Below are 60,948 nucleotides of genomic sequence, written 5' to 3' on the forward strand. Positions count from 1 at the left end.
GATTGCCATTTTTAAACCTGACATGTTTTCTTCCGTTTTTTTTTTTTCATGTAAGTGCATTTCAAAGTCTCACACCCTAAGTAGTTTCATGGCCTGTGTTTTGTTTTTTTCCCGCTTAGCTTTCTATCATAAACATTTTCTCACAGCAATAAATACCTCTATGTCACTATTTTAAATTATTGAATAACATTCCATATTATTTAACTCATGCTTACTGTTTTTTACGCTCATGTTAATATTTAAAGAAATACTCTCCCAGGAATTCCCTGATGGTCCAGTAGTTAGGACTCTATGCCCTCACTGCCAGGGACCCGGGTTTGGGTTCGATCCCACAAGCTGTGCAGAGTGGCCAAAGAAAGAAAGAAAGAAATACTCTCCCAGTTAAATTGCTGACACATCCATAATGGGTTCACTAGAAGTGAAACCACTGGGTCAAAAGGATGCATGTTTCCAAGGCCTTTAATAACTATTGACAAATCTCCCCTAACAATTTTGGAACACTCTTTACTCTCTCCAGGAGCCGATACACTATTCCCCATTCTCTAAAACTAGCTCATGTGATTTTTTTTGTTGTTTGCCATCACAATGCCATGATTTCACAGCTCCCACCAGACACCCACTCACTCGTATGTGTCACATGTATAAACTTAGACAATCCACCCTCAAAACATTTATTTACATGTATGTGTATCCACAAACAATATATAATATTGCTTTGGGAGGGCATTTTTAAAACCTCATGTAAATTCTATTGTGTTATGTATTTTATTCTATTGTCCCTTTTTGTTCAACCAATACTGGTTTTGAGATTTCTGTTAACTCTATGTTATGTAACTACTGTTTAATTTTTGTCTTCTTTTTTTTTTTTTTCTTTTTGCGGTACGCGGGTCTCTCACTGCTGTGGCCTCTCCCGTTGCGGAGCACAGGCTCCGGACGCGCAGGCTCAGCGGCCATGGCTCACGGGCCCAGCCGCTCCGTGGCATGTGGGATCTTCCCGGACCAGGACACGAACCCGTGTCCCCTGCATTGGCAGGCGGACTCTCAACCACTATGCCACCAGGGAAGCCCCTGTCTTCATTTTTTATAAATACGTTTTCAGACTGATGTGGCTGCCTTCACTTTGCTATTATAAGCGATGCTGTGGTGGATATCTTTATACTATCTCTTTGTTTTTGCTAGAGTGCCTAAGCAGAGGAGGGATTGCTGGATGGTAGGGCTGGCAGTGTCTTTCAAATTTACTTGACTGTGAGCCATGATAAGAAATACATTTTATATCATAATCTGGTAAGGTTCCCCCCAGACACATACAATTAAACAAAAATTTCATGAAATAATACTTATACATATCATGACAAGAGCATTCTGATGTGTTTTATTCTATTTAAGTCAACTTTCCTTTCTTAATGTTGATCACAACCTACTAAACAGATTATTTAACATATTAATGGGCCATGACTCACAATTTGAAAAATAATAGATTAAAATGTATTTGGTTCCACTACATACTTTGAAATTACTCTTCAGAATGGCTATGCTAATTTACAAGGCATTAGGTTCTTTATTCTCTACATCCTACTCAACACTTGAAATTATCTATTTTGGGGGGGGAGGGGCCAGTCTGATGAATGTAAAGCAGTGTGTCATTGTTGTTTTAATTTTTCTTCCTCTGGTTACTAATAAATTGAGTTTCTCTTCATATGTTTATTTACTACGTAACTTCCTCAGAAAGTGAGTTTGCCTATTTTTTTCTTGGGTTGCTAGATTTTTTTTTTTTTTTGGCTGCGTTGGGTCTTCGTTGCTGCGAGCAGGCTTTCTCTAGTTGGGGCGAGCGGGGGCTACTCTTGTAGCAGAGCACGGGCTCTAGGCGCACAGGCTTCAGTAGTTGCAGCATGTGGGCTCAGTAGTTGTGGCACACAGGCTTAGTTGCCCTGGAGCATGTGGGATCTTCCCAGACCAGGGATTGAACCCGTGTCCCCTGCACCTCTATCACATACCAAATATCCATATACATGAGTCTGTTTCTGGATTCTTTTCTTCTGTTCCATTGGTCTAGCATTAATAGCACACTTTGAGAAATTAGACTTTATGTTTTAATGTCTGGTAGAGTAAGTTTCCCACCTTTGCTTTTATTTTTGAGATGACTTGTCTTAGCTACTTGTGGAAACTTATTCTTCCACGCAAATTTTCGAATTGGCTTATCCAATTCCTCTCCCCCAAATATTAGTGAGAATTACATAAATTGACACCATTACAATGCTATGCTTTTCCTTCCACAAACATAGTATATTTCTCCATTTATCCAGGAGGTAAAAATCTCCTTTAGTACATTCTCTCTGGCATGCTTGGCCAAGTTAATTTCTAGATAATTCATTTTCTCTTTTTTCTTTTTCTAAAAAAATTTCTCCAGTTTAATAGATGGGAATGGTATCTTCTTTCAGGACAGCCAAGTTTTTCTATATACTTCCCCTTATGACTGTGTTTCCTGGATCACCTCGTTGGCAAGGTGAAAGATCTCAGAAACCCAGGGCCCTGCGAGAACCAAGCAAAACCAGTAACGCACTAGTGAAATGGGAAGTTGCCAAGAGTATCAATCTACAGAAGGTGCTAAGCATCCTTGGGGCTCTAAAACAACTCTAGATATGAAATGAGACAGAGAGAATTATAATGACCTGAATTCCTCTCAGGGGTATCACTATACCTATTTGAAGGTGATACTTTCAAAAACTACTTGGGTGTTGGGAGAGAGAGGAGATGCTTTGGACTGTTAAACTGCCTTCTAAGGAAGACGGGTCTGCTTAACTGCAGGGAGCCAGTTTCATTAAGCAGATGTGCAAGTTCCGGGACAGAGCGGACTTGCTTGTTGCCACAAGGAGTCTTCCTTCTCAGCTCTTCCTTCATGCATCACCCAGCCTCTCTTCTAAACAAACATTGAGCAAACGTTTTAAAGGAAAAAACAGACACTGAATTATTAGTTGCTCTGGGCACCTACACATTGCAGGCTGGCAAGGGGTGGGGAAAAAGAATAGTCAGATATCCTGGGATCCTAGCAAGCACGAAACAGAAGCCTAAGCAGAGAAGAACCAGGGGATTAGGTAGACCACCCAGATGGAAACTTAGGAACAGGGACCAAGGCCAAAGCCCTCTTACAGGGACTGCAGCCCGTGCAGGATGGAACAGAGACCTCTTGAATTGCATAGTGGCCCTGCTGTTGAAACACCAGCATATTCCCAGAGAGAAAAAAATGGCAAAACACCCGACCAGGCAAATTTCCAAATGAAGAAAAACAAATGGCTAATATAAAAAAAGAAAATGTTCAACTTCACTAGAAAGCAAAGCAACAATAAGGGATTTTCCCCCCCATCTGATTGGCAAGGTTTCTGTTTTCTTTTTCCTTCTTCTTGCTTTTTGTTCTTTCTTACTCTCTTTTTTTTTTAATGATGATACTCACTGTTGAGAGAGTAGGGAAAGGGCACTCTCACACACAGCTGGTAGTTCTGTGAATTGGCCCAGCTTATCTGGAGGGCAATTTGGCAGACTGTATTAAAAACCCTACAGACAGCACTCTTTTTGATCCATCACTTCTATTTCTAGGAAGTTTTCCTGCGGAAGTAATTAGAAATGAATACAAAGATGAATAATAGCAGCTTAGCATTTACTGGGTGTTCACTCTGTGCAAGCAATATGCTAAGAACTTGACACTTTACTCATTTAGCCTTTGCAGCGACGTACGATGAGTACTATTGTGTCCACTTTCAGGTGGGGAAACTGAGGCCCAAAGAGCTGTAGTAAGTTGCACAAGTTCAAGCAACTGGTAAGTGACAGGCTGGGGGCTCGAACTCTGATTTCTAACTCCAAAAGCCATGCTCTGAGCCACCTCTCTATATCACCCTCTAGAAAAGTGTGTATAAAAATGATGCTCTGAGGGCTTCCCTGGTGGCGCAGTGGTAGAGAGTCCGCCTGCCGATGCAGGGGACACGGGTTCGTGCTCCGGTCCGGGAAGATCCCACATGCCGCGGAGCGGCTGGGCCCGGGAGCCATGGTCGCTGGGCCTGCGCGTCCGGAGCCTGTGCTCCACAACGGGAGAGGCCACAGCAGTGACAGGCCCGCGTACCGCAAAAAAAAAAAAAAAATGATGCTCTGCATGGTACTCCTTAAAATAGCAAAAATTCAGAAATCATTTCATTGTGTAAGAATTGTAGGATACTTAAATAAATCATGTAGACTCATATGATAAAATACATAGCCATTAAAAATAAGTTGTGAAAAAATAAGGATATGGGGAAACAGTCATAGTATATACTAAATGAAAAAAAAAGGATGTCACATTTTCATTTTTAAGATGCATATATGCCATTTTTATGAAATTCAAAAACAGGAAAGACAAGCCTATGGTGATCAAGATTTGGGGTGGGGGGTGGTCATTGGTTGGGAAGCATGCTGGGGCTCTGGAAATATTCTAGATCTTGATCTGGGTTGTGGTCAACTTGGTGTACCCAGTTGTATAGTTAAAATGTGTGCTTTATGAAAGTTTACATGTCACTAAACTTTATATCTCACTAAAAAAGAAAAAAACCTCATAAATGCATAGAAAAAATCCTGGAGGAAAAGAACAGAAAAATGTTAGCAGTGATTGTTGCTAAGTATAATTTTCATTTTATTCTTTTTTTTCTTGGCCATGCCACTAGGCTTGCAGGATCTTAGTTCCTTAACCAGAGATTGAACCCAGGCCCATGGCAGTGAAAGCACGGAGTCCTACCCACTGGACCACCAGGGTATTCCCTCATTTTATTCTTTATATTATTCTTTCCTTTCTTTTTTTAATAATAAGACTGTATTACATTTATAATCAGAAAAAAAAATGCCCAGTTTATTATTGGAGGGGAGTAGGGGAGACGGACATGCACATGAGAACCATCTGTGGTCCAGACCTGGGACTCTGGGGGTGGACAGAGCTTCTCAAGGGTCTTCAGTCCTGGGCACCCTCCTAAAGTCTGGTCTTGCAGGCAGGATGCCATGGTTCCAAGGACAGAGAGAAGGGAGGAGAGAAGCCCAGTGCCCAGCCCTATTTGAAAGGTAAAGCTGAGCGACAGGTCCTGAAGAGCTGGGATGGACTAAAAGCAATGCCCTTGAGACAAATCCCTCCAACTTTAAAATCTTGCTAGGTGGGTACTGCACTCTCACTCCCATTCCAGTCACAGCAATAACTCCTCATTCCGCTGCCAGTTGGGTGCCTCGATGCTCACTGGCGATGACATCAGGCCTCCAGGGAGCACACTGGCTGTCAGTCAAGTCTTTCTGGCATCAGTGAGACACCTCTGCTGCCTGTTTTAAAGGGGCAGCTTCTGCCTGAATAAGGGAGCCAGGTTTGGGCCATTTAACTCTTTCCATTTAGCGTCTTGATTCCAGGGCAGTAGAGAAATTAGGGTGGGCACTTCCTGAGATCACCACTGACAATGAAATCCTGCCCACCAAGAGGTGAATCAAAATAATGAATTTAAGTATAAAGAAGCTTTGGTATATAATATTATAATATTTAATATTATAAATATTAAATATGCTTAAATATAAAATAAGAAAAAATAACTGAGAAATAGCAGTTCTTCCTTCCTAAGAAACATCGATTTTATTAGGGCCATCAAATGTTCCTAGTAAAACAAATCCAACATTTCCTAGCCTCTGTTGCAGCTAGAGGTGGCATTTAACACAGTGATGTCCAATGAGGTATAGACTGGGAAATTGTAGAAAGCCTTCCTTTCTTGATAGAGTCTTTTCTCCTTCCTTAGTGGAACAAAAACATGATGGCTGGAGCTGCAGCAGCTGTTTTGCAATCGTGAGGAAAATCCTTGGAGAATTGCAGAGAACCCAGTCCTGACATCTTTGAGGCACTGAATCAGTAACAGCAACTGCCTAGCTCTTCACTATTTGTTTATTTAAGCTGCTGTCTGCTCAGCAGGTTTTCTGCTCAGGTTTCATTACTAAAAGCAATCTTTAACTGATTCACCCAACAATGTAAAAATAATAACATAACTAATACAAAACAGGACGTTTGGGGAAAAGTGTAACAGTGCCAATGTTTCACTGCAGGTAGTCACCATCTATAATTGAAATATATGGTTAAAAATGATGATGGCTGCAACCTCTTGCTGTTTTCCAGAGGGTCATTTGGGGAGCTAATATCTCTTTTGGTGTAGAAAAACAGCTATCTAAAGTTCAGAACTTCTTTTATCTTTAAAATACTGTTAAACCCAAGTAAAATAAATAAAATATATTTCAAAATTTAAGAAGAGTATTATAATGTGAAACAATTTTTATACAATTATTTCTGATGATCTATCTGTATACATGCATTGAAAAATGTTTGGCATGATATTCATCTCATTTGAATTATGCAAATTTCAGGCTTGTTTGGGTTTTTTTTTTAACTTTAGTTTTTTTTTTAACTTTTAGTTTTGAAATGATTGTAGATTTATGGCAGAGTTGCAAAGATAGTACATTTGCTCTTCACCCAGCTTCCTTTAATGTTAACATCTTACATAAGCATGGTACATTTATCAAAATTAAGAAGTTAACTTGGTAATTGGTATGACACTATTAGCTACACTAAAGACTTCATTCAGATTTTTCCACTGATGTCCTTTTTCTGTCCCAGTTTCCAAACCAGGATACCATTTTGCATTTAGATGTCATGTCTCCTTGTCTCCACTGGCCTATGACAGTTTCTCCATCTTTCCTTGTCTTTCACAGCCTTGACACTTTTAGAGTGTAGTGGTCAGATACTTGGTAGACTATCCCTCAATTTTAGCTTGTCTGATGTTTTCTCATGATTAGACAGGGGTTATAGGTTTTGGGGAAGAAGACCACAGAAGTGACGTGTCCTTCTCTTTACATCTTATCAGTGGCACATGACTGCGACATGACTCACCATTGGCAATGTTGAAATTGATCACCTTACTTCTTTAAACTTTCTTATTTGTACTTTTCCGTATTGCTTTAGTTCCTATAATAAGTATGTGAAAACAATGAATCTGCAAGTGCTCATAAACCGAAGACCTCCACAAATGTGAGGGTTAAATTTTTTATTTGATCAAGAGAATTGATGTACAAGGCTGGAAGAGGGAAGAGGAGATAAGTATAGCTACAGCATCAATGTTTAATTGCTCTGGAGGCTAGCCAGGGCAGAGAAAGATGGAGATGACTTTGGGATTTATGTAACTGCTAGCAAAGAATTAGGGCCTCATCCAGATATTTTTAATATAATATATTTCCCTTTACCCTACAGCCCTGGGTAAGGATGGAGGCCACCCCACTAGCCCAGTTGGAAATGGCAGAACAGAGGAGAGCTGATTCCACTGGAAAAGAGAGTGGGTATGGAAATGAACGTTCACTGAGCACCATCTGTGTTCCTGGTGCTTCACCTCATTCGCTGAATCTTCACAAGTCTTCTAGTTAAGTACCACGGTCCTCTCCATTTTATGGATGGGGAAATTGAGACTCAGAGAAGGGAAGTGACTTGCCCAAAGCCAGTTAACCATCACATATCGCTCAGGCAGTGCCCTGGGTGTGCACGGGAAAGCCACTGTCTGAATCTAGGACTCTGTGACATCAAACCTACGCTATGTCCCTTCCACCCCACAGCACCTGCTGCCCAGGAAGAACTGTGGGTGAAAGGGTTTCAATCGTGGGAAAGACGATGAACTTTGGCAACTGTTCCCAATCCATAAGATTGTTCAGACTCTTCAGGATCTCTCTGTCTCTTCATTGATCAGAGAATCGCCTGGGCGTGAATCCCTGGGATCAGGATCCCACTACCCTCTGGGTGCCTTGAACAACTCTTGTCTGCAATCAGATGGGGCTGAGGGTCCGGGGTGGCTGGGATAGCCTTCCCTTAGCCCCTCCTAGGGGCAGAGAGAAACAAAGAGATGGAGAAAAGGGAGAGGGAAAAAGAGAGGTGGGGTGGGGGGGCTTCCCTGGTGGCGCAGTGGTTGAGAGTTCGCCTGCCAATGCAGGGGACATGGGTTCGTGCCCCGGTCCAGGAAGATCCCACATGCCACGGAGTGGCTGGGCCCGTGAGCCATTGGCCACTGAGCCTGCGGGTCCGGAGCCTGTGCTCCGCGACGGGAGAGGCCACAACAGTGAGAGGCCCGCGTACCGCAAAAAGAAAAAGAAAGAGAGGTGGGGAAAGGAAAATGGTTGATTTTGGATTCCAGACTCTTCTTTGAGTCAGTGCTAAGGCCAGCCTCAGTTGTACCTCAGCCTCAGATTTGAACCAATGAAGAACTCTTTCACTGAATCTAGTTCAAGATTTGTTCCTGCAACTTGAAGCCAAGTATCCTGATGAGTACATTCTACTTCCTCTAGTTTCTACTCCCTCATAACATCACTGTGTCTGTGCTTTTTGCCTGTCTGAGACCCCAGCTCTGCTTCATGAGTGGTTATGAATACAGGCTTTGAAGGCAGAAAGACAGGGGATTGAATTCCAGTTCCTCCACCAAGCTATGAGGTCTTGGGCAAGGACTTTACCTCCTTGAACTAGTGCAATCTGATAAAAGGGGATGATAATATTCCTGTAAGGGATGTTATAAGAATTACAGGGAATTCCCTGGCGGACCAGTGGTTAGGAGTCTGCGCTTTCACTGCCGAGGACCCAGGTTCAATCCCTAGTTGGGGAACAAAGATCCCGCAAGCCGCGTGGTATAGCTAAAAAAAAAAAAAAAAAAAGAATAACACAGGCAATGTGCTTAGTGCATCACAACTTTAGCTTAGCCTGCAATAAATAGTAGCTATGATGATTATCTTTATTCAACTCTAATTGCCACAGTTTATTGATTTCCCAATTCCATTAGACATCTGCTGGCCTAAGCCATTTTTTCTCACCAGGCCACATAATTGGTACATCACTGGCAGCTTATGGGTAAGTCTCCCCAGGGGTAGGAGTCTATCTCAGCCCCTTAAGTTACAACTTAGGGCTGGAATTCCAACCAGGGTTTGCAATTGTATGGCCAACCTGTGCCGACTGGTATGCTGGTAAATATTTAACAACCAGCACTCCAAAGCAAACAAACAATAACAGCAAAATGTTTCTGCCAATTTCCATGGTGTAAATACTGCCACCATGGCTGATTTCAAGCTACCAGTGTGATGCCCCTGAACACAGAGTTGGGAAGAATGTGGGCGATTGGCCCTCATGAGCTAGAGCTGGCCAGCTCCAGCACAGCCCTGTCCGTGCAGGTGGATTTCCCTCCAGGAGGGGTATGGGCAGGGAAAGCAATCCAAAATGTGTCCACTAGAGCAGTCACCAAAGTGGTAGTAATGTGTATTACGTGGGGTTTATCAAAGTCTGAAATGGGATTCTTGTACAAGTGATTAATCAAGGGACTTCTCAGGTGAGCCCTGTTAGTAAATGAAGGAAGCAGAATAGGACAGGGCCAAGCTAGGCCAAAAATGTGGGCTCATTTGAAGTCTAGCCTCAGCCTGATCCCACAGAGAGCTTTGGAGCACGAATATTGTCAGTTCTGACTTACAATGGTCGGACTTATGATTTTTCAACTTGATGGTGGTGTGAAAGTGATGTTCATTCAGTAGAAACTGTACTTTGAATTTTGATCTTTTCCCAGGCTAGTGATATGTTGGGCAGTGGCAGTGAGCCTCAGCTCCAGTCAGCCATGAGATCATGGGGGTGAAAAAGCAATACACTTACAACCATTTTGTACGCAGACAACCATTCTGTTCTCTTTCAGTTCAGTGTTCAATAAATCACATGAGATATTCAACACTTTCCTATAAAATAGTTTTTGTGTTAGATAATCTTACCCAGCTGTAGGTTACTGTAAGTGTTCTGAACACGTTGAAGGTGGGCTAGGCTAAATGGTAAATGGTGGTGGTGATGGTGGTGGTAATAATGGTGGAGTAACAGTGGTGGAAGTGGTGGTGATGGCGGTAATAATGGTGGCGTAACAGTCGTGGAAAATGGTAGTGGTGGTGGTAATTGGGGGCTTGGTGATGGTGATGCTTCTGAGGGTGGTGAACAATATGGCAAAGGTCCTGGTTATTAGAGGGATCAAAGATACCCAGATCTTGATTTCTTCAAGGTTTGCCTGTTTTGTTTATGCTTTGTATTTCTGCCATGGCCCTGGGGAACCAAACAGCTTAGAATTTCAAGCTATGGATGAAAAACATGACTGAGAGTCGACGTCAGGTCACCAGGGAAGTCCTGCAGTGTGTGCTTTTTTAAATAAGCCGCACATTCCACAGGGCTGTTATTTATTCTGTTTGCCACAGTTCACTGTGAAATGTAGCGGGGTGGTGACTTTCAGACGTCTTAACCTGTCAGACCTGTGAGCCGAGTTGAATATGCCAACATTGTGCTGGAGCCCTGGAGATAGCTGGACCGGATCCCTCCTGCCCTCAACATGGGGTTGTTGTTTTCAGCTGAAGAGCCTTGCTTGTGAGGATGAGGGCAGGTGACTGATGGGAGCACACAGGTCACCATGCTGGTGGGGAGCCTGTCAGGAAGAGTCTACAGAGTGGACATCTCCTTACTCCATCAGTGTCTGCCTCGATCTCCTCCCTCCCTCTCTTTCTCCCTCCCCGGAGTGAGGCAATGAGGCAGCAGGGGCTGCTCACTTTCCACTCCGAGTCCCTCTATCAAATTAGATTTCCAACAAAATAGTTCACTACCTAAGAGGTATTCTGGGACAAATGTAAATTTCATTCACTCATTCAACAAACATGCATTGAACATCAACTACAAGCCATGCTCTAGTCTGGGCGCTGGGGATATAAGAGCGGAGGCAAAAGACAAAAATCTCTACCCTCAAGAGCTTATATCCTATTGGGTTTAAACATGTCTCACTCCCACCACGCACAGGTGAGGAAATTGATGCTTAAAGAGGTTAATTGACTTGACCAAAGACAGATAGCAAAGGGCATAGCTAAGATTTTAACTAAGGTCAGCTAGCTCCCCAAACCCATGCCCTTGACAGATTCTATACTACCTGCAGGGGACATTTTTGTTTGTTTGCTTGTTTCTACCACCCAACTTCCTCTTGCCAATCTTCTGGTACTTGAGCCCTCAGGATGCTTCAGGAAAACCACTCTTCCCTACATATATACAATGGAATATTACTCAGCCATAAAAAAGAATGAGATAATGCCATTTGCAGCAACATAGATGGACCTAGAGATTATCATACTAAGTGAAGTAAGTCAAAGAAAGACAAATACCATATGATATCTATCACTTATATGTGGAATCTAAAATATGACACAAATGAACTTATCTATGAAACAGAAACAGACTCACAGACATAGAGAACAGACTTGTGGTTGCCAAGGGGGTGGGGAAGGGGAGAGGGATGGAGTGGGAGTTTTGGATTAGCAGATGCAAACTATTATATACAGAATGGATAAACAACAAGGTCCTACTGTATAGCATAGGAAACTATATTCAATATCCTGTGATAAACCATAATGGAAAAGAATATGAAAAAGGATGTGTGTATATGTATACCTGAATCACTTTGCTGTACAGCAGAAATTAACACAGCATTGTAAATCAACTATACTTCAACAAATTTTTTAAAAAATCACTCTTCCCAATACCATTTAGAAAGACTGTCAGTCAAGGTGTCCAGCCCTCCTTTAACCATGGAATAGGCTCATGACCCAAGCTGTCACCCAGTGCTTGCTTCAGTGTTCCAGACCCCTTGGAATTCTGTCTGCCTTTGTGTCCAAGTTGGTTTTTTATCCTCCTATGCAATTCTGTGAGCCATATTATATTCGTCCCCCAAATTATTATTATTATTTTAAATTTTATTTATTTATTTATTTTTGGCTGCGTTGGGTCTTCGTTGCTGCGTGGGCTTTCTCTCGTTGCAGCAAGGGGGGGCTACTCTTCATTGCGGTGTGCGGGCTTCTCATTGCGGTGGCTTCTCTTGTTGCGGAGCACGGGCTCTGGCGCGTGGGCTTCAGTAGTTGTGGCACACAGGCTTAGTTGCTCCGCAGCATGTGGGATCTTCCCGGACCAGGGCTCGAACCCGTGTCCTCTGCATTAGCAGGCGGATTCTTAACCACTGTGCCACCAGGGAAGTCCCCAAATTATTTTTTTCCCCAGTTATAGAGTCCAGTTGGTTGCACGCAACCAAATAATGTAACATATGGTCACTCCACCCTCTGGACCTCAAGCGAGTTTTGTCACCTGCTAACTAGGAAGTTAGCAGGTGGCAGTATGGTACCCACCTTGCAGGAGGCAGTAGGAATAGAGATCTTGTTTCCTTGAGCCAGGCCTTGCCGACATCCCTGGTTTCAGTGCCTTTTCAGACCCTAACCTCCCAGGAGAAGCTTCCCCATTCTTCACTGGGGCTGCTAGCCGTGAAGATGCTGCACGCCCAGCAAAAGCAGTGGAGGAGCCTGAGCTATATTTGAGCTTCCCTGAGAACACACAGACGCAGCCTCCTGTGCCCCGCTGGCCGGGGAGAGTATAATTAATAGCACTCTTCTCCAGAGCATGGCTGGAACAGGTGATGACTCAGCAAGTTCAGAATCACACCCATGGCCAATCCCTCCTCCCCACCCAGGTTTATTTTTGGGCCACCACAGATGCTTATTAAGGCCACATGTAAGCACTGCGAGGCAGAGGAGAGACTTTTCTTGGAGAACTTGTCAGTTAGGATTGCATGGATTTGCATGTAACAGGAATCTGCCCACATAAAGCTTTCTTTTTCTCATGTAACAAGAAGGCTAGAGGTAGGCAGTCCAGGCTGGTACAGAGGCTCAAAGAAACCATTAAGGACTGAAGTTCCTTCTATCTTCCTGCTCTGTTATCTTTAGCAGGTGGCTCTCACCCTCATAGTCACAAGATGGCTGCTTTACTTCCAGAAATCTCACCTACATTCCTGGCAGAAATGAAAGCAAAAGCAAGGAGGTGGTTGGGATTTGTTGAGCACACTAACCACATGTCTGACAGAATACCAAAGGCCATACCTCATGGAAAGAGCGAACATTTATTGAGAACTGTGTCAGTTTCCTATCACTGTTGTAACAAATTAACACAAAGTTAACACTTGAAACACAAAGGTATTCTCTTGGTGTCCTGGAGGTTAGAAGTCCTAAAATATGCTCATTTTGGAGAATTCAGGGGAGAATCCGTTTCCTTACCTTTCCCAACTTCTAAAGGCTGCCCACGTCCCTGGGCTCCGAGCCCCTTCCTCCATCTTCAAACCCAGCAGCGCAGCATCTTCAAATCTCTCTGTCTCTCTGCCCTCTGCTTTCACTGTCACATCTCCTTCTCAGACTCTAAGCCTCTTCCCTCCGTCTTTCACTTAGAAGCCGCTTGTGCGTATATTGAACCCACCTGGAGAATCCAGACTAATCTCTCCGTCTCAAGATCCGTAATTTACTCACATGTGCAAAGTCCCTTTTGCCATGTAAGGTAACATTCACAGGGACTTCCCAGGAGGTCCAGTGGCTAGGGCTCCGCGCTTCTGCTGCAGGGGCACTGGTTTAATGCCTGGTCGGGGAACTAAGATCCCGCTTTCCGTGCAGGGTCGGGGTGGGGGTGGGGAAGGTAACATTCACAGGTTCTGGGGATTAGAATGCAGACATCCTCCGTGAGCCATTCATTATTCCATCTACCACAAGAACTTGTGATATTCCTGGCACTGCTGTGAATTCAGGTAACTCTCCCAACAAACCTATGAGGCAGATACTATTATTTTGTTGATGTCCAGATGACAAGGTGTATTAGTTTCCTATTGCTGCTATATCAAATTACCACAAACTTAGGGGCTTAAACAATACAAATGTATTATCTTACAGTTCTGAAGGTTAGAAGTCCTACACAGGCCTTACTAAAAATCAAGGTATCAGCAGGGCTGCATTCCTCTCTCTGGGTCTAGGGGGAAACCCATTTCCTTGATTTTTCCAGCTTTTAGGGACCCCCTGCATTCCTTGGCTTGTGGCCTCCTTCAGCTACAAAGCGCGCATCAATGAGCCAAGTCCTTCTCACCTCACATCATTCTGACAGTTCTTCTGTGGTCACATCCCTCTGCACCTTCTCTTCTGCCTCCCTCTTCCAATGTTAAGGGCCCTTGCAATTAAACTGGGCTCACCTGGAAAACACAGATTATTCTCACTATCTGAAAGCCAGCTGATTAGCAACCTGAATTCCATCTTCAACCTAATTCCCTTTTGCCATATAACTTGGCATATTCACACATTTGGGTTAGGATGTGGCTATGTTGGGGGGGAGTCATTAATGTGCCCACCACACAAACCAAAAGCCCAGAGAGGCTAAGTAATTTGCCCGTGGTTGTATAGCTATACATAGTCTGGTTATATAGGCAGACTCCCAACGCAGGCTGTTTGGCTGCAGTGGCCATGCCTTTAAGCACGGCACTGTGCTTCCCTATCTCGGCAGCCCTACGGTGAGGTGGGTATGGTTATGATTACGATGTGTATTTTCCAGATGAAGACACCATGACTCTTAGGGATGATGCGGCTTGCCTGAAATCCACATGGCTGGTGGAAAGCAGAGGTAAGTAAGACTCAGCTAAGAGATGCACCCAAAACAAAAGAAAGAAACTGGCTGATGGGAGGCTGTGACTATCATCCTTAAACCAAGATTTCATAGATTTCTGTTCAACTGACAGCACTTCTCCAGACATTCTCTAGCACGAAGCTCACTCCCTCATTTCTTCCAGGCCACTTCTCAAATGTCACTATGACCGCTCCGTCCAAAATAGCTGCTCTCATCCCCCTCTATCCTCTTGTCTCACTTTAATTCTCTTATTGCTTGACACACATATAACTTTTTTTTTTTTTTTTTTTTTTTTTTTTTTTTTTTGCGGTACGCGGGCCTCTCTCTGCTGTGGCCTCTCCCGTTGCGGAGCACAGGCTCCGGACGCGCAGGCTCAGCGGCCATGGCTCACGGGCCCAGCCGCTCCGCGGCATGTGGGATCTTCCCGGACCGGGGCACGAACCCGCGTCCCCTGCATCGGCAGGTGGACTCTCAACCACTGCGCCACCAGGGAAGCCCACATATAACTGTTTGTTTGTTTATGGCTTCCATGCTAGAATGAATGCTTGGTGGCAGCAGGCGCTGTCTGTTTTGTGCACTGCTGTCCTCCTTTGCACATAGTGGGGCACTCAATACATTCTTTATTAATATAAATAAATGCATGCATGTATGAACGATGCCAATCTCAACAGCCTCATGGATGGATTTTAGAATAAACAAATGTTACTAACTTACGTTTTAGATATTGGGGTTCTTGATAATATTTCAGTTGAACAAAAAGCTTTCACAGAGATGAAGGTTGGACACCGTGGGATTCTCCATGGTTTTTACCCTTGAGTGGCCATCAGAATTATAAGGGAGTTTGTTCAAAATGCCAATACCCAGTGCCTACTCTCAGAGATTCTGGGGAGTAGGCTAGCCATCAGTATTTTTTAAAGCTCTTCGGGTGACACTAATGTACCTCCACAATTGAGATTTCCAGCCCTGCACCTCCTAAAACAGAATCTCTGTGATAATGCTTCTCAACATTGGCAGGTTTGGAAGGTACAGATGTTGGAGGCCCAACCCCAGAGATTTTGATGTAATTAGACTGGGGTGAGCCCTGGGCATCAGATTCTTTATTTCAGTTATTATACTTTTCAGCTCCAGAATTTCTATTTAGTTCCTTTTTTATCGCATCTCTCTCTCTCTCTCTCTTTTTTGGCCACACCACGCAGCTTGTGGGATCTTAGTTCCCCAGCCAGGGATCGAACCCTGGCCCACAGCAGTGAAAGCATGGAGTCTTAACAACTGGACGGCAAGGGAATTCTCCATGTCTCTTTTGATAGAATATTGATATTCACATTTTGTTCATACATTGTTTTTCTGAGTTCTGTTAGTTCTTTGTCCATGGTTTCCTTCAGTCCTTTGAGCATTTTTAAGGCAGTTGGTTTCAAGTCTTTGACTCATCTGTTCAACGTCAGGGCATTCTCAGGGATAGTTTCTGTCAATTAATTTTGTTTCTTTGACTGGACCATACTTTCCTGTTTCTTTGGATGCTTTGTGATTGTTTTTTTCTGAGATTGGGTATTTGAATATTGTAATATGGTAACTGAAAATCAGATTCTCCCCCTTCCCCAGGGGTTGCTGATCTAGATTGATGAAGGCTGCAGTCATCCATTTGCTTAGTGATTTTTCCCAAACTCTTTTACATAGGCTGTATTTCACGTCGTATGTAGTCGCTGAAATCTGTTCCTTCAGCTCATGTTCAACTAGTACCTTGACAGAGATTTCTTGGCACACCTGGAACTTAAAACAAAACATACCTCTCAGGCTTTGCAGATGGGCTCTGTGTTGTGGAGGCTGTTTGCAGCTCTGCTTTAGCCCATACTCCCTGCTTGCACTGAGCCATCTTTTTTTGTTTTGTTTTTTTTTAATTAATTAATTTATCTATTTTTGGCTGTGTTGGGTTTTCATTGCTGCACCAGAGCTACTCTTCGTAGTGGTGCGCGGGCTTCTCATTGCGGTGGCTTCTCTTTCTGCGGTGCACGGACTCTAGGCACACAGGCTCAGCAGTTGTGGCACGTGGTTCTCAGCAGTTGTGGCGCACGGGCTTAGTTGCTCCGCGGCATGTGGGATCTTCCTGGACCAGGGCTCAAACCCGTGCTCCCTGCATTGGTAGGCGGGTTCTTAACCACTGAACCACCAGAGAAGTCCCCTGAGCCATTCTTAAGTTGCCTTTTTTTTTTTTTTTGATTCAGCGTTCAGTTGGTTGCTGTAAACCTTGATGGTTTTCCAAAGTTCTTACAAAGTTGATTCTGACAGTATCTGCTTGTTTTCTCAGTGTTTCTATGGAGAAGCTTGGAGCCCCTTGTCTCAGCAGCAGTTTGGGGTGCTAATAACAGAAATACTATACACTAGGCGGCTTATAAACAACAGAAATTTATGGCTCACAGTTCTTGGAAGTCCAAGATCAGGATGCCAGTGTGGTCGGGTTCTGGTGAGAGTCCTCTTCTGGGTTGCAGACTGCCAACTTCTCGGCTTCTCAGTTGTATCCTTACATGGCAGAAAGCAGAAAGAGGAAGCAAGCTCTCTCATGGCTCATAAGGGCACTAATCCCACTGATGAGAGCTCCACCCTCATGATTGCATCTAATCCTAATTACCTCCCCAAATCTCACTTCTTAATACCATCACATGTTGGGAGAGAGGAGTAAGGTTTCAACATATGAATTTGGGGAGGACACAAACATTCAGTCCCTAACACGCTCCAACATTTTGTGTTTTAAAAGCTTCCCTGGTCACCATTGTAAAGCAATTATACGCCAATAAAGATGTTAAAAAAAAAAAAAAGCTTCCCTGGTGATTCTAATGGGTAGGCAAGGTTGATATCCACTACTCTGGGAGCAAAACCTTGGCATCACTGCTTTCAGCAAGCTCCTTAGGTGACTCTGATGCAGCCATTCTGAGCTTTGGGATCCTGAAGATTAAACCCAAGATTAAATAAACCCTGGGACCAAGCTCAGGAAATCTACCGTCTCTCATTTCCCTCCCGTTCCTGGAAGCCAGACAGGATGAAGAGATCAACCTCTGTGGGCGTGGCTCTCTATCCACGGACTACAGCACATGGTGCCATGGAGACACCTAGTGGTGAGTTGCTGCACTGAGGGTTACGGAGACAACTGGCTCCTTGCTCCCATTTGTTTCACAGAAGAATCGGAACCAAGATAAAGAAAGGAGCCCAGGATGCGCCAGATTCCTGCCTCCAAAGTGTGACAGTTGAGTTGAAGTTTTTCAGCAATAGATCTCTGTTGGGACTCAGCATATGGGACCTGCACCGGAGCTAGCATCCCCTGAAATCTCTAAGATTTCCAGTTACATAAGTTACAAGCTTTTAAGTAAATGCAGCTGAGAGGGTGAAAGCTTCCCAGTTCAGCTGAACTCCAGGGTTTACCCCCTCACAGACATGAGGTCCTTGAAGAGTAAGTAGTTCTGGGATGACAAAGAGATTTCTTCCTCTCTCAACAGGTGTGATCATGGACAAGTCTAAGCTTCCTGGTATGGTGAAGACAATTACCTGCCTCAATTCTTATTATTGCTATGGAAGATAAATGCAATGTATTACTTAGTAAAAGAATAAAAATAAAAAATGTGTAGTTTGATCCTGTTTTTGTTTAAAACTATGTATATATCTTTACACCAATACATATATTTATCTTCATGTAAGTTTGTATGGGTGTGTATGTATATTTATGTATATCTGCATGAAGTGCTGTCTAAAACAATGTTCACCAAACAGGTAGTGAGGTTGGAGGTGATTTTTGCTGTCCTCTTTGTACTTCTCTAACTTGTTTATGATGTGCATGTACTATGTTTTTTTTTTGGCCTCACCACTCGGCATGTGGGATCTTAGTTCCCCGACCAGGGATCAATCCCACACCCCCTACATTGGAAGCGCAGAGCCTTAACCACTGGACCTCCAGGGAAGCCCCCCTGCTCGTACAATTTTTACAATAGAAAACTGAACTTTTGGTGTTTTTTGTGCAGCTACAGCAGTGGCTCCAGGAAAGATGGAGGCTGGGGCAGGTTTCCAGTCTGTGGCTCCGAGCGGCAGCACTGGAGCCTCAGGAGGGGTGGGCGCGGAGGCTGCCCTGGGCCCAGGTGGGACTCCGGGGCCTCCGGTACCAATGGGCCCAGCACCGGGTCAAGGGCTGTACTGCTCCCCCATGCCCGGAGCGGCCTATCCGAGACCAGGTATGCTACCAGGCAGCCGAACGACACCTCAGGGACCTTCCATGGCACCCCCTGGCTATGAGGGGAGCCTTTCAGTCAGACCTGGCCTGGCCCAGTCAGGGATGGACCAGTCCCGCAGGAGACCTGTTCCTCAGCAGATCCAGCAGGTCCAGCAGAAGGCGGTCCAGAATCGGAACCACAGTGCAAAGAAAAAGAAGATGGCTGACAAAATTCTACCTCAAAGTGTTCGTGAACTGGTACCAGAATCCCAGGCCTATATGGATCTCTTGGCTTTTGAAAGGAAACTGGACCAGACTATCATGAGGAAATGGCTAGATATCCAGGAGGCCTTGAAACATCCCATCAAGTCAGCCTTGTCCAAATATGATGCCACCAAACAAAAGAGGAAGTTCTCTTCTTTTTTTAAGTCCTTGGTGCTCGAACTGGACAAGGACCTGTACGGGCCAGACAACCATCTGGTAGAATGGTACAGGACCGCCACTACCCAGGAGACAGATGGCTTCGAAGTGAAGTGGCCAGAAGATGTGAATGTACGGTGTACTGTCCTGCTGATGCTGGATTACCAGCCTCCTCAGTTTAAATTAGACCCTCCTCTGGCTCGGCCGCTGGGCATCCACACCCAGACCCGTCCAGTGACCATTCAAGCACTGTGGCAATATATTAAGACGCGTAAGCTCCAGGACCCACCTGAGCGGGAGTTTGTCATCTGTGACAAGTACCTCCAGCAGATCTTTGAATCTCAACGTATGAAGTTTTTCAGAGATCCCGCAACGGCTCCATGCCTTGCTTATGCCACCAGAGCCCATCATCGTTAATCATATCATTAGTGTTGAGCCGAATGATCAGGAAAAGACAGATTGTTATGACCTTGATGTGGAAGTGGATGATACTTTGAAGACCCAGATGAATTCTTTTCTGTTGTCTACTGCCAGCCAGCAGGAGATTGCTACTCTAGACAGCAAGATCCATGAGACAATAGAAACTATCAATCAGCTGAAGACCCAGCGAGAGTTCATGCTGAGCTTTGCCAGAGACCCTCAGGGTTTCATCAATGACTGGCTTCAGTCCCAGTGCCGGGACCTCAAGACCATGACTGATGTGGTGGGTAACCCAGAGGAAGAGCGCCGAGCTGAGCTCTACTTCCAGCCTTGGGCACAGGAGGCCGTGTGCCGATGCTTCTATTCCAAGGTGCAGCAGAGATGACAAGAATTGGAGCAAGCCCTGGGAATCCGAAATACATAGGGCTTCTCCCACAGCCCCGATTTGGCTGCATGGATTTCTTTATTTGGGCCCTGTGCTGCCTCATAGCACCTTCCCTGGTCTTGCTTGGGGCCTTCCAGGGGATGCTGTTGGCTCTAGGACAACACCAGAATGAAGAGGGTCTCACGTGATACCTGTTACCCTCTTCTCCCACTCCATCCCTTCCTACCCGCAGCTTCCCTTTGCCCCACAAAGTTCCCATGTGCCTGTACCCTCCCCTGGTCTGCAGAGGACCTCTAGATAGGATTAGAGAGAGAACCCGTAGTGGTAATCAGTGCATTGAATGGATTGGGCCTAAGGCCAAGTGGTCTTCAAGGGAACCAGCTACACTGATCCTGCCCTTCAGAGACCCAGGAGTTGGGAGCTTTAGCCCCTTCTCCAAGACTTAAGCCTGGGGGCTCTCTATAAGCTAGTTGATCTTGGCTTTCCTGATAACAGAATCCAGTTTCCTTCCTTCCCTCCACAGGTTTGGAGCATACTCTCCCTTCACTTGCTGCCCTCTAGCACCAAAGGAATCCTGGTTCTGGGGCTCCACTGAGCCCCAGGTCAGTCCGCAGCCCTCTGGACTGGGCTGCTGTCTCAGTGCTTCTCTTACTCCCTCGTAGGGGGTCCGCATCAGTATTGGACTTTGTTCTTTTAGTATTGCTCCCTCTCACCACACTCCCTGTAGCTGCTTTATAGAATTCCCTCCTACCTGTCCTAACCCAGGGCATTTGAGTGGGGGAATCTTGCCTTTCCCTGTCAGAGCCCCAAGGGCCCTCACCTAGGGTACTGTCATTGCCGGCAGAGGCTGTTCCCTCCTGCTGTTGCTTGGAGGTGTGACTCATCCATTCATTCCACCCTGCCGCCCCCATCCTTTCACGGAGAAACAGGCCTAAAATCAAACAGGTAAAAGCCCCGGGCCATCCCTGTCTTCCTGTCCCTGTCTTCCCAGTTGACACCCGCTGGTGACTTCCAGGGCACTGAGGAGTGAAAGCACCTATAGGGCTGGAGAATAGCTCTGAGTTGGGTTTGTGACTCTTCTCTCTCCCTGCCTCACAGGACTGTGACTCCCCAGCCCCTGCCCTCAAAGCTTCAGACCCCTCAGGTAGCAGCAGGACCTTGTGATCTTGGCCCCTTGCAACTGAGATGGTTTTGCATCTTTCCAAGACAGCCTCAAATTCTTCTTCCAGGTTGTATCACCCCTGAGTTAGCATAGCCCAGGCTCGCAGACTCAACACAGCAGAGTGGGAGACAGCTGGACACAGCGGGAATCCCTTTCAGCATGGGCTCTAAACCCACAGAACTGACAAAGCCCCTGCTTCCCCACCCCCTCCTCAGGCTTCTGTGAGCACATCCTCCAGCCCCGTATCCCTGCCTGTTCCACACTGGGGACAGCAGAACTTTCTCCCCGTCTTCCCCTTATGTCCTTATCCCACTCCTCCCTTGAAAGGTTCTCCCCACAGTGACACTGGACAACCTCTGTCCCTGGGGCTGGAACCATGAGAAGGGGGCTCAGCACTCCTACACAGTGTCCCTGAACATAACTTTTTTATTAACTGAATTATTATGTTTTCTTCATGGACCAAATTTTTTCTTGTACTGCCCCCTTATCGATGTCACCCAGTTTTTTTGTGTGTGTGTGGTACGCGGGCCTCTCACTGTTGCGGCCTCTCCCGCTGTGGAGCACAGGCTCCGGACGCGCAGGCTCAGCGGCCATGGCTCACGGGCCTAGTTGCTCCGCGGCATGTGGGATCTTCCCAGACCAGGGCTCGAACCCGTGTCCCCTGCATTGGCAGGCAGATTCTCAACCACTGCGCCACCAGGGAAGCCCAACACAGGGATTCTTAACCTTTCTTGTGCCACAGACCCCTTTGCAGCCTGGTGAGGCCCATGGACCTCTTCTCAGCCTAATATTTTTCAATGAATAAACTTCCATACAGAAGATTACAGAGAGAATCATTTATATCAAAATGCAGTTATCAAAATATTTTAAAAACAAATCTGTCATATAGTAACATATGTCCTTCTATATTAGAAGATTTAGTGGTATGTCTAATAACTAGCATAATTTCAAAGTCATGATAAGCAGAAATGATATTTTGAGCTGCCTTCGGTAAAACCATTGTGATAGGAAAATACATGTTTTCTATTGGTGAAGCCATGGGAACTGCTAATACTACTCTGGTTTGTTGCTTATGTTCGTAAGTGAAGGAAATGCTGAATTTAAGTTGAACTTAAAGATAAGGACCATTTTTCTCATCCAACTTCGTGGATCTCCAAATTTAACAAATTATGTTCTCCCATAGGTCTTTGCTTAAGTCTGTCCATTTGATCTCTTTGTTCTTTACATCTTTCCGCCAACGTGTGATGATCCTTGGCTGTCTGCTCACATTGAAGGGTGGGACCCAGACTGAAACTGGTTGGGCGCGGGATGCACGTGAGGAGGCCTAATTATTAACTATGAGCTTTGGTGTGACTGTCCATTAGGGAGCTCCCATTGTCAGCGTCCTTAGGGTTTTCCTCCTGAGCTGGTCAAATTCTCCAGAGAAGACTCTTATAGCATCTCTTTAGGAGAGTACAATCCTCCATGCCAGCAATGTGGAATCTAGGTTGTGAAAGAAGCCTGAGGGAAGGAGGTTGGGCAGAGCGTCTCAGTCTTCCATATATAAACTTTCACTTCATCCCTCCGTTTTCAGGATGATGCCCCATCATCCACTGTGCCTGGTGTTTCCTAATCCAGATGTGCTTCTCTTACTCTCTGCCGCTGCACTATACAACACGGCAGACTCTGGTCTCCTGCGGCTATTTAAATCTAAATTAATTAAAATAAAATAAAACAAACTTTCAATTCCTTAATCGCACTAACCACATTTCAAGCACTCAATAGCCACATGGAGCTAGTGGCTGGCAACTATATTGGACAGTGCATGACATTCCTTGTCACTGCAGAAAGTTCTGTGGAATAGAGCTGCTCTAGAGCAAGGGATGGCAAATCTTGTCTGTAAAGGGTCGGATAGTAAGTATTTTTGGCTTTGCACACCATATGGTCTCCATTGCAACTACTCAACTATGTCAGTGTAGCATGAAAGAAGCCATTAACAATACGTGGAACATGCATTGGAACACATGGCTAAGTTCCAACAAAACTTTATTTATGAACACTGGAATCTGAATTTCCTAACGTTTTCATGTGTCGTAAAATATTATTCTGCTTTTTATTTTTTCCCAACCATTTGAGAATGCAAAACTATTCTTCCCTTATGGGCTGTACATAAACAGGGAACAGGCTAGATTTGGTTCATGGACCATAGCTTGCTGACCTTTGTCTTAGGGCACTGTATTTTTTTTTATTTTAATTAGTTTTTATTGGAGTGTAGTTGATTTACGACATTGTGTTTTTTTCTGGTCTACGGCATAGTGAATCAGTTATACATGTACATATATCCACTCTTTTTTAGATACTTTCCCCATATAGGTCATTACAGAGTATTGAGTAGAGTTTCCTGTGCTTGACAGTAGGTTCTTACTAGTTATCTATTTTATATATAGTAGTGTGTATACATCAATCCCAAGCTCCCAATTTATCCCTCCCCCACCCCCGCCACCCAGGGCATTGTATTTTATAAAGAAAAATCCCTGTACTCTTATCTTAGTAGTTTCAGAGGGGAAGCAGAGGCTACGTTGCACAGTTTTTTGGGGGTTTTTTTCCTTTTTTTTTTTAACCTAGACGTTTCATTAACTTCTTTGTGTAGCCAAGGATCTGTGAACACAGAGCCCCATCTCTCTTATTGGCTGTTCTCCGCCTGGGGTCCAGCCTTGTGTCCAGCACGATGCTTGACATGTAACAGGCTCTCAGTCAATAGGGCTGAACTGTCAAATGCTCACCAAGTCATCTTCTTTTCCTTTATTTTACATAATTTTACTTTTCACTTAGATCTGCCTTCAGGAAAGAATGTGCTGGTTAGGCTGATGAGAAAATTGCAGTATGCTTAATCCTATTTCTTGTTATCAGTGGATACATTGACATTCCCATTTTCCACATCAGTCCCATGAGCTTGGTAAATGTAATTCCACCTCTGAGAGAAGACATCAGCTCCTAAGCCTGTATAGAATCAAACAAATCTTGGTTATGGAAGTGTAAGTCTCAATTGAATCTGATAAGAAGACTTGTAAAGCAAAGGGAAGTAATCTGGAGAGCACAAGTACCTGGAGATTTTAAAAGCTGGGCTGAAACTGCCTCCTTAGCAAGATAAAGAAGAGAAGGTTATAGAATGTTAACATTGCCGTGACTGTAAGAAGACAATGAGAGACTTCCCTGGTGGTCCAGTGGCTAGAACTCCAAGCTCCCGATGCAGGGGGCCCGAGTTCGGTCCCTGCTCAGGGAACTAGATCCCACATGCTGCAACTAAAAGATTCCGCATTCCACAACCAAGACCCAGTGCAGCCAAATAAATAAATATGAAAAAAAAAAAAAAGACAATGAGCCAAGGGCATTATTGGAAACCAGCTGGATGGGGGCAAAAGCCACAGGTTAGATTAAAACCACACATGCACCAAACTCCTACAACAGAGATCCCCAACCGGTCCGCGGCCTGTTAGGAACCGGGTGGCAGAGCAGGAGGTGAGTGGCTGCGAAGGAGCAAAGCTTCATCTGCCGCTCCCCATCGCTCCCCATCGCTGGCTCTCATTACCGCCTGAACCATCCTCCCCTCCACCATCTGTGGAAAAATTGTCTTCCACAAAACCGGTCCCTGGTGCCAAAAAGGTTGGGGACCACTGTCTTACAAGATAATAGGACCAAACCTTGGGTGTGCTAATAACTTTTTAGATACAACAACAAAGTCACGATCCTCAAAGGAAATAATCAATAAACTGGACTTCATTAAAATTAAAAACTTCTACTCTGCAAAAGACAATGTGAGGATAATGAGAAGACAAGTTACAGACTGGGAGAAAATATTTGCAAACGACACATCTGATAAAGGACTGTTATCCAAACTATACAAAAACTCACCAATAAGAACACAAACAATCCAATTAAAAAGTGAGTCAATGGGCTTCCCTGGTGGCACAGTGGTTAAGAATCCATCTGCCAATGCAGGGGACATAGGTTCGAGCACGGGTCTGGGAAGATGCCACATGCCGCGGAGCAACTAAGCCCGTGAGCCACAACTACTGAGCCCGTGCGCCACAACTACTGAAACCTGCGCGCCTAGAGCCTGTGCTCCGCACCAAGAGAAGCCACCGCAATGAGAAGCCCGCACACCGCAACGAAGAGTAGCCCCCGCTTGACAGAACTAGAGAAAGCCCGCACGCAGCAACAAAGACCCAGCGCAGCCAAAAATAAATTAAATAAATAATTTTTTTAAAGCCTTTAAAAAAAGTGAGTCAAAGATCTTAACAGACACCTCACCAAAGAAGATAAATCAATGGCAAACAGGCATAGGAAAATATGTTCCACATCACATGTCATCAGGGAAGTGCAAATTAAAACTACACACCTCTTAGAACAGCCAAACTCCAAAACACAGACAACACCAAATGCAGGTAAGGATGTGGATCAAGAGGAATTCTCATTCATGTCAAAAGAAAATGTTCCTTTCCTACTTAGTGGCTTTTCACCTCCTACTCTGCCCATATCAGATCCTAGGATTATAGGTTTTCTGGTTCATTGGTGATATAACCTCTTTTTATGCTGGAAATCCACCACTTGTGCAAGTGATTTAAGGTACAATGAGCTACACAGATTAAACAAACATGTCCTAAGCACCTATAATCTGCCATGTTCTTTTAGTTATATTTTTACTCCCAGTTTACAGCTGAGGAAACTGGAGCTTCAAGAGGATAAATGACTTGTATGATTCCACTTATTTGTTTCAAAAAACAGGAGGAACTAATTGACAGGGTTAGAACAGTAGAATGGGTAACCTTTAGAGAGAAGGGGTGGGTAGTGATTGGGAAGGAGCACAAGGGGACAACGACTTGTTGGTAATAATCGACTTCTTGACTAGGTTGTCCTTATCCGCGTGTGTTCACTTTGTGATAATTCATCCATTTGTACACTTATGATTCATGATTTTTTTCTGTTTGTTATACTGATATAAATATTGTTAAAATTTCTCAAATATACACTATTGCTAAGATGTAAACTTTAATAGATGTCTGAAATTTAAAGTTGAAGAAAGTCCTCCCAACATAGAACAAAAAGACAGAGACGGAAAAGACGGAGAGAAAATGTGAGAAAAAAATTAAACTGTGTCAGATGCAATACAGTTTAAAGATTCTAAGTTTTCCCTGGATTTAAAAAATATTCATCTAGGGAGTTCCCTGGTGGTCTAGTGGTCAGGATTCAGCGCTTTCACTGCCATGGCCCGGTTTCAATTCCTGGTAGGGGAACTGAGATCCTGCAAGCTACACAGCATGGCCAAAAAAAAAAAAAAAAATCATCTGTGAAGGAAAAAGACTCAGACCAGTATCAGATTTCTCACCAGAATTCAAAAGCCAGATGCCAATAGTGCAGTGTCTTGAAAATTCTAAAAGAAATTTTCACCTAGAATTCTATTCCCAGGCAAACATAATCAAGTGTGAGGGCAAACAAAGACATTTTCAGACTTGCCAGGACAGAAATAGTTTATCTTTTTTGTAATCTGTTCATTTAAAGGATGGACAAAACATTAAAGTTCTTGATTGTAATAGTTGCAGGACAGAATATGTTAACTACATCAGTTAGGATGTGCATGTTTAAGCTGCAGTGACAAATAACCCCCAAACACTCAGAGGCTTAGAACAACAAAGATTTATGTCTCCCTCATATTACATGTTGATTATACATTGCCGGGGTTGGGGGTTGCTGACAGAGGCTCTTCCATATGGAATGTTGCCAGGTGTGGCAGCAGGTGGGAGAACATGGTATCTGCATCTGGGGGTTGGGGGAGGGAGGAGCTCACATCAGCCATTAAATGCTCCAAGCCTAGAAGTAGCAAAGGTCACTTCCTCCCCCAACCCATTGGCCAGAATTAGTCACATGGTTACACCAACTCAAAGGGGTGGGGAAACATAATCCTCCATGTGTCTGGAAGGAGAGATCCCGATAGAGGGGAACTCTGGAAGTCTCTACCACAGTAAATAAAATGACGCTTTAAAAACAAAAGTGAGGCTGGCAAAATGTGGAAAATAGAAACAGCAAGAGAAAAGAAACGCTGCTCATACCTTCATCTTAGAAAGTGGAGTGTCAAAAGATACAGTCCATGGGATAAAATAAGATAGAGGTTACGCTTATTGAATTTATGAAGAGAAATGAGAACGAAAAATAAGTATATAAATATCAAGCAGTTGGAGAAAGCAGGGATTATAAGCACACTTTACAGACAGTAAATATTATCTAGCTATTGTTTATAGTTAGGGAGGTAATCACCAGAAAATTAAAATGATTAAAAGAGGTCGCCTCAAGGGAGTTGGGGGTGAGAGTTGTCTTTTCATGGTAAACTTTCCCGTGCTGTTTAATATGTTATCATGTATATGAATGTATTCGGTCTGTCCAGAGAAACAGAACCAGCAGGAGATATATGTGTATTGATAGATATGGATATAGATACAGATGTGTTTACATCTAAGATCTGGTCTGAGTCTAAAGACCTGAGAACCCGGAGTTCCAATGTCCAAGGGCAGGAGAAGATGGAGTTCCCAGCTCTGGAGAGAGAGCAAATTCACTCTTCCTCCACCTTTTTATTCTAACTGAGCTCTCAATGGATTGGAGGATGCTCATCCACACAGGGGAGGGCCATCTTTACTCAGTCTATTGATTCGAATGCTAATCTTTTCCAGAGACACCCTCACAGACACACCCAGAAATCATGTTTTGCCAGCTATCTGGGCATCCCTTAGCCTAGTCAAGTTGACACATAGAACGAATCATCACAATGAACTACATTTCATTTCAAATAGCATAGTCTTTGAGGTCAGACTTTCAAGCCATCACTTAGCTTCCCTGGACTTCAACTTCCTTTCCTATAAAGTGGGATGAGACTTTTATGGGATTATATGAGCTTATGTATGGTGAGAGCTTGGCACGTGCTGGCTAGATGGGAGACACCATCACTGACATTAGAGCCACACTGGCTCTGTGTGCAAGAGATTTGGGCCCTGAGTCCTGATGGAGAAGGTTCTGGGAAACCATCCAACATACCTGCTTGTGCTCCAGTTGGGCATGTGTGGCCTGGTCTTATTGGAGGAGTCAGGCTGTGGGACCAGGATGAGAATGGACTCATGACCTGCAGCCCAGGGCCCTGCACACCACCGCTGTGGTCTCAGAATCATAACTGCAGTTGGCTTTGGACATTAGAGAAAAGAGAGCCATTTGGGAGGAATTGAGACATTTCCTCCTGTACAAGTTGTTTCTTTTTAGACTGGCCAGTCCAAGGTGTTCTGACAAAGGTCAAAAGTATTTATTTTCTTGGATACTCCAGGGGTGAGAGTGAAACGCACGTGAGGGTGAGCCAGAGCGGGTTGGGGGGGTTGGGGGGGGGAGAAAGAGGAGTTTTGCCAACTTTGACAGCTGAAAGGGCTTCTTTTTATCACAGGAAATGGTTGGTTTGGGGTCATGGAAACAACCTCTGGTTTTCTATCAAGAACAGCAGAAATTACAACGTGGGAAAATTAAGAAATGGTTGAACAGACACATGATATGCTCAAGGCCACTCTCCATTGGGCCCCGCCCACCTCCCCAGCCTTCTCTCCCCCTGCTCCCCACCCCCATCTGACACCTGAGCTTTGCCAGTCTGCTAGGTTCTCTAGCATGGAATTCCCCTGGACTGTTACCTCTGCCTGGACTGCCCAACCCCAGTTTCTTGGCCTGCTGAGCCTTCATGTAGGACTCAGATGGAGTGCCAGCTCCTCCTCAAAGACCCCCTCCCCACCCCCACTCCTCTTCTCTGCCCCATTACAGCATGTGTTTCCATCTTTACACTTATCAAGCTGTGTCAAAACTACCTATCCACCCATCTGTCTCTCCCGCTGGGCCGGAGATCATACAATGGGCCCTCAGGCTCAGATCTGGCACTCAGACAGAATCATGGCCTACACCGTTTGGGCCAACATCACATTTTTAAATTTTTTTGCATTCATTGCCAAAAATTAAACATTGAGAGATTTCACATTAAAATCCAGATTTCTGGCTTCTCTTGACAAATTGGAAATCCAGCAACATGGGTGCACTTCTTCACCGTTGTGATGGGGGTCCCCTTTGGATAGAGCATGGTTTCTCCATTTCTCCACAGTCCCCACCATGTCCTGTTGTCTCAGCATTGAAGCCTCATATCAGAGCCATTTGTCATAAATCTTGCAATACTGGTTTTGTTTGTTTGTTTGTTTGTTTTTTACAGTGGATTAAAGAAGAAAGTAAAATATTTCTTTTACCCATGTTCCTTCCTCACACCTGGCCCACTTCCCTCATTTACATCACCAAACCAAATCCCGTGGGTACCTGAGCTCGCCACTCTTGCACAAATCGAATGGATTGTGGTAGGAATTAGGTGGGATGATTCCCAAAGGGAGATCAAGGGGAAAGGTGCTGGGCAGGCAAAAACAAGAGCTGTCCACTCAACCTCTGCTTTTAAAGAGGAGGAAACTGAGGCGCAGAGAAGTTAAGCAATTTTCTCTGAGTCACACAGCTACGGAATGGAGGAGTTGGAATTTGAATCCTGTCTGATACTAAGTCTCAGTTTTTGTCATTGCTTTTCCCGTTTGGCTTGCAATAGTTTGTTTTGTTTTGTTTTTTAAATTTAAACACACTCTATAAAATTTTTAAATATATAAAATTATAAGGAAGAAAGTAAAATCCCCTGCAATCTTATCACGCTATATAGCTACTGTTAATATTTTAGTGGGCATCTTTCAGGCATATCTTTACACTCACAGGCAACAGAAGAAATCTTTTACAGAAATCAAATAATAAATATTCCTTACTTTTTCAAAGAAAAAAATTGCACTGAATCTATAGACCCATTTGGAGGGAATTGACATCTTTACAATATTGAGTTTTCTGACCCATGAACAAGAAATATCTATTTATTTAGAAATTTCATTTCTCCCAGTGACGTTTTAAGTTTTTTAATTTACAGGTCTTGCACATATTTCTTTAAATTTATTCCTAGCTATTTGGGTTTTGTGATACAAGTAAATGGTACTTTTTTCTTTTTGATGTTATTAAACAAAGTTTTATGTTAAATTTTTATGGTAAATAAAAATTCAATTGACTTTTGTATACTGACTTTGTGTATGGTGATTGCTAAATTTACTTTTTTTTAAATTTCATACTTCTTAATGGCTGAGTATTTAGTCCATGGATCTTTCTTTTTTATATAAATTTATTTATTTTTGGCTGCGTTGGATCTTCGTTGCTGTGCGCCGGTTTTCTCTGGTTGCTGTGAGTGGGGGTTACTCTTCATTGCGGTGCAGGGGCTTCTCATTGCAGTGGCTTCTCTTGTTGTGGAGCATGGGCTTTAAGGGCTCAGGCTTCAGTAGTTGTGGCTCGCGGGCTCTAGAGAGTAGGTTCAGTAGTTGTGGCGCACGGGCTTCAGTAGTTGTGGCGCACGGGCTTAGTTGCTCTGCAGCATGTGGGATCTCCCTGGACCAGGGATCAAACCCATGTCCCCTGCACTGGCAAGTGGATTCTTAACCACTGTGCCACCAGGGAAGTCCCGCTAAATTTACTTTTAATTCTAATAGCTTATTGGTAGATTTGGGGCTTTTTTTCCTCATGTGTGTAAATTTCTTCCTTTCAAATCTTTTATTTTTGCACTGGTTAGGATCTCAAACACAATAATAAATAGAAATAGACATACTGGGAATCTGTTTCTTTCTTGATCTCAATGGAAATGCTTTCAATATTTTCCCATTAAATATGCTAAATGTTCTTTGTAGAAAATCTTTACCATATGAAGGACGTTTCCTTCTACTCCTAATTTCTTAAGTTTTTTTTAAAATCATAAACTTATGTTGAATATTATCAAATGCTTTCTTTGCATCTACTGAGATGGTTGTTCTCCTTATTCTGTTAAAGTGGTAAATTATATGAGTTCATTTTCTAATGTTAAACCAATTTTATATTCCTGGAGTAAAGTCATATTGATTGTGATGTAAAACAATAATAATAATACTTTTAATCATGGATATCCTTTTTTTAAAATTAATTTATTTTTTAATTTATTTTTGGCCATGCCCCACAACTTGCAGGATCTTAGTTCCCTGACCAGGGATTGAACCTGTGCCCTCAGCAGTGAAAGTGCTGAGTCCTAACCAGTGGACCGCCAGGGGATTTCCGACATCCTTTTTTAATGAGATTTTTTTTCTTACCTATTCTTCTCCTTCTCTTTTCCCATCGTCCATTAATCTTTCTAACTTACTCCACACCTTCTGGCTCAAGGTAACCCATGTCAACAACTGATGTGAACATTTACAGACTTTTCTCCAAGTCAGTATAATCTCTCTCTCTCTCTCTCTTTCTCTTTCTCTCTCTCTCTCTCTCTCTCTCTCTCTCACACACACACACACACACACACACACACACACACACACACCCCTACCTATATAGAAGTTCAGCTCTTAATTCCTGCAGTTTTCATTTTAAGGGACAATGAATCACTAATGGTGGCATCTGGGGTCCAGAGACTGGTTGTTGAGAGACAGAGGGATTTCACCCATGGAGGGAGCCCTTCTTGGCACCCCTAAATTGCACTGCTGGGGTGATCTTCAGGTGAGTTTATTCCCCCACGGCTCTGGAGTGAGTGAGAGTAGGCTGAGGGTGGGCACCCTTTGTCCCACCAGGATCTCAGCCAGCCTGGTCTCATGGCTTCCAGGAATGCTCGCTGGCCGGCTGCAAAGCAGAAGGAACTACAAAGTCGTTTCTATCGGGAGCTCCTGAATCCAGGCCAGCTAACTCCTCCTCCCCGCAAGCCCTCAACACCTCCTTTATGGATTTTTTTTTCTTTTTTTCTCCTACTCGGCAATTTTAACCAGTCCAAGAACCAACTGCTGTGCCTTCAGATCAATAGCCCTTGGGGAGGACTGCGGATGGTCTCTGGGGAGGCACCTCAGCAGCTCCTGCAGAAGAATCATTTCCTTCCTGACTCAGTTTCACTCAAATCAAGCTTCTTCCACTTTATTGTTTTATTAAAGCAGCCTCCATCAGGCACGTTGGCACCAGGTCAGGACCAGAACGAAATCAGTGGCTAAAACTTGTCTTTTTATATCTCAAAATCCAGCTTTCTAGCTGGGGCTTGGAATTTTCTTTTCTTCTTTTCTTTTTTGTTTGTGTCTTAGTCACCATGATATTTTAGAAGGGATTTAAAGCTGCACTTTGGCTGGAGTAAGGTCTCAGCAAGCATGCGTTGAGGAAGGGATGAAAGAATAAATGATGGAATAATCAGCACTTGGTAAATGATTGATGAAGGAGAATCAAATGAGATGATGCATGTGAAACTGGTATGTAATCTATGAATAGTGAGAGTTGTAACTGAGCTGGATGGGATTTGTCTACTGGCGCCATCTGCTGGAAAGAAGTTAGCACAACAGGACCATTTCTCTTTCAGTGAGGCCTGAAGACGCTGGCTTCTGGAAATGCAGGCAACGGGCTGAGCAAAAATGGAATACATTTCAGCAAAATCTAACACGTGCCAGATATCATATGATTTACAGCATTATTGCTCTTCATCCTCATTGTAACCATAAGAGGCCTATACTATCATTATTTCATCTTTAGAGATTAAAAATCTGAGGCTTATTGAGGCTTATAGTGAATGTATAATGTCTAAGGCCACACAGCTCGTGGGTATTTGGGATAAAACTCAAAACCCAGTTCCGTCTGACTTCAGAGCCTGTTGTGGGTTAGGTTCCCCAGGAATAAAACTCCGTGGAGGTATGCATGCAGGAAGATTACTACAGAGTGCTTTCAGGATCATACGTGGAAAGGAAAAATCAAACTGCATGTAGCCTCAGCAGAGGCCTTAGCTGATGCCAAGGGGTAAGGATGGAGCTACGATGGCATGGAGGCAGGACTTTGGGACTCCCACTTCATCCAGTCATTGGATGTAGAACTTGGACTAGGTTGCTTTCTTCAACCAAGGGCAAATCCTCAAGAGGGACTCGACTGAGAGCTGTCAGCAGCCTATGCTAGCAGCAGCTGGGGGGATATAAGCGCCTCAGTCCTGGAGTTGGGGGGTCTGGGCAGCATGCCACAGTATCCACTACAGAACCCATGTACTTGTCCCATCTGTACTGCTGCTCAGATAGGGGGAACAGCTGACAGGTAGCCAAGGTCAATGGCATGGGTAGTGGGAGGGGGGATTTGAAGAGTGAAAATGTTTCTGCCCACCATCCACTCAGTGAACCTGTGACCCAGGCCATATCTGCCATCCAACTGCAATAATGGATGTATTTTGACCAATTCATACAGAAATAATATATAGATTATTTTATGGGTGTCAAGCTGTTAACAAAGAAGTAAAATGCAATGTTCAACTAACTGGGCAAGTGGTTGGTGATGGCTTCCTTGACCTCCTCAAATAAGAAATGGAAGAATCGAGGGCCACAACTTGACAAATACGTTAGAGCAATTGATTTAAAAATCATTTTATGGCAAATTAAATTATTTAAAAACGTTCCGCTCCCTCTCCCACACCACCTCCATAGGAGGAGTGGAATTTGATATTGGGGGATGCTGGCCTTGGTCGTGTACGTGTATACTTCCCCACCCACTGACCTTAGGCTTGGCCATGTGACTTCCTTTTCCCAATGGGATGTTAGCAGTCACTGACACAAGCAGAGGCTTGAAATGTGCTTGCGTGGTTGGCCTTGCCCTCTAGTGCTTCTGCTATGCAGGAGAACATGCTCTGGCTGCTAGATCAGCCAGACTGCAGACTTACTTTACATGAAAGTAAATGATTGTTGTTTTATATCACTGAGTATTTTTTTACTGGAGTATAATTGCTTTACAATGTTGTGTTAGTTTCTGCTGTACGATGAAGTGAATCAGTTATATGTATACATATATCCCCTCCCTCTTGGACCTCCCTCTTGGACCCCCTTCCTGAGCCCATCCCACCCATCTAGGTCATCACAGAGCACCGAGCTGAGCTCCCTGTGCTCTACAGCAGGTTCCCACTAGCTATCTATTTTACACATGGTAGTGTATTTATGTCAAACCTAGTCTCCCCTTTCATCCCACCCTCCCCTTCCCCCACTGTATCCACACGTCCATTCTCTACGTCTGTGTCTCTATTCCTGCCCTGCAAATAGGTTCATCAGTACTATTTTTCTAGATTCCACATATATGCGTTAACATACGATATTTGTTTTTCTCTTTCTGACTTACTTCACTCTGTATGACAGACTCTAGGTCCATCAACATCTCTACAAATTACCCAATTTCATTCTTTTTTATGGCTGAGTAATATTGCATTATATATATATACCACATCTTCTTGCAGCACTATTTACAATGGGCAGGACATGGAAGAAACCTAAATGTCCATCGACAGATGAATGGGTATGTCACCGAGTTTTGAGGTGGCTTGTTAGGCAGCCTTAGCTAATTGATACACATTTACAAAGTTGTGGAGGATAACACACATGGATGTATCAATAATAATTTTGACTGTGTATGATTTTTCTTTAAAAACTGACCTTAGTCTCCATATAGGATATAGGATATAGTCATATAGGATATGACTCCTGAGCTTAAACATGGAAAACATGGGCCAGGCATTATTCTGAGCATCTGTGGTAGAGAGCACTAAATGTCCCCTAATAAACATCTTCACATTTATTTCTTCTACAAAGAAATGAGAAACTCCAGGGACCCCAAACTATCAGGAAACAGGGATATAATATTTGTGGAGTCCCCAAAAAGGTGACACTAGTATCTATTAAATTTGGCCATGAGGATACTGGACAAGGAAGAGTGTCCCCGAGGGAAGAGCCAGGGGTCATGGAGGTCAAAGTACAGGTACACTCCTCCTAGAATGCAGGACCAACTCACCTGCCAGAGAAGGGTGTCTGTCCAATTCCTGGACCTTTAAAAATAGTAGTTATAGATCATCTCCCTTGTGCCTAGGCACTTAGCTCCCCAAATAAAATTAAAATCTTCCCAACCTTCCTTATAGCCAAGTATGGCTATGTAACTGAGTTCTGTCCAACAAGGTGTAAATCAGGTAATCACATAGCAGATTCTAGAACCTTCATTAAGAGACCACTGGGTTGCACCCCACACCTCCACCTTTTCCCTCCTGGTCTCTTCTTTTTTCCTTCTGGTTTGGATGCAGATATAATGGCAGGAGTTGGAGCAGACATTTTGGACCCATGAGGTGAGCTTGGTCCAAATGAGCAGTTAATGTAGGATGAAGCAACAAGACTAAAGGAGCCTAAGTTCCAGAAGACTTAATGGCACAAACCACCAAATCAACCCCATTGTTCCTACAAACAGTAACAATAATATCTCTTTCCTTCTAATTAAATGTAAGGACTATGAGCTGTCAATAGTAGGATGCTGTATCAGTTAGGGTTAGGTTATTTAAACCTAAGCTGTGCTGGAAAAGACAGTCTGGGTTCCTGCATTAGCAGCAGAAGTCCTCACTGATAATTAGGGCAACGCAAATTAAAAGTGCACTTTTAAGTAGCATTTTTTTGTTTGCTTATCATATCGGCAAACAATTAAGTCATTTCCTGTTCTGTGGGTAAGAGAACGGGATAGATATCTTCTATTTGCTCCTCCAGGTTGGCTTTCTATTCCTTCCACCTCCTCTGTGTTCCAGGAGGCAGGCCAGGACGGGCTAGGTAAATAGACTCCTTGGCTGTCTGTCACCTGCTTGAGGTCAGCCCAGTAGGAGACCAGAGGGAGAACTGATTTGAGGCATTTATTCCCTTGACTCCTTCACTATAGGGCCATATTGCTGGCTTCACCCATCTCTTTCCACATGTCTCTGCTAACTGCTCCCTCCTCTTGCTCGTTCAGGCCTAGCCTCACTGCTATCAGTCTTGGGATACTACCCTATTCTTTGTCAGTAGTCCTTTTATTAAACCTTTGAAATTCTCCTAATGAGTATGCCGTATTAGGATACAGAGAGAAAACTGGCAGTTCCTTTGGAACTATTCATGAGCTATTCATGAGCAATTCCACCTCTCTGTACCCACCCCAGAGAAACGCTTGCACATATGTACAAGGGGCAAGTACTGGGATATTGCTACAGTTTTGTCTGCAGTAATAACAAATTAGAAACAACTTAAATGTTTTCAAATAGGGAAATAGCTAAATAAACCATAGTATATCCATATTACGGCATATGAATGCAGCTGTTTAAAAAGGAGATGGAGGGACTTCCCTGGTGGCCCAGTGGTTAAGAATCCACCTGCCAAAGCAGGGGACACGGGTATGAGCCCTGTTCCGGGAAGATCCTACATGCTGCAGAGCAGCTAAGCCCGTGTGCCACAACTACTGAGCTTGCGCTCTAGAGCCCGCCAGCCACAACTACTGAGCCCATGTGCCACGACTACTGAACCCATGTGCCACAGCTACTGAAGCCCGCGCGCCTAGAGCCCGTGCTCTGCAACAAGAGAAGCCACCGCGGTGAGAAGCCTGTGCACCACAACGAAGAGGAGCCCCTGCTTGCTGCAACTAGAGAAAGCCCGCGCATAGCAACAAAGACCCAACGCAGTCAAAAATAAACAAATAAATAAATAAAAAGGAGATGGGTCTATCTGTGTAACATGGAAAGGCTTCTAAGACGTATTTTTGCATGAAGAAAGTAAAGTTCAGTGTTGCAATAAATTATATTAAAATGATACCTATTTCTATAGTTTTATGTACTCTATAAAACTACAGGAAATTTTTCACTGTCCCTCTCTATGGAAGGATTATACACCCTCACTGAAGTAGGTTTGGCTATATAATTTGCTTTGACCAAGGAAATGTGGGTGAAAGAGACATGAGACTTCCAAGCGGAAGATTTAAGAGGTTCCACCATTGTTTCTTTTCTCTCTGCCTTAAGATTAGCATAACCTACCTGCTTTTTCAACCTGTGTCCAGAGATACAGCTGAAGCCAACCCATGACAAACATGTAAGGATCAATAAATAAACCTTTGTTGTTGTAAGGCACTGAGATTTTGAAGATGTTTGTTATTGCAGCAAAACCTAACCTCCCTTGACTAATGCATGCTGCTATATAATTGATACTTGGTTACTTTCTGGGGAGGAGAACTGGTATTGAGGGTGGTGATCACGGGAGACTTTAGTTTTTATCTTTAATATTTTAGTTGTCTTACAGTGAAATATATTCATGCATCACCAGGTAATAAAAATATATTATTTAAAATGAATACAGCAGGTGTTTGCTTACTTAAAATTAAATGCTACAAAATATCATTCTTAAAATACACACACAAATACCCAAATAATTAATGGTTCTTTTTGCCCAGCTGGAACTCTGAAGAAAGAGACTGGAGGAGGATAGTTCTGTGAACCTTCCAAGGCTAGAGGAAATACTGGAATGTGACGATGCCTTGCCACTTCCTCAACAGGTAGAAACTTGCAAAACCTAGACCACCGTGAAACTTATTTCTGATTCAGCTCTCATGAAACTGAAACACAGATTCATATTTGTTGTCATTAATGATGCCTACCTTTCCAGTGGCTTCATTTATGGGAGAGCCATGGTGATTATGTGACCAAAATTCAACCCAGTGAGTTTGGAGAACTCTGGCCTCCTTGACGCCTACTCTTGTCTGGCACAGTTAGTGAAGCTATTGGAGCTGTGTTTCTAATTACATCTATAGAACTCACTCCGTCAGGAGTTCAGCTTCTGTTTCATTAAAATGAAAGGCCAAAATTGGCTGGATGAATATCAAAGTCCTCATGTAAGTTGACATGTCATAGACTACCCCATAATTTGAACTTCTTATTCAAGCCACACAACAACCTTGCTGGCTTTGAACTTTACCTTTGAGCCAAATGTCAGTGGCCAGACTCCCTGATCCAGTGCCCAGTCCCCAGTTTCATGTGGTCAGGAAGTTACGGTGGCAGCAGCAAGAGTAGCAAATGTGACCTCTCAACCACAGCTATGGTGACTTTAAAACAAAAGTCCCCCTGATTTCAGCAACCCCAGCTCTTCCAACGAGTTTGCAAGCACCTGATTCCCTATAATAAATCCTTTTCTGCTTAAAATACCTAGAGAGGTTTCTGATCCTGTCTCCTGCACAGAACTCTAACCAAATACGGGTTGAAGGATACTATTCAGAAAGTAGACCCAAACACAAAAAGGTAAAAAAGTAAGAGAGAGGGAGAAAAAAAATAAAATTAGAAAATCATTCCAGGAGCTCAGATATCCAAATAATTGGAGTTCCAGAAAGTGAAAACATAGAAAACAGGGAGATGAAGGAAGGAAATCCTTGAAGAAATAATTCACAAAAATATTTCAGGGCTTCCCTGGTGGCGCAGTGGTTGAGAGTCCGCCTGCCAATGCAGGGGACACGGGTTCGTGCCCCGGTCCGGGAAGATCCCACATGCGGTGGAGCGGCTGGGCCCCTGAGCCATGGCCGCTGAGCCTGCGCGTCCGGAGCCTGTGCTCCGCAACGGGAGAGGCCACAAGAGTGAAAGGTCCCCGTACCGCAGAAAAAAAAAAAAAAAGAGGGAGGGAGGAAGGAAAGGGAAAGGAAGGGAGGGATGGAGGTAAGGAGGAAAAAAGGAAGAAAGGAAGGAAGGAAACCCACTGGGTGACTCAAGGCCATTAATCAGAATATTAGGAACAAAATTTTCAGAATATTAGGAACAAAAAGAAACATTGGGGGAGACAAACCAGGATCTTACATTACACATTTATGTAAGAACCGATGAAATCAAAAACAAACAAAATAAAATCCAAACTTGACAATACCCAATGCTGGCATGAGTATGGAGCATCAGGAGCTCTTTCACTGCTGGTGGAAATGCAAAATGGTGCAGCCACTTTGGAAAACAGCTTGGCAATTTCTCACAAAGCTAAACATAATCTTAACACATGATCTAGAAGTCATGCTCCCAGGTGTTTATCCAAATGAGTTGACAACTTGTGTCCACACAAAAACCTGCACACAGATGTGGATAGCAGCCTTATTCATAACTGTCAAAAGCTGAGTCAAGATGTCTCTCAGGAAGTGTATCAGTTTCACGGGGCTGCTTTAGCAAAGTACTACAAACTGAGGGCTTAAACAACCAAATTTATTCTCTCACAGTTCTGGAGGCTACAAGTCCGAAATCAAGGTATCAGCAGGGCCATGCTCCCTCTGAGATTTCGGGTAGAATCCTTTCTTGCTTATTGCTAGTTTCTGGTGGTGGTTACGGATCCTTAACATTCCTTGGCTTATAGCTACATCACTCCAATCCCTGCCTCTGTCATCAAATGGTATTCCCCGCTGTGTGTGTCCATATGGCCGCTTCCTCTTTTTATAAGGACATCAATTATATTGGACTAGGGCCCACCCTAACGACCTCATCATAACTGGATTACATCTGCAAAGACTTTTTTCCAAATAAGGTTACATTCACAGGTACCAGAGATTAGGACTTCAGCATATCTTTTTGGAGGACTTGAGCCAATCCATAACAGTAGTTGAATGGGCAAATGGTGGTACATTCATACCATGGAATATTATTCAGTGATAAAAAGAAATGAGCTATCAAGCCATAAAAAGACATAGAGGAATCTTATATCATAGTGTTTAGTGAAAGAATCCAGTCGGTGGAGGCTACATACTGTATGATTCCAACTGTATGATATCTGGAAAAAGCAAAGCTAAAAGAGAAGTGATTGCCAAGGGTTGAGGTGAGAGGAGAGGGTGAGAGTTGAATAGATGAAGCACAGGGGATTTTTAGGACAGTGAAACTGTTCTGTATGATACTGTCATGGTAGGTACCTAATATCCATTTGTTGAAATCCTTAGACCTGTACAATAATAATGAACCCTAATGTAAACTATGGACTTTAGTTTAAAATGTATCAATATTGGTTCATCAGTTGTAACTAATGTACCACACTGATGTAAGACGTTAATAATAGGGGACACTGTGGGTGGGGAGAAATTGGGTATATGGGAACTCTCTGTACTCTCTGGTTAATTTTTCTGTAAACCTAAAACCGCTCTAAAAAAATAAAGCCTATTAATTAAAAAAAATTCATTATGGAAACTAAGGCTCCAGTATCACCTCTTCAAGGAAGTCTTTCCTGCTCTCCCACCATATTCTCAAGATGGGTTAGGTGCCCTTGCCTCAGACTCCCATAATACCCTGGCCATATATATTCCTATGGCTGCATAGGCCACATTGTATTTCAATATCTCTTTGTGTCTCTGTTAGTTAATAGCTGTGGTTTGCCGACCCCTGACCTAGAATGCAGAGGTGGTGAAAGCAGCTAATCTGTGCAACGTTAGCAGGCACCCAGGGATGCCTGGCAAAGAGCAATTCTGTCCCCTCCATGCACTGTTGTCATTTGTGGTGTAATTACCATGAGCTCTCTGACCCTCTAGGGTATTTATGAGATGGGGGCCTAAGGTCATGTTACATTAAGGTTTACTTCGACCTGAGCAGTCTCTGGATTATGGATCTTTGGTTTGCCAAAGATGGATTCCCACGGGGAAGTTTTTGCACTTGGGTCCAAATCCTATGGTTTTGATGTAAATCCATGCTGTTTACATTACCCAACACCCTCTTTCAATTTTGCTCAAGTTAAAAGGTGGTGTATAGGGAGGGTGGGAGGGAGGGAAGAGATATGGGAACATATGTATATGTATAACTGATTCACTTTGTTATAAAGCAGAAACTAACACACCATTGTAAAGCAATTATACTCCAATAAAGATGTTAAAAAAAAAAAAGGTGGTGTAGTAAGGGGTCACTGGCACAGATGCCTATATGACAGACAATGTAAATGAAGAAAGCAGCCTGGGGGGGGAGGGGACACTGGCACTTTGACAAGTCCAGACCTGATCTAGAGTGGGCAGCCATTCCTTGGTTTCAACCAGTTGCCACACAGAAATGTGGACACGGTGTTGCCAGACAAGGCACAGACCGCAAATTTGTTCACAAAGAAATCTCTCAGTCTTTAAAAAATGTTGGCAACTAACACAAAAGATTTAGAAAGACTGAAAGCTGGCATACTGGGAGGATAAGGAATCATCCAGTTGAACTGGGGGTTTGTGTTGGGGAACAACTAGCAGGGAGAAGCTGAAGGATAAGGGCAGCTTCTGGAGAACCTTGATTGTCGCACTCAAGGAGCTTATCAATTGTCTTCTAGGTCTGAGTAATCACCAAAGGATTTAAGCAAAAGGACACAATCAGAATGGGGTTTTTCAAAGACCACTTTGGCAGTTGATGGGAGCAGGACTGAGGCTGGAGTGATGTGTTAGAAGTTATCAATAAGCTAAGTAAAGGTAAAGGAGAATTGACAAAGGCCATTTACTTTATCTCCTACCAGGCTGTAAACTCCAAGACAGCAGGGCCCTGTCTGTCTTGTGTCTCCAGCACTAAACATAAAGCCTGCTTAATAAATACCTGCTGAAAAGAATGAATGAAGGGGAAGGAGTAGAGGTGAGGCATTTTGAAAAACTGCCTTGGGAAGAGCAGTCACAGGAGTGGGGGGGCCCGTGGAGACCTGGTTCCTTTCCTTAAGCTTTCCTCTAAGATCCTGGGGAGGGGTATTCAATTAAGAGATGACACACACAGGCTTCCAAGAAAAGGCCTTCGCCGGTCCGATTCCTGGCCTCCTCAGTCCACAAAAGGAGGAAATGATCAGTACCTTGAAGGACTGAAGGGAGGGCTAAGCGAAAATTTAGGGATGAGCAATGTCTGTCCTTCCCTAAATCCAGTATTCCCAAAGTACACAGCAAAAGGAGACTGACTTCAACCTCCGACCTCGTGAAGATTACTTTTTGGGTGGGGTGGGAACCGATGACCTCGGAGACTCTGAGCATGACCCAGGCGAGTTCCAAGCATAAGCCTCAGGCCCGCCGAACCCCAAACCTCGCCCAGTCTCCCTCGTTCCCACACGTCCTCTTTCTAGATTCCCCCTCAGCTCCGCCTCCACTCCTTCCACCTTCTCTTTCCGCTCCCCGCCCCCATTTCCGTCCCCCTACGCCCGCCTCCTCCTTGCTCCCGGCCCTGACCCCCGCCCTCCCCCGGCCGCAGCATCCCAGCTCTCAGCTCTCCTTCCTCCTCCCTCGGTCGGCGCCCCTCTAGGGCGGCCGGGGCAACCCCGTGCGCCGCTCGCCCAATGAGGAGGCGGTGCAGGGGCGGGGCTCGGGCCAGAGCGGAAGTGGTGACCGGAGCGGAAGTGGAGCCGCCGCCGCCACCGCCGCCGCCGCCGCCGATTCCGGAGCCGGGGTAGCTGCTGCCGCCGCCGCCACTGCAGCCGCCGCCGGAGGAGTGGGCTTGGGAAGGAAGCGGTCACCGCTCCTTCGCTCCGCTCGCAAGCGTCTTTGCCCCCCTGCAGTCCTCCCACGGTGAGTGCGGCGCGGTGTCCGCTTGGGGCCCCCGGGGGCCCGAGCCCAAAGCTCCCCCACCACCCGCGGCGGTGGCGACGAGGTCGACCCCGCGGGTGAGCCCTCGGGGCGGCGGCGCGCGGCCTCCTCGGCCCCGTGCGGCCGCTGGCGACGCGGGATCGGCCTCGCCGCGGCCCCTCCCTGTTTCCGGGGCCGGGCCCTTCGTTCTGGGAGAGGCCCGGGCCGCCCTCGCCGCCTGCGTCCCCGCCCGGCGGGCGGGGTGCGGCACCGTACCGGGCTGGAAGGGACATCGAGCCGCGGACCCCCGACCCTCCCTCACTACCCAGCTTCGATCCCCGCGCGACCCCTCCCTGCGCCTTGAGCAGCCAGAACCGACCCTTTCAGCCCTGTCACCCCTGCTCCTCGCTTTCCGGTTTCCACAAATGAAAATGTAACCAAATGCGGGCGAGCTCTAGATCCCCAGTGCCCCTGCTGGACTCCCTCTGGATGGGTAAGGGGTTTAACCTTGGGAGAGAACAGAGGGAAAACCCCCTCCCACTTTGCAGTAAAGCCATTTCATCATCCTTCGCTGGTTTGGGAGCCTGGCAGGACCCGAGATTCCCTGGGAGGCACAGGGTTGTGGTTTGAATCAAGAAAATGCATTTGTTGGAACTGGTTATTGAGTCAGGCGCGATCCCCAGGAAAAAAAAATGTCGGAAGCTGAGAATCGGAATATTTTCCCACGGTATTTACCGTCATTTAATGCCAGAGTCTTTTGTGTCCTCGCCCCACATTCCCCCATACTGTGTGTGTTAGCACGTTTTTAGGACTGAAATTTTCCTGGTGGCCTCCCTGGTGGTGGCGAAGGGGTGGGAGTGATTAAGCCCCTTTTCTGCACAAGATGAGTACTTTGTCTACTGCAAATGGAGACCTCACGTGTAATGGGGTTTTCAAAGGTGGCAGTATTGGTAAGACAGTTCGCCAGCCTTTCTGTAAAAATTCCTGTCTCTTGCCCTTGTCGTCACTGCTTTTCCCTTTGGTAAGGCTACATAGCATCAGGTTCTGATTTTGCTTGCCCTGTGTGAGAGGCAGAATCTGGCAAGATGTTGTTATGAACATATAAAATCTGGCGGCCACAGGAGCCAAAACAGAAAGATGAAGCACTTGGGAGAATATGAAAAATTTTCTGCATTTCTCACTCTGTCTCAATTGTTCGTATGAAACCACACACATACGCAGTTTATAGAACTAGACACATGGGTACTCAGCTTTTTGCCTTTTCATGTTAGAAATTTATATGTGTTAATGATTCTCAGTCATTTCCTTCTTGACTGCTTCTAGGGCACCCCATTTCTTATTTAGGAATATATCAGTTGCCGGAACCCTCGCTTTTCTAGGATCTGTGTCCTTAGCACACATGGTGAGGGTAAAACCTGTCAGTTTTATTGGACCCAAGTTAGAATTTTACAGGTGATCTTCACAGTGGAATGCTTATAAACCAGTAGCAACTGCTGAATTATTTCCCAAGCCTCTCCTTTCAGTGAGATGAGAAACCATTCACCCATGTTACAGATGAAGTCCTTATGAGAAATGAGATGATCTGACCTAGACCACACACCTGGTTTCCAGGTTGAATCTCCTCTTTCATCGGTAGCAAATATTTACGGCCTATCAGCCCCTGGAGTACAGCTCCTACCCTATAATCTTCTGTACATTTCCCATCATGCCGTGCTTGTGTTACGTTGGAGCCATTTTAGAACCGGAGCTCTGTGGATCAGGGAAGCAGCCTCCACAAAACCAGGCTGAGCACATTCCCCTAATGCTCGTTCTGGAGGCAGAGTCTCCAGAGGTTTGGGCCACTGCAAAAAGTGCATTTTACCCATTTGGCTGTGGCTATAGAAGCAGAAAGTGCACTGGACTCGGAGTCAGATAAGTTTGATTCCGCTCTTGCCTGCGGCATTTTATAGTAACGTGGTCTTCAGTGTGCCGCTTAATCTCTGGCTCCTGGTTTCTCCGTCTCCAGAGTTGTCAAGAGACCTTTTTACAGACTGTAAATTGTTAAATATAAGCTTTCGGTTTTGTGTTTTCATCACAGAGTTCACTGTTAAGGGCTTTTTTCCCCCTTGGTTGCATTCTACTTTGTATACATGTTGCTTTCAAAAAACGATACATTTTTCTGGAACAGTTTTGTGTAGAGCATCTTCAGTCTTTCTGAGCCCATTTTCTCATCTGATCAATGCAAATGGTAATAGTCTTTGATGTATTATTGTGACAAACTCAATAATTAAAATAAGGGTGTGAGATATACCAGATGTTTAATAAATGTTGCTTGACTACATTCCTGAATATACATATATATACATAAGACATATGCATATATGCTATAGAGCATAGGCACATACAGAGTCCTTCCATATGATTTATTCATCAACTGATGAGGTAGCATCAAGCTGTAATAATAACAGCTACCATTTGTATGTGCCAGGCTTTGTTCTAAGCACTTTACACATATTAACTGAGCCTTCATAACAGCCAATGATAGGTAAGTACTGCTAGCCCCATTTTACAGTTGAGGAAACTGAGGCACAGAGAAGTTAAATAATTTTCCTGGGGGCATACACACACCCAGCACTGGGTAAGTGCTGGAGCCAGGAATCAAACCCAGGCAGTCTGGCTCTAATGATAGATTTCTACTTGTGGTAGAACAACACATGTGTATTCTTCATGTGAATACCATCTAGTAGTTAATTTTTCTTTACCTGTATCTTATTCAAGTAAATGTGTTTGGACAGGAATTTTAGCTATTTTTGGAAATAGATATAGTGTAGTTTCTTGGGGGGCGGTAGTATATTTATTCTGGCATACAGGGAGGATACTGCTGGTGTGCGTTAGGAAGCAAGCTTGTGAAAAACCCAGTTTTTCTAGTATTTGCTTCATACTAGGGAGAAAATTCATCAGCTACTTTGTGGCACACTGATTTATCCAATCCTAGGTTCTAGTAGAATTTGGTCAGGACCAAGTATCTATATCTACGTAAGTAGAGAAAGAATTCTAAATTAAAATGTCCTATTATGCTATCCACTATTTCAGTGGCATTAAACTAAGCTTTTCCTTAAATGAGGGTACCATAGAGAATGAACTAAAATTTACTTGTAAAGGGAATTTAAGTTCCTAGGTTCCTACATTTTTCTAAGGACAGGTGACCGCAATTCACACTAGCTAGGAGGCAAGAAATTAGTTGTATAATAGCAATTTTTAAGCTTTAAAACCATCTTGGTCTCTACATGAATAGATCCTAGTCTTCTCTGTGTCATTATGGAGAAACTAACAGAGCTGGATTCTGAGGGGATTTTTCTAAAGGGACTACTTAATTTAGGGAGGAAAAATGGATGAAAGTACTTTCTGTTTTGTCATGTGTATGCTAAAAGCCAATCATCTTTCCGCTTTCTCTGCTAAAAGATCTTCTAACATAAGCATAATTATATGTTTCTGATACTTACAATGAGATGAAATTGATTGATGGCCTTCAGATCAAGGCATTTCCAGCAGACTGTAGGTTGGTAAGGTGACTTTAAAATAATTTGGCCAGCCCTCTATTGTGTAAGTTTTTTCCTGTACTGGTTAGTTTATTTCATTGTTTTCCCTAAGAGACCCAATAATAAAAGTTATTTCTGAATGGCCTTGACCAGAGCAGAGATTGGAGGAGACAATAAAGTTGATATGAGCCCCGGCCATTGTTATTGTTTGCCCACAAAGCTCACCTTAAAGCTTGTTTGACAGTCTGATGAGTTTTTGACATATGCTATTTTAAACTAATTTTATTTTGATTTTTAAAGCTAGATAAATTAAGTCTAATTCTCAAACCTGACTGTAATAACTTTGTATGGTTCTTCAAAAAAGTGTCCATTCTCTCTTTTCCTTAAGTAATCATTAAGAATCATATTGATCTTTAGGAGGCGGTGCTGCACAGAGGAAAGAGCGTGTACCAAATATACCTGTGTAACAGGTTATTGGGACAATGACATCTGCCCCTTAGGATACTTATGATTAAAGGAGTTGATATAAACCCCTAACTTTTTGCACATTTAGGCAGACCATAAATGATGGGTATTTTGTTGTTATTTACTAAACCAATAAGCTGGTGTGGCTTTTTGTATAACTAATTGGTTGGACTTTTGAATAGAGGAGTTCAAGGGCTTTTTGAAACTCAGTTTGAACCTATAGATATAACAATGGGTACCTGAGAAACGATTGGTCAGAGAGCATAGTGTTGTCTCCTGACTGGAGCTGAGATGGCTTTTTTCAAAGAGTAGTCTAAGACAGAGTTTAAATAAATATAGTCTGTATTTTATAGGTCAGAAGTCGTCTGCTTACCTCTGTCCACATAGGAAATAGCAGCCTTGTTCACTTTAAAAAACTGCATCAGTTGATCAGGTAGTTTCACATTCAGTGTGGCAGGCATTGTGCTACATTTTGGGTGCCCAAAGATAGAAGTTTGGGTTCCTACCTTAAGCTCACAATCCAATGTGGGAGCCAACAAAGACATTTACACTAAATTCTGATCAGTGCTACTTTAGAAATAGGCATATGTAAGTTAACATGTGCCTTCCTTTTAAAAGTCTTAGGGAAAGCCATCTGGATTGAAAAGAAATGAGGTGTGTAGTAAGTGTCCCTTCACTGGCTGACCGTTTGTAGACTTCTGTGTGGAATGTACTGTAGCTGCCATTTTAGTGCTTACCGTGTGCAGAGACTGTGCTAAATGTTTTGCATCGTGATCTATTTTACTCCTTACAAGAACCCTCTTAGGTAGATTTGCCTATTTTAATGCATGAGAAAGCTGAGACGCGCAAGAGATCAGGTAATCTATGGAGTTGGTGTGTAGTACTGGTAAATTGGACTGGGTTCCATTATGTTGGTGGGCCCAAAGCCTTTGAACTTATTCACAAGGTTGACCAATTGGATTATCTTTATGAATCAGAATTAGCATATTTTAATTTTTTATTCTGTTCCATTGATCACTTCAAGCCAAGAGGTCAATTTATTGTCATGTCTGCTATTGATTCACATTGTATGACCTTGGGCATATCACTTAACACCTCCATTGTTTCAGGTTTAATTCTGGCTAATTGGACATAATTAACAATGATATTCAACAATTGATATGAAAGAAGGAAGGGATTTTGAAGCAGAAGTGATGTTTCCCTCCACAATTCAGCGTTGGCAGGATATCAGAGCTATTGCCTTTGTATTTTAGACATGCTGTGTTTCATTTTCTAACAAAGAGCCTGCAAGCATGTGAATAGAATTAAATTTATTAAAGGACTCTGTGTGTAGAATGGCACACAGACCCATTTTTAGAGCGGTGTTTTTCACTGAGTATTAAAATTCTTTGAGAGCCAGGAGTACTTCATTTTTTCTTGGTAACACCCACTAGACACCTGGCCCCACTGACTCTCTCAGTCCCTCCCACAGTAGTTTGGCATCTGCTTTTCCTTCAGCAGAGTGACTCCAGGACTGTAACTTTGACTTGACGGTGCTGTGGGTGCTGTGTCTGGGGCGGTCTGTCCGTGAATGCTCTTCAGGATTTACTGTCAGTTCCTTACCCCGTGGAACTTTTTAGCCTAGATTTTTCTTTTTTTAAAATCTTTATTGGAGTACAATTGCTTTACAATGGTGTGTTAGTTCCTGCTTTATAACACAGTGAATCAGTTATACATATACATATGTTCCCATATCTCTTCCCTCTTGTGTCTCCCTCCCTCCCACCCTTAGCCTAGATTTTTAAGGTGCTCCTGTCAGTTTCCTCTCTCCAGATTCTTAACTCTTCTCAGTTTCTCATCTACTTTGGCCTGTGATTTCTTTTTCATCTAAAAAAACATACATGCACTTTATTCATACATCTGTATTTCTTGTCCCTTCCTGGAGCCCCCATTTTCTGTCCTACACAGAACCCCTCCAACCCATAAAACCAGTCAGGACCCAGCCCCTTTGAAACTAAACCTCCTCCTTTGAATTCTACCTGGTTGCTTCTTCAAGGGGAAGCTTTATAATCTTTAAATATGTCTGCCCTCCCTTCTCATGTTCCTACCCTGAGAGTTTCAGCTCTCTGAGGGGAGGACCGTGCTATTCTGAACTCCAAAAGAGAGTTCTTGGAAATACTGGTAGTTTTTTCATTTGCAGTTATTTCAACACACGTTAAATTATATACATTGTATTTTTGTGATGTAGCTTAAGAGTGAGAATATATGACTATTTATTAAGCCTTTACTTTGACCAGTACTGTCTAGGCATTTTATGTATATCATCTTATTTGATAGCTATTAATGTTTCCTTTTAACATTTGAGGAAACTGAGATTTGGAGACATTATTTTAAAAATTACCTAATTTCTCTTTAGAAGCCCAGATTTGTTGTATGTAGGGCTTTCCTAAAAACAGGTCCCAGTCATACGGGTTTCATGCTGGAGCTTCAGTAATCCTGACACCTGATGATGGAATCCTCGTTTTAAATTTCTAGCAAATTATTAAACTCAATTAAAGCTCAGTATTTTAGAATTGAGCATGTTCTTTTCCTTGAAAACAAAACATAGCTGAAAGTTAATACTTCTCAAGGCCACATTTCATAAGGTCCTTTGCAGTGCTTTTTTTTTAATATGGATTAGCAGTGGATAGTCATTTTTATTTTAATTTTTGTCCCTTCTTATCCTTGGATGTCTCCTTCTGGCCACTGGGAAATGACCTCTCAGGATTCTGCCCTGGGCTAGAAAAATATCCCTCAAGCAAAGGGTTGAGATAGAGGGGCTAGGTTGGTTCATATATACTTTGGTTTTAGCATTCACTGTCTGACTTAGGGTTTCATTTACTTGAGGGAAATCCTGTTATTTCATGGGCAGCTTTAGAATTATTCCTCATAACGTTCTTTAGGAGGTATTTTACAGAAATGGAAGCCTGTTGTGCAGCTCCCGCCGCTCCATACCTCTAACAGATATTTCTAAGACATTAAAGCCCTTCTTTTGATGGCCACGTAATCTTGTGCCAGCTGTGTCTTTTCAGCCACTCGGCTGTTGGATGTTTAGACGGTTTCCCATTCTCCACTAAGCGGTTGCCGGTTTAAGTGCCGCCTGCAGCGACTGAGAGAGAGACGCCCGCGCTTGAGAGCCTGTCAGCATCTTCCTGGTCCGGGAAATCCCTTGGTCTACCGCAGGGTTACACCTCTTGTGGCCTCTCATACACTTGTCCCCTCTGGTATTTTGACTCTGTGCCGTTAGTGCCAAGCCTGATGAGGAGACTGTAGCCTTTTAAGGCTTTTTAGGAGCAAATGAAGGCCCTCTTGCCAGTGTTTTTCTTGGTGGGTCCTCAGTTCAAAAGTCTCAGGAGAAAAGTAGGCCCTGATTATAAACCATCACTACTTGGCACCTCTTAATGAAATCAGGAACTAATGAATGAAAGTGTTACAGTTGGGACTTCCCTGGTGGCGCCATGGTTAAGAATCTGCCTGCCAATGGTTCGAGCCCTGGTTCGAGAAGATCCCACATGCCGCGGAGCAGCTAAGCCCGTGCGACACAACTTCTGAGCCTGTGCGCCTAGAGCCTGCGAGCCACAACTGCTGAAGCCCGCGCGCCTAGAGCCCGTGCTCCGTAACGAGAAGCCACCGCAATGAGAAGCCCGCGCACCGCAATGAAGAGTAGCCCCCGCTCACTGCAACTAGAGAAAGCCCGCGCGGCAAGGAAGACCCAGTGCAGCCAAAAATAAATAAATAAATTTATAAAAGAAAGTGTTACAGTTAACAAGTGTGTCCATTCTTCAGGACGTTGAGGGGTGGAGTCTTAGCAGGAATATTACATCGTAACATATTCGCTTCCTGTACAAGATTAGACTTGTTTTTCCTTCTCATGGGTTGTCTTCCTTTTTTCTTAATTCCAAGCTCACATTTATGGGCTAAAACAGTGATGTGTAGGTACTATGAGAGGAATAACAGTACTTCCAATTTGTTGTGCACTATGCACTTTTTAAAAAAGATTTCCACATTTATTATCCTTTGATTCCCTGCACCTCATCTGCAGAGCACCTCTCCTGAGGTAGCTGCTGTTGCCTCCACTTCAGAGGTTGGAAGACTGAGATCGACCGAGCTCACACGGCTGTGCAGTGGCAGCCTCTGCACTTACACACAGGCCTCTTGCCACACCACATACAGGTAGCCTCCCAGTAATGACCTGCTGAAAAAATTCACAGATACTTACTTGAGTATTAGTTTTATACTTGGCAAAGTTTTAGGCATTAGATGAGAAACGAATGTGAAGCTTTCCTTTGGGGACATAACATGTAACACTGTTTGTAAGTGGTATACCGCTCATTACTTGGACCATAGAACATATAGAACGGAGGCCTAGAGAAGCCTGGACTGTGTAAGAGGCTACGAGTGTGTTTGGATTCGTGGGCAGGGTAGATCAGTGGGGGCTGGGATATTCAAGGAAGGCTTTCTAGCCCTAGACGGATGGATAGAGTTTACATAGGCAGGGAGTAAACGGGGGGCTTTCTAGATGAAGGGAACTACTGAAGTAATTTCAGACAGGTTTAAGCATGATGATTAAGGGTATTCGGTGATGTCCAGCCTGTAAGAAAGGTACATGTTGGAGAACAGTGGATGCGAAAGCCTAATAGGAACAGAGGAGCCGAATTATGAAGGACTTGGCAAGCCAGGTAAGAGTTTAGATTGGGTGGAGTAGCCAAAAGAGAGTCATCCGAAGTTGCTGAGTAAGAGTCCGGGTATGACTAAGGGTAATTTTGAAATCAGATGCAGAGGTACATGGAGTGAGGTACGGATGTAATGAGGACGTAATGTGCTTGTGAAGAATAGGTGCTTTGAATTATTTGAGAAGAGACAGAACTCTACCAAATTTGCAGCTTTAGGATCTGCTCGCTCATTCAGCGAGAATTTGTTCGTGCCAGTTCTGTGCGAGGTGCTGCGGGGGGTGTGCCCTAAAGGAGTTGATGGTGTGGGAAGGGGCGTACGCGATACAGACAGGTAATTGTAGTGCTGAAGAAATGTGCTGAGACATTAAGAGAAGTATAGATGCAGTGCTCTGTGAGAATATTTTCAGCTCAGAGCAGTGCTGTCCAATAGACACAGGATGTGAGTCCCACGTAATTTAAAATTATCTGGTAACTGCATTTTAAAAATGGGGGGAAAGGATGAAATCAATTTTCGTAATTAAAAAAATTTAACTCCAGGGATTTCCCTGGCGGTCCAGTGGTTGGGACGCGGCGCTTTCACCGCGTGGCCCAGGTTCGATCCCTGGTTGGGGAGCTAGAATCCTGCAAGCTGCGCAGTGTGGGCCCCCTGCCCCCCGACCAAAAAATTAGCTCCGTATATCCGAGACGTTTCCGTTTTAACATGTGGCCAGTGGCTGTCTGATTAGACAGCTTAGGTTAAGCGGCCTAAGAAAGGTTTCATAGAGGGGATGCCATCTGAGCCGTGCTCTGAAGAATTTTATATGCAGAATAAACGGGAAAGGACATTCCAGGCAGAGGGATGGCTTGGTGAGCACAGACGCAGAGACGGAGAAGCACGTGTAAGAAAACCATTTTGGGAGAAGCCTGGGGAGATAGCTTGGAAAACCTTCACTGACGGGAGGAAATCTGACTCTCCTGTCAGTAGTAGGAACTGTAAAGGATTTTGAGCAGGACGTGACTTGATCAGAACTTTAAAATGGGTCTGAGAGCAGATGTGAAGGTTAAAGGTAACGAGAGGCTGAAAGCAGTGGGACTAGGGAAAGATGATGGATGGGAGGTTTATTAGGGACGTAGAAATAGGAACAATTTCATTTCTCCCTTGTCTGCTGCCTTCCTCCAAACGCTGGGTGTTGTGTAACCCATTTCCTGTTGAAATTGGTCTAGCTGCTTCAAAATCCATGTTATATAAGTCAAAAGTTATGTAAGCAGTAGGCATCAGGACATTTAGCTATGGATTTTGTTTGTTGTAAGTTGTTGGGTATGTGTGTGTGTGTTTAAATTTTTTTAAATAGATGACTACATTCTTTAAGGCATGCATTCAGTTTTACCATATCATCATGGTTCTCAGTCTCCAAGAGCTCTTGCAGTGATCTCAAAGAAGCCTGAAATAGTTGGCCCCAAACGAGAAAGGCCACATTTTATTTTGAGAAATAGGGCGTGTACATTTGGGAGTTCCCAAGGAGTCATCAGGATTCTTGGGAGAGAGATGATTTAACTTTTAATGTTTGGGAAGAGAAGTCGGGGGGTTGAGGGGACCTTAGTTGAGGGGTCTGGTAGAGCCAAAGAGTTTCATGGCATCCCTTAGGCAGTGCTAATTGCATTTCTCTATTACTCTTTTGTAATACTGCGTGGGATAGCTTAGCGTTGAATTGGCTTTGGCCAGGACTTTCATTAATTGGAATCTTTCCTGGGTAGAGTTGCACCGGTGCTGTTTCTGTACTTTGGAGTGGGCCACTAGGTGACTGCTAACTCTGAATTAGTCTGCAAACTGGAAAACTTCTAAAGTTCGTTGAAAGTTGGCTTCCCTCTGCCTCTCACTTTTAGGGATCATAAAGTAGGGTTGTTTAAAGATGGAGATAGTATCCTGATCAGAAAGATGTTACGATTGAGAAAGTTAGACGTATGGAGGAAGTATGTAATTTTAAGAGGATGAATAGCGTATTTGCGATGGACTTTGTATTAGAGTAGGACTAGGTTGTGTTGTGTGTGGTAACAAGCAGCCCCCACATCTCAGTGGCTTCACGTTGCACGTCCAGTGCGGGCCTGCAGGGGTCTCTGTACTGCATGGTCACTCACAGACTCAGGCTACAGAAACTGCTGTTTCGTGACAGCACCATCTAGATCGCATGGCTGCCGTGAGAGAAGAGGGCCTCACGTGGTTTTTTGCAGTTTCAACACCTGGAAGTAGCGTCATTTATGCTTATGTTTCATTGGACAGAACTAACTGTATGACTCCTCCGAAGTGCAGAAGGGTTGCTGGGAAATGTAGGAGAGTGGATGGATTATTATCTCTGTTGTAGTCTCATTCTGGTGATGTGGGTGAAGTCAGACGGATCAAGGTGAGATCTGCTTCAGAGTGTAAGGTTAGAATCAGCGAGCCTTACATAGGACACAGCTCTGAATATGATTTAGATAATAAGTTGTGGGAAGAAAACTCACAGTTCTGAACTACAGAACCAACTCTTTCTGGATTGTCTAGATTTAGGGTGTATCTTAAAATCGTCCTCCATCTAATAAAACTTTTTTTTGTGGCAGGGTCCTGTCTGTAGAATTTCTCCCTTGAAAATACAGAAATGACTTGAGGCAAAGCCACAGTCTTTTTTTTTTTTTTCCACAGTCTTAAATTGTGATACAATGTATAAAGTGATAAGAGAATTTGTTTTAAAAATATTGATATTCTTACCACTCTTTAAAGTAGTATTTTATCTTTTTACACCTTAAGATATTAGTGTATTTTTACACTGTGGCACAGGTGGATGTACAATTGAAATTTAAACCAACAGTACATAAAACTAACTCTTATTGGTTAATAAATAATTTTTTAGCTACGTGTTATCCAAAAATTATTGCACTCTATTAATGGTGATTATTATAGTGGGGAATTGACTAAGATGAGGTGAATTATTTAAGAGGTATTCACTGATTGGTGTATAGAAGGTTTGATAAAATGATAAACTGAAATCACTAAGATTTTTGTCTATTTCAGGAAAACTTGTGCTAACTCAGTTATGGTTTGCATTTCTGTTGCTGTGCATCTTGGTGAATACACCCATATCTCCTGCAACCTGTACCACGTACAGAGTTAGTGCTTGATATTTGTATATAACGTCTAGACTTTTCACAGTGCCTTCACATAGATGAGGTCATTTGCGCCTCACAGTGGCCCTTGGAGAGTTGGGAATATTCTTATTCTCCAGTTAGGAAACGGAAGCTCTCGGAGGCTGAGTGATTTGACCAAGGTCATGCCACTTGTAAGTAGCAGAGCTGGTACTAGGTAGAGCCAAATCTGCCTGCCTCAAGTCTATGCTCTCGTGGACAGTGTGTCCTTGTAACAGATTTAGTGCGTTGCAGAAGATGTGATAAAAATGGCTCCTGTTTTTTAGGCACCTGCTGCTTCATGGGCACTGCCAAATATAACACTGAAAGTCATACCTTTTGCTTTAACATTGATTGAAACAGCCGTCCCACTTCAGGTGTTTTTCCACATACTTTGGGGAAAAACAGCAAAACCAGATAATTCTTGAAAGAAGAAAAGGACATATATTTAACATAAGATTCTAAAGACTTAAGCCGTCTCTGTGCATTGAGGAGGCAGGTTAGGAAAGTGGAAGAAAACAACTCGAGAGACAGAGACTTGAGTTTGAGTTCTGGCTCTCTACCACCTCCTAGCCCTGGGCACACCACTTGCCTCCTCTGAACCTCCATTTCTTCACCTCATAGGAGGGGGCAGGATTGTTGTGAACATATCTGCCCTGTAGGACTGTTGGGAAAATTGACCAAAATAGTAAAAAAGACGATAGCAAAGTACCTAACCCTGCAGGCGTTCATGCTCGATATTACTGAGGGCATTTGGAAGTAGATGCTTCCCATTTAGGTATGTTTCCTTCCAGATGGGTTGGAAGAAGATTCATGCGTGCATTTCCTGGACCCCGAAGCCTGACATTCGCTTTCTCTCTCTTTTTCTCTTGCTCTTGTTCTAGGGAATGACCATGGATAAAAGTGAGCTGGTACAGAAAGCCAAACTCGCCGAGCAGGCGGAGCGCTACGATGACATGGCTGCGGCCATGAAGGCAGTCACAGAGCAGGGGCACGAGCTCTCTAACGAGGAGAGAAACCTGCTGTCTGTTGCCTACAAGAATGTGGTCGGTGCCCGTCGTTCTTCCTGGCGTGTCATCTCCAGCATCGAACAGAAAACAGAGAGGAACGAGAAGAAGCAGCAGATGGGCAAAGAGTATCGTGAGAAGATCGAGGCAGAGCTGCAGGACATCTGCAACGATGTTCTGGTAAGAGGCCGGTGTTCCTGTTCTAAACAACGATTTCTAATAGTATTCATTTCATGTATGAATGCGAACTCTCAAACAGCTCATGAGAGAAAGGTGTCTGAATACACTGGGAAGCTGCAAACCATTTGCAGCTAAGTTTTAAGCATACGATGTGATTTTTTTCTTACCTCTTACCTGATCAGAGGTTGCTCGTCTCTTACGGAGTATTTTCCTCTCCCTTCCAAAGACCTCTGAAAAACAGGTACATTTGGTCAGCATCCCTCCATCTTTTCTTTAGAAGTTGAGGCCAGAGAGGCAGGATTTTTGATAGATGCAGCCACAGAGAGGCTATTCTCTGTATTAGTCTGATGGCAGTGCCATCTCCAGTAGGGGAGAGAGGAGCAGAAAGCCGACCTGCCTTTTAGCCCCTCCCGAGTCCCTGCACAGCGTGGAGTCCAGTTTTTGTCTGAAAGGTAGCCGTGTCCATCAGTTCGGGCCTGCACTCCGAAGGCAAATCAGAAGTGGTTTGGGGATTCTCCTCTCTGGTGTTTTATATAAGCCTTAGTCAGATGACTGATTCCTAACTGCTTTCCCTTGAGCCACGGTCTGGGGTTGGATGGGAGGGGTGCATATCCTAGAGCAAATCATGATCATATTGTCTTTCCCTCACATCCTGAGCCCACTGGGAACTTTCTTTTTCTTCCAGGTGAAATCAGGTAAAAATGAACAGTGAGGGCTGCTTTGAAGGGAAAAGGAATTCACACTTGTGGATCTACCTCCTCCCCTGCTGGCTGCCTCTCCGAGTTACTGCCCTTGACACCTTTCTTTTGAAAACCAGTACAAAGCTTGTCAGCCTCCAGGCAGTACTCATCCCTAACCCATAAGGAGTTACACCCTGTCTGTCTGCAAGGAATATTAAAACGACTACTGCCCCCTGCATCTTCTCACTTTGATTGATTAAATCCCCTTACAACTAAGCTTTTGCATTGAGCTGCTCTTTTTGTTAGAGTCGTGGTGTAAGAGTGTCATGGCTAAATTTGTTGCCTGTTGGTAATTTGGGGGTTTGTTAACGGTGCACTAATTCCTGAATGTTAGGTACATCTGGTATTCAGATGAAGTATGGCATGCATTCCAAAGGCAAGAAAGTTCCCTAATTCCTGAACTGTAGACCAGCTTTTATGAGCATCTGAAAGAATGTGAAGAAAAGCATGGTACTTACTGCCTCTTAACCAGTTTTTCAGGATGCCACATTCTAAAACAACTCTTCGAAAATATTGCTCTGTATACGAAGCTTGGACTCCTTCAGAACTGCTTTTGTTGTAAGCATAAATGTTTAAAGGAATTTATTATTAATAATAGTATTAGCTACTTTTGGAGTGCTTACTGCGTGCCAGGCAGCGTGTTAAGCACTTTGTGAACATTGGCTCATTTATCCTCATATAAGTACGCTGGGAGGTGGCTAATGCTTCCCTGTGTGTAGCTGAAGAAACTGAGGCTCAGGGCGATTAGGTCATTTGTCCAGGGTCATACAGATAGTAAGCAGCAGAGGAGGGATTTCTACCCAGGTCCGATCAATTCGAAACTTAGTTCTTGGCAGGTTTGCCCTATTATCACGTTTTTTTCTCCCAAAATGGAAAGTTTTTTTTTTTCTCTAATTACAGAATTAATACAAGTTCATGTGTTTTTTTTTTTAAAAAAAGCACAGGGCAGAAGAGTATAAATAAGAAAATAAAAAATCACTTCTAATTCTACCACCTAGAGAACCATTATTAACATCTTGATAAATATTCTTCCAGACTTTTCCCTTAGGTATTTCCGTGCATGTACACATATCTATTTTAATATTAAAATAGGAGTCACATGGTTTTTATTATCTGCTTCCCCCCCCCCACCCCCCACCCCAGACTTCTTTTGGAGAACCTTTCCAAATGCCTATGTAGCATTCCATTGTATGGCTATACTTTAATCAACCCCTTATGGACGGTCAGAGTGATTTTTAATAGACAAATACTGGCATCTGTTATGACCTGGGCTAAAAACTATTTAAAACCTTTGGATGAAAATTATGATTTTTTTCAATCTTCCAAAAAATTTATTTAGAAGTGGTAGTGTGTATCTTGAATCTCAAACATAGTTTTAACGTCTTGTAAGTAATATTTCCAGATGCTTAACAGGATGTGAATCACTTTGTAGGAGCTGTTGGACAAATACCTTATTCCCAATGCTACACAACCAGAAAGTAAGGTGTTCTACTTGAAAATGAAAGGCGATTATTTTAGATATCTTTCTGAGGTGGCATCTGGAGACAATAAACAAAGTAAGTAACTTTTTTTTTTTTTTAAGAAATTTGACCAGTAATGGAGCCAGTCTTCATAATAATTTGAAGTTTTTGCTTTGTTTGTAGTCAGAATTTAAAGGACCACGGCATTGTGCTGACCAGTGTTAAACAGGGTCATGGGAGTTGACAGCTGTATCTAAGGGGCACATATGGGGGGCATTAAAAGTGTGGTGCAGTAGTGCATTTAAAGAGATCTTTATTTTAAGGATTATTTGGTAGCTCTCTTTTCGAGGTGAAACTTTAAAATGTTTGGTAGAACGAAACCATCATAGTAAATAGAGATGCATTTCTCTTGTCATATACATGCATTAGTGTAATGGTGACAATTATAGCTATGCCTTATTAAGTGTCTCCTGTGTGTCTCATTTATCCCTCACACAACGCTAGGAGTGTAGGTGGGAGTCTGTCCTTTTTTTCTGATAAGGAAACCAAGGCTCACAGAGGTTTTCACTTAGTCCAGACCACACACTTAATGAATAAGAGTTGGGGATTCCAGCTTTGAGTCTGATTCTGAAGTCCATGATTTTTCCATCAGAGCTCATTGTTTTCCATGTTCTATCTTGTTCAGGGTTATTTCTGTATTTCCTAACTGCTTTTGTAGACTTTGTCATCATGGTCTTTGTTTTTCCTCAAAGCATTCAATATGGCACTTGGATTAGAGTACACATTTAACAAAGGATTGTTAATCGAATGGTAGAGACACTGACCCTCGTTTGATAGCGCATGTGCTCCAGCCCAGTTTGGTAAAATCATTTGATAGTGGATCCAGCATATGATGCAATCTGTGAAAGACCCAACCTTTCATATTTTTTATCTTTCTTATAGCCACTGTGTCAAACTCCCAGCAGGCTTACCAGGAAGCATTTGAAATTAGTAAGAAAGAAATGCAGCCTACACACCCAATTCGACTGGGCCTGGCGCTTAACTTCTCCGTCTTTTACTATGAGATTCTAAACTCTCCTGAAAAGGCTTGCAGCCTGGCAAAAACGGTGAGAAAGACCCTCTGTGGTTTCTCTTTTTTTTTTTTTTTTTGGCAGAATTTTTTTTTTTTAATTTAAATTATTTATTTTTTATTGGGGTATAGTTGTTTTACATTGTTGTGCCCTCTGTGGTTTCTGATCATAGTAAAACTGCTTGTGCTTTTTGGTACCTTTTTTAATTACCTGAACATAACTCATTTTCTTGGACTTTTGTGAAGATTTTTCTGGGGGTGGAGTATATATCTTTTATGGAATAAATACACACCTATTGCTGCTTGACTTCTCAGTGCCTTCTGCTGATTTTTGTTTGTGTTGTTTGATTACTCTTTTGGGGCTGGGGGTGGTTGTGGACAATCCAGGGAGAAGGTAGTTTGTTGTTTTTGTCACGCTTTGGACTGTAGGCCTCCACTGTATTGTACATTGTCATCCTTGTACCAAGATTGGAGGTTATGGCTTGTAAAGGAAGGAAATCAGATCTTGTTTTCTTTGTTAACTGAATTACCTCCTGTCTTCTTTTGGTAACCCAGCCGCCTTTTCTACATATTTTTGTAGTCTTTCAATATGCACACTCTTTTAAAATTTTTTAGTTGGTAAAAATGTGTGAAATGAACGCTCAAAGTTCCATCGCCTAATTGAATCAGATTTAGTGGTGTGAACTTCTGTTCTCCATTTGTCCGTTGTATCCAGGCCTTTTGAGTTTCAGCTTAAAGAAAAAGGGCGGATTACTAGAAGCGTCTCTGGTGATTGAAAAATCATGTGTTTGCTCAGAATGAGTGGGCTGGGTTAACAGTAACACCTGTTGACTTAATAGGGAAAGGCCATATCTAGGAATTTTTGTCATTTTTGGTTGACGCTTGGTAAACCAGCATCATGTGTTTGCTGACATAACTAGCAAACAAGGTAACAGTGACCTAGGTTCCCCCAAAGTACTGTACAGAAAGAGAAATGATAGTCACTTGTTAGCGGAAAAACATTGGGCTAAACTAGTTCCAAGGAACCTGTGACTTCTTTGCTGAAGGCTCTTTGTTTTAGGCATTTGACGAAGCGATTGCTGAATTGGACACGCTGAATGAAGAGTCTTACAAAGACAGCACCCTGATCATGCAGTTGCTTAGGGACAACCTCACTGTAAGTACTGCTGATTCCATGAGTGCTTCTGGAGGGCTTATAGCTTATTCCCATTCCTCTACCTCGTAATTCACTCTTGCCTAAGACTCAAGAGGGGATTTGTACCCTGTAAGTGTAGTTACGTTTTTTAATTGGTTATAAATGCCTACTGAAGTTTTGACCTTTGCCATCACTGTCTGCAGTAATATAGGAAGAATTTTAAACAGTTGAATGAGATGAGATGATCACACACTGGGCCACCTCCCTGAGGAAGCTTTTAGTAGCCCCACTTTGTTAATAGCTCTGTTTTTCTTTTGCAGCTGTGGACGTCGGAAAACCAGGGAGATGAAGGAGATGCTGGGGAGGGAGAGAACTAATGTCTGTCGTGCTTTGTGATTTCTTCAGTGTCACTCTGTACCCTCCACGTATATCCCTTTGTGCGATAAAAAAAAAAAAAAAAAAGAATCGTACGTCGACTTTCAGTTTTTCACAGCCTCAGCCTAGCAAAAATGGTCCATGGGATAAGCAGCTGGTATTTGTATCTAAAACTCAGATTGGTCACATAAATGCCACGGCATTCTGAAGTTTTGATTTTGATGAACATTGACAGGATTACTGTGTGTTTAATTTTTTTAAAAAAACTGAACACTGTGATTATGGGGTTTTGTAATTTAGCAGAACTCTTACTGGTAGAAAACAAAATAGACCTGAATTACGTGTAACTTTTTGGAAAGTTTAATTCAATTCAAAACAGTCAGTGAAACACAGTTCCATTGTAAAGTTGTACAGAAAGTTATAGAGATTATATTGTGACACTGGGACTTGGAGTGAGACACCTCTAGTTTGGCATTCGAGTTTCATGGTAATTCACAGTGATTCTGCCTGTTCTCTTCAGGGCTTGTAGACACTTGACCCGTTGGGGCTGTTGCCACTCAAAGGTTCATGACTGCGGATGGCCGCAGTGTCTTCCTCTGAGGGTAGTCGAAGCCAGAAATTAACATTCTTGGTGGCAGATACCTGGCTTAGGACACCATGCAGAGGTC

General features: G+C 43.6%; 1 protein-coding gene and 1 pseudogene across 2 annotated transcripts; both read left to right on the forward strand.

Moving 5' to 3' along the window:
* Positions 1 to 18,539: 18,539 nt before the first annotated feature.
* Positions 18,540 to 20,241, forward strand: LOC111184418 (SWI/SNF-related matrix-associated actin-dependent regulator of chromatin subfamily D member 1 pseudogene; annotated as a pseudogene).
* Positions 20,242 to 42,400: 22,159 nt separating this feature from the next.
* On the forward strand, positions 42,401 to 60,370 carry YWHAB (tyrosine 3-monooxygenase/tryptophan 5-monooxygenase activation protein beta). 2 transcript variants are annotated; one of them, XM_022592319.3, is made up of 6 exons: positions 42,401 to 42,508; positions 55,199 to 55,501; positions 57,674 to 57,797; positions 58,644 to 58,807; positions 59,831 to 59,926; positions 60,226 to 60,370. In XM_022592319.3, the coding sequence occupies exons 2-6, from the start codon at positions 55,202 to 55,204 to the stop codon at positions 60,280 to 60,282; spliced, it is 741 nt and encodes a 246-aa protein (XP_022448027.1). In that variant the 5' UTR covers positions 42,401 to 42,508; positions 55,199 to 55,201; the 3' UTR covers positions 60,283 to 60,370. The 2 variants fall into 2 exon arrangements, with proteins under 2 accessions (XP_022448027.1, XP_089753077.1); XM_089896951.1 differs by lacking the exon at positions 42,401 to 42,508 and adding an exon at positions 42,766 to 42,998.
* Positions 60,371 to 60,948: the final 578 nt, after the last annotated feature.

This window comes from Delphinapterus leucas, chromosome 15, assembly GCF_059928025.1.
Source record: "Delphinapterus leucas isolate spDelLeu-1000000601 "Yukka" chromosome 15, BTC_Dleu_Yukka2, whole genome shotgun sequence".
In the NCBI taxonomy this organism is placed as follows: Eukaryota; Metazoa; Chordata; class Mammalia; order Artiodactyla; family Monodontidae; genus Delphinapterus; species Delphinapterus leucas.

Coding starts and splice junctions, on each gene's coding strand:
- YWHAB (XM_022592319.3), top strand. CDS start 55,202: ATGACCATGGATAAAAGTGAGCTGGTACAGAAAGCCAAACTCGCCGAG. Junction 55,502..57,673: donor ACATCTGCAACGATGTTCTG/GTAAGAGGCCGG, acceptor ATCACTTTGTAG/GAGCTGTTGGACAAATACCT. Junction 59,927..60,225: donor TGCTTAGGGACAACCTCACT/GTAAGTACTGCT, acceptor TTTCTTTTGCAG/CTGTGGACGTCGGAAAACCA.